Here is a 70342-nt window from a genome sequence, read left to right as displayed (position 1 = left end):
ACTTACTAATTAGGTTGTGTTGGTTCGGGAGTAACTTACCTGCGTGGGCAAGAGGGGTGGTAAGCTTCAATGGTCCCTGCTCCTCCGGCTTGGTCTGTGCTGTGTGTCTTGTACCCCCGGAGGTGGGCCCCATCGTCGCTGATCCAGAATCCTTAGCGGTTACACCTTACCAACGTGATTCTTTGTAACGGTCTCGTAGTGTGCTTGCTAGCCATCTCACCTAAGGAAGTGTGATGAACAACTAGTGTAGCTCACGACTTGTGGGTAAAGTTGTGCAACCTCTCGAGAGTGTAAAACTGATATATCAGCTGTGCTCACAGTCATGAGCGGCCCAGATCCTCCGTCTGATTAGTGGGGTTATCAACCTTTGACGAGGGCGATTCCCCGAGTGGTTTTGGTTTGGATGGTTCTCAGTAGTTCTTAATTAATATTGATTAATTCTTATGCAATTTGGGTTATGGTAACTAATCCACTTGTAGTAATTAGTTTTAATAAAAATTTGCCAAGACTAAAAGCTAATGCAGTTGAGTCAGCTAACCTTAGAGCCTCATACTCGTGTTATACTTGTTGAGTACTAGTTTGTACTCACACCTGTCTCTCTACTCTTCTGTTCCATTTCGGCTATCTTCGACTGCTGCTCAGTGCCCGGCAACATGGAGGACTACGTCAGCGGCTTCGACGACTTCTAGGTGTTTGTCTCCCAGTCGACGTCCCTGTGGCGCCCAGCTCTTCATGTATCTCTTTTACGCTTCCGCAACTCTTGAACCGATTCTTGATTCGGTTGTAATAAAATAATTCATTTATGATTCATTTACGATTTATATTAATGTTATTCCTGACATGTGTTGTGATATCTTGATGATCTGTTGTATATATGCGTGACTTGATCCTGGCGCATATATGATTGCTCGATTTATGTTCTTATAAATCGGGTGTGACAGATTGGTATCAGAGCCGTGTCGACTGTAGGACGAAGCCTAGATAGAATTGGTCGAGTTTAGGACTTCTTTTCTCTTGCTTGCCTCCGCAAATCCTCAACCATCATGTTTCTGCTTCTATTCCTTGAGTCTTAATCCCTCGATTTGCTGTTTTCCCCGCCTTTTCTGAGAAGTAGCTTGAGCTCTCCGTAGACGTTGGCCTGGGTCGCCTCATCTTATAAGTTATAAGCCTAGGTTGTCCCGATAAAAATTCGCTAGAACGAGTGTGTTAGTCGAGTAGTGTGATAAACTCGACTAAGTTGTGAATATTGAATGTTTGTTATTGTGCAAATGTTTGATTTGGATCTTTGGTTGATTGCATAGTTTAGTAGTTAAATTTATTCATGCAAATCGACCCTAACCCAACTTGAACTAAATAATAAAAATTTGAGTTAGATCGTTGGGGGTAAAACCTATATTCCTTTCTCTCTGATATATCCTTCCGAAGTTTCATTTCCGCAGCTGCGCGATATCTTATTCTCATAAATTTTGTTGGTTGCAATCAGATGGTGAACACCAGGCGCACCGGTTCCGGTTCTGACCAGCAGGAGCAGAACAACCAGGGTACTGGTCAGCCGCTGCCGATGCCGCCACCACTGACCCCGGAGCAGTTCTTTCAGCTCCAGATGCAGATGATGGCTACCCTGAACAACACCGTTCAGGTTCTGCAGCAGATCCACGCTCAGCCACCGCCTACTCCGCCACCTCAGCCTCGTGATCGGCGTGCGGATTTCCTGAGAGGTCACCCGCCGACCTTCTCTCACGCCACGGACCCACTCCAGGCGGACGACTGGCTTCGTTCGGTGGAGCGCCAGTTGGTTGTTGCGCAGTGCGACGACCGGGAGCGAGTCCTTTACGCAGCAGGGCAGCTGCGAGGCTCCGCTCTTGACTGGTGGGAGTCCTACCCCGCTCGAGATCGTGATGCTCTCACGTGGGACCAGTTCCGTGAGCGTTTCAGGAACCATCATATTCCTGAGGGTATCATGAAGATGAAGCAGAAGGAGTTCCGTGCCCTTAAGCAGGTAAAATTTAACGGAATTCCCTACCATTTCTTTTGAGCTCGATCTATCCTTGATTTCTTTCATAACACCTGACCAATTGAGCGGTTTCCATCCTTGTTATCTGTGTACGTTATTTCAGGGATCTATGACGGTGACGGAGTACCGTGACCGCTTCCTTCAGCTTGCCCGCTACGCCCCTGCCGACGTCGCTCGTGATAGCGATAAGCAGGAGTACTTCAAGGAGGGACTGGATGATCACATCCAGTATGCGCTGCTGAACCACCGCTTCGACAACTTCAACCAGCTAGTTGATGCGGCCCTCAACACCGAGCGCAAGCGCCGGGAGATTGAGGATAAGAAGAGGAAGATGGCTCCATCCTCTTCGGGCAGTAACACCCGTCCCCGCTATCAGCAACCACAGCAGCAGTAGCAGCAGCAGAGGCCGCCCCAGCAGTACCAGCAGCGGCAGCAGCTTCCGCCTCGTCCTCAGCAGCAGCAGCAGGCGGGACAGGGTCAGAGGCTTCCAGCGCCTCCGGCTCCACCAGCTCAGAGGCAGGGAGCGCCCACTCCTCCTGCCGGGCAGCAGGCCGCTGCATTTCCTCGAGTGTGCTTCCACTGCGGTGAGCCAGGGCACTACGCCAACGTCTGCCCTCGGAAGGCGCAGGCAGGACAGCAGGGCCGCGCAGCTCAGCCTAAGGCCCCAGCTCAGGGCAGGGTGAACCACGTGACGGCCGAGTCAGCGGCCGAGGCTCCCAACGTGGTTATTGGTACGTTCATGGTCAACACCCATCCTGCTACAGTGCTTTTTGATACTGGTGCTACGCATTCTTTCATCACCCAGTCTTTTGTTGAGCATCATGGTATTCCTACTAGCACGTTAAAGAGGTGCATGTTAGTATCTTCACCGGGAGGGCAGTTGAGGTCTCATGTCTTCTGTCCCAGAGTCAGTGTGGCTATAAGGGGGGTAGATTTCAGTGCAAATCTGATGGTGCTAGACTCCAAGGGCATTGATGTGATCCTCGGGATGGAGACTCTTGCTAAGTGGGGAGTCCGAATAGATTGTGCTCAGAGGACTGTTCTTCTATCAGCACCGGATGGACAGGAGGTCACTGTTGGAGCTACAGAGCCTTCTGGATTTCTTCATCAGATGGAGGCTAGACCCACGGATGGTATTCGCGTGGTGTCTGATTTTCCTGATGTCTTTCCGGATGATTTGCCAGGTATGCCGCCTGATCGCGACATTGAGTTTTCTATTGATCTCTTGCCTGGCACAGTTCCTATTGCTAAGAGGCCCTATCGTATGGCTCCTGTCGAGCATGAGGAGGTTAAGAAGACTGTTGACGAGATGCTAGCCAAGGGTTATATCCGTCGTAGTTTCTCTCCTTGGGCTTTTCCTGTATTGCTTGTAGAGAAGAAGGATGGCGCGAAGAGGATGTGCGTCGATTATCGGGATCTGAATGCAGTCACCATCAAGAACAAGCATCCATTGCCTCGTATTGAGGATCTTTTTTATCAGCTCCAGGGTGCTTGTGTGTTCTCGAAGATTGATCTGCGTTCGGGTTATCATCAGCTGAAGATTCGTCCTGAGGATATTCAGAAGACGGCATTCACTTGCAAGTATGGGCTATACGAGTATACGGTCATGTCCTTCGGATTGACTAATGCTCCGGCTTTCTCCATGCATCTGATGAACAAGGTTTTCATGGATTATCTGGACACCTTTGTGGTGATATTCATTGATGATATCCTGATATATTCCAAGTCAGAAGCGGAGCATGAGAAGCATCTGAGACTTGTGTTGCAGAGGCTCAGAGAGCACAAGCTGTATGCCAAGCTCAGCAAGTGCGAGTTCTGGATTGACGAGGTTCCATTCCTCGGTCATGTTATCTCCAAGGGAGGTATTGCTGTGGACCCCGGGAAGGTGAAGGATGTGCTTGACTGGGTTGTACCGCAGACGGTGAAGGAAGTCCGCTCTTTTCTGGGCTTAGCAGGTTATTATCGGAGGTTCATTGAGAATTTCTCCAAGATTGCGAAGCCTTTGACTTCCTTGCTAGAGAAGGGTGTGGATTTCTCTTGGACTGATGAGCGTCAGCGTGCCTTCGAGGAGCTGAAGAGGAGGTTGACTACGGCGCCAGTCCTTACTCTGCCGGACCAGAGCAAGAGGTTCACCGTGTATTGTGATGCTTCGAGGGATGGTCTTGGTTGCGTCCTGATGCAGGAGGGCAGAGTGATAGCTTATGCCTCGCGGCAGTTACGCCGGCACGAGCTGAATTATCCCACTCATGATCTGGAGTTAGCCGCAGTTGTGCATGCTCTGAAGATATGGAGGCATTACTTGTTTGGGCAGAGGTGTGATATTTACACCGATCACAAGAGCCTCAAGTATATTTTCACCCAGAGTGAGCTGAACATGCGACAGAGAAGATGGCTAGAATTGGTCAAGGATTATGACCTGGAGATTCACTATCATCCGGGCAAGGCCAATGTTGTAGCAGATGCTCTGAGCAGGAAGAGCTATGTTAACATGGCCGTGGCTTTTCAGATGCCTCAGGAGTTATGTGAGGAGTTTGAGCAGTTGAGTCTGGGTTTTCTGCATCATACCTCGGGTACATCATTCGAGGCAGAACCCACTCTGGAGGCAGAGATCAGGCAGCATCAGAAGGAAGATAAGAAGCTGCAGGAGATTCGTGAGTTGCTCAAGATTGGCAAGGCCCCTCATTTCAGAGAGGATGATCAGGGTACCTTGTGGTACAAGGGTCGTATATGTGTGCCGGATGTGAATGACCTCAGGAAGTTGATTCTGAGTGAGGCTCATGATACAGCGTATTCTATCCATCCAGGCAGCACGAAGATGTATTACGACCTGAAGGAACGATTCTGGTGGTCTGGAATGAAGCGTTCCGTTGCGGAGTACGTGGCTATCTGTGACACTTGTCAGCGTGTCAAGGCAGAGCATCAGAGGCCGGCAGGGTTATTGCAGCCGTTGAAGATTCCAGAGTGAAAATGGGAAGAAATCACTATGGACTTCATCGTTGGCTTGCCTCGTACTCAGAAAGGGTACAACTCTATATGGGTAGTAGTGGACCGGTTGACGAAGGTTGCTCACTTTATCCCGGTGAACACTACTTACTCCGGTGCGAGACTCGCAGAGTTGTACATCTCCAGGATTGTCTGTCTGCATGGTGTTCCTAAGAAGATTATATCTGATCGAGGATCTCAGTTCACTTCACGGTTCTGGGAGCAGTTGCATGATTCGTTGGATACGAAGCTGCGCTTCAGTACCGCTTATCATCCTCAGACAGATGGGCAGACAGAAAGAACCAACCAAGTGTTGGAGGATATGCTTCAAGCCTGTGCTATTCAGTATGGTACCAGCTGGGATAAATGCCTGCCGTATGCAGAGTTTTCTTATAACAACAGTTATCAGGCTAGTCTGAAGAAATCCCCTTTCGAGGCCTTGTATGGTCGAAAGTGCAGGACTCCGCTGTATTGGGATCAGATTGGCGAGAGGCAGGTGTTTGGTCCGGATATTGTTGAGGAGGCCGAACAGCTGGTACAGCAGGTGCGAGAGAATCTGAGGGTCGCTCAGACTCGTCAGAAGAGCTACGCGGATGTGCGTCGCCGAGATTTGACCTTCGCAGTGGGTGATCATGTATACCTGAAGGTCTCGCCGATGAGAGGAATCCGCAGGTTTAATGTACGAGGGAAGCTAGCTCCTCGATACATTGGTCCGTTCAAGGTGTTGGAACGGAAAGGTGAGGTGGCATATCGGTTGGAGTTGCCACTCAATCTCTCAGGGGTGCACGATGTGTTTCACGTGTCTCAGCTGAAGAAGTGCTTGAGAGTGCCAGAAGAGCAAGCACCGATAGAAGGGTTGGATGTGCAGGAGGATCTGACCTATATCGAGCATCCGGTGAAGGTTCTGGAGACGTCTGAGAGGGTTACCAGAAACAAGAAGATCAAGATGTGCCGAGTTCAGTGGAGTCATCACACGGAGGATGAGGCTACTTGGGAGCGAGAAGACCAGCTAAGGAAGACATATCCCGACCTCTTTGCTAGCTAGCCTATCCGAATCTCGGGACGAGATTCCTGTAAGGGGGGTAGGTTTGTAACACCCTAGGGTAAATTTTCCCTAATTTTAATGAATTTATTTGGGCTTAAATAAATTTTCCATGCTTTTCTTTAATTTTTGTCGTATTTAAAGTAATTTTATAACACAGGAAAATAAAATTTATCATAAGATCAACTTGATTGTGCATTCATGCTGGTGCATTGTTTAAATTGTGTTGGGTTTGAATTCAAACTTATTTGAATTCAAATGGCTTTGTTTGAATGGTTAGAGTAAAGAAAAAGGAAAGGAAAGGGAATAGAAGAGAGCAGCCCACTTCCTTGGCCCAGCCCAGCTCTCCACTTCCCTCTCCCTCTCTCCCTCTCCTCCTCGGGCCTTTTCCCCTCACTCCCGCATGGGCCAAGCCGGCCCATTTCCTTTTCCGCGGCCCGAGCAGCCGCGCCACTCTCTCCTCTCCCCGCACGGGCCGAGCCCCGGCCCACTCCCCCTCAGCTGGCCCCCGTGCGCTCCCCTCCCTTTCCTTTCTCTCGCTGCAACACGGCCCCACCGGTCACCCCCCCCCCCTCCTCCCCTGTTTCTTCCCCGGCGCAACCCCCTCCCCGAGAACTCCGGCGAGCTCTCCTCCCCGGGCCCGCACGCCAATGGGACCGCCGCCACCCTACAAAGAGCCGCCCAACCCTCTAAGCCCTAACCCTAGCCGTCACTCAAACCCCTAGCGCCACCGGCCTCCTTCTCCTCCGCCGCGGGTAAGTCGCACGCCGCCGCGCAATTGCTCACCGCCGGCGCGTCACCGACCCCGCTGACCCCCTTTACACCTTCGCAGGACCTGCACGTGTTGATTTGGTGGACCAGCAGGCCGGGAGAAGCACCACAACGAGCTGTCCGCGAGCACCCCGAGCTTTGCTTCCGCAGGACCTCGCCGCCGGCCGTCCTCCGCCACGCCCCAGGCACCACAGTCCCTTGGTGAGCTCCACTCCCTTCCCCTGGTCATGTTGCACCTAATGCCGTAGCCTTTAGGCCTCTGCAGCGCTGGGAACACGCGCACGCCGGCGTGTCCGCCGCCCCGACCCACCCACGTCGTGGGGATCACATACCCGAGCCCCGTCTCGCCTTCTGTAGTGCCTAGAAGAGTTTCCCAGGTCGTGCTCGACCTCTAGGACTTGACGTCGTCCAAATCCGAGCCCGGAGCATGAAGTTCGGTCACCTCCGGCGAGGCACCGCCGCGGGAAGGAAGCTCCGGTGACCTCCACCGCCGCCGGACCCTCTCTCTCTTCTGAGCCGTCCGATCCGCGTCCAGCGTTCGCGATTAGATCGGAGCCCCAGTGAACCGTGACCCTTCGATCGCGATCCAGCGGCCAAGCGTTGCCCGTACCGGTTCGCGGATCAGATTTGATCCGGGCCGTCTGTTTCAAATCCAGCGAATGAGATTAGATCGAGATCTAGATTAGACCTCAACCGCCAGATCCCGATCCAAGGGCGGAAGTTCGCGCGTACCCCTTCGTTTAGTAAGTCTAATCTCAGCCGCGCGATCAAGATCCGAGGGCCGAGAACAGAAGATACCGGTTCGGCCTTGCCGTTTTGCTAAAGAGCCCTCGGGTTTTTCTGAAATCAACCCGCGCTCCCGTGTAGTTCAAAAGTATTCGCAGTTAAGTCCCGTTTTATTCGTTTAGACCCCTAGTCTCTCTGGAAATCTAACCCGCAGTCCGTGCCGCGTGTTTTCACGTGCTAGCCCCCGGGTCTATGCTTTATTTATGTTTAGGTCCCCGGGTTTTGTCCAGAAGCCCCTGAAAGTTAGGTTTTTCTTACAAATAGGTCCCTGGATCTTATTTTAAGCGTAGTTTTCGCGTTTTAGCTCCGTTTTAGGTGTTCTTTATATCCACGCGATCGTTGTAACGCGTAGAATAGTTCTAGGCTAGTTTCATGTGCTGTTCTATTGTATTGGTGTACTGTTTTCTTATAGTTTGCTATTGTGTGTGCATGTGTGTATGTGTGGACTATGCTTGATGATCGTGAGTAGACGCGGAGCCTTTGGACCAGTACCAGGAGCAGCCGTCTTCCGAGCAGTTCGAGCAGCAGCCGGGAGAGTACGAGGAAGGCAAGTATAACATGAACATCCTATCACTTTTTAATACAATTTCATACTGCATTTTAATACTGCATGCCTATAAGGACTTTCCTAGCCACTTTATATCCTTTATATATATCCTTTGGGTTGCATTTTGGTTAGTTGTGCTAGGATGCTGCGCTATGACACACTTGGTCCTTTTTAATTAATTTTGTTAATGGTCTTATGTAACTTAATTCTGGAGCCAACCCTCTGTGCTGTGTGCTTGAGTGGTTTGTGCGTCCTTAAAAGATGTTTTTGTTAGAAACATGGTTTAGGGGGCCAGCACGGTGCTTAGTGCTTGGTTGGCCACTCTCCATAAGGACCGGTTCATAGAGCGACAACCTGGGACAACCGCGCAACCACAAGACTGGAATGGGACGGTCTTGACTTACTAATTAGGTTGTGTTGGTTCGGGAGTAACTTACCTGCGTGGGCAAGAGGGGTGGTAAGCTTCAATGGTCCCTGCTCCTCCGGCTTGGTCTGTGCTGTGTGTCTTGTACCCCCGGAGGTGGGCCCCATCGTCGCTGATCCAGAATCCTTAGCGGTTACACCTTACCAACGTGATTCTTTGTAACGGTCTCGTAGTGTGCTTGCTAGCCATCTCACCTAAGGAAGTGTGATGAACAACTAGTGTAGCTCACGACTTGTGGGTAAAGTTGTGCAACCTCTCGAGAGTGTAAAACTGATATATCAGCTGTGCTCACAGTCATGAGCGGCCCAGATCCTCCGTCTGATTAGTGGGGTTATCAACCTTTGACGAGGGCGATTCCCCGAGTGGTTTTGGTTTGGATGGTTCTCAGTAGTTCTTAATTAATATTGATTAATTCTTATGCAATTTGGGTTATGGTAACTAATCCACTTGTAGTAATTAGTTTTAATAAAAATTTGCCAAGACTAAAAGCTAATGCAGTTGAGTCAGCTAACCTTAGAGCCTCATACTCGTGTTATACTTGTTGAGTACTAGTTTGTACTCACACCTGTCTCTCTACTCTTCTGTTCCATTTCGGCTATCTTCGACTGCTGCTCAGTGCCCGGCAACATGGAGGACTACGTCAGCGGCTTCGACGACTTCTAGGTGTTTGTCTCCCAGTCGACGTCCCTGTGGCGCCCAGCTCTTCATGTATCTCTTTTACGCTTCCGCAACTCTTGAACCGATTCTTGATTCGGTTGTAATAAAATAATTCATTTATGATTCATTTACGATTTATATTAATGTTATTCCTGACATGTGTTGTGATATCTTGATGATCTGTTGTATATATGCGTGACTTGATCCTGGCGCATATATGATTGCTCGATTTATGTTCTTATAAATCGGGTGTGACAGAAGGCAAGCCCCGGACATAACCCTACTTTATTACACTGCAAACTATACTATTTATATATGTCTTTATGCATTAAGTTCTTAGGAGTTGTTTGGAACCCTAGTTGCATAATTCCAGGAACCGATGTATTGAACATTAGAACTTGAGTCCGACTAGCTGCTATGCTAATAGGACCGGTAGAAGTCGAGTGATTTCCTGTCACTCGCGCGATATAGGAATTATGATGTTTACATTCCTGTTATCACTATAAGGATGACGGACGGGATTTTGTGAGGTATCATATTGAGATGATACCCCATCTGTGTTGTGGAACTTGGTAAGGTCGCAGTGTGTGGTAGCGGTGGTTAAGTGTTTGAAAGTACTAGCCACATGCCGTGAAATATGGTAAGCAGTAAGCCTAGTAACCAATCGGCCCGAGGAGTGGACATACCTCCCACCACATGTATTTGCTTCTTTTGGTTACTTTGTTCGACGTGTAGGAATACGTGTTGCTGGGCAACCAGGAGTACGGGTTTTGTAGTCGCGCTACAGACGTACGTCCTGCACTTTGGAAGTGCGTATAGTCCTGCAGTCGCTTGTGGTGGATCTGATCCATGAGTCGGAATGAAAGGCAAACGGTTGCTTCGGAACGGCCCTTTGGTGTTCCAAGCGTGTGTGTTAGGTTATCCTTGCAAGGTTTGAATCTCGATTCAGGAATCGTCCGCCTCTCACGATGAATGACACTGCTTACCCCCTTTACCATATAGAGTAACAAGAGCAACTTTGTGATTATCAAAGATAATGCTTGATTAAAGATTTTACCATGCTTGATTAGTTATAGGTGCTTACCTAGAATGGATAATCAACTAGAATCTGAAAGCTAAAAGTTAAAATATGGATCTACTCTTTGTTGCTTTTCAGCTAAAACTAAACCCAGAACCATCATAAGCCTTTATAAGTCTAGTTACATGGCTAAGTATACCATGAGACGGGTAAGCCTTGCTGAGTATTAGTATACTCAGCCTTGCTAGTTATATATTTTTCAGGTAATGCCTTTGAAGACTCTACTCTTCCCCTGTCTTGGTCCTGTGCTCTTCCAGAAGGTTGGTCCGTGGAATGGGATCTGTCCCCGGTCAACACTGAGAACACCGAGTGATGTCGTGCCCGGGCTTAGCATGACATCCGTCTTGACGACGTGTTGTAAATCATCGCGTATGTTTTCCGCTGCCAAAAACCATGACTTTAACAGTTTGTAATGTTTTCTCTAAATTTGAAACTCCGTATTGTTGGAAACTCTTGTATGGTAATTTCCTGTAATGTAAAATATGATGGTGACTGTATCTCTGGACTCACCTTCGTGTGAGGTAACCTTATTGATCCTGTGTATCGGTGGTTTATCGGGACGTTACCCGACAGGCCAAGGGGTTATACCGTTTGAAGCATGTTGGAGCCCTCGGGAGTGGATTCGCGTACTTGAGCCGGTATAATTCAGGTTGGTTCTGCCACATCGCCCAAACCCTAGGAGTAGTAGTAGCGTACTTTTCTCAACGAATTCTTCGGTGAATAGGGCTGCATCCACTCGATCTTCGGTTTGCTCATAAGTTCATTTCTATCGGATGTTCTAGGCTTTAATTACCAGCGCATTGTTATAGTTTCATCTAGTTTATCTACCAATTTATCAAGTTCTTTTAGAATCTGCAAGGCTGCATCGTTCCGATCTCTTGTTGGTTTTGTTAGATCTCACAACTTATCGATTTCTATCAAGTTCTTGTAAGGCTGCATCGTTCGATCTCTTGTTGGTCCTTAATAGATTTCACAATTTATCCCATCTTGGTTAAGTTCTTATCAACTCAGTTTATTGAAAATTTCTTTATTTATCTTATAGCCGATCCAATCTCGATTAAGACTTCTTCAATAAATATTGATTAGAATATTCATCATCATAATTAGATTCATCAGCTAATTTTGTTTAATCTATCGCCCTGCTGTCAGCGCTGTCTCAATTAGATCCGATCCAACTGGTAGTGACATAAGCTTAATTTTATTGGCTAGATGCGTTTCTTTATAATGAGGTTTATCCTTAAATGTATTTGTTGCTAATGCATTGGCTCCATAGCTGATGCTTGTTTTAGTATCAGACCTTATGGCTGATGCCCTTTGTGGAAACCTTTAGAATCCCGGCCGATGTGTTCTTTTTTTCTCACCGATTAAATTTCTTTTTTCTTATCAGTTACAGATCAAATTGACCGGTACGCCTTGAACCTCGATATAGCAGAACCTGCATTAGAGATAAGCAGAGCTCCCAGACCTTAGCGTGTCATGCTACGGAAGGATCTCTGTCCGATTTTTGCCGCAACAATATGTTATTATGTTATTGAGAGTTTTTCCTTCATGAAATTCACTTGAAGAGCATATTGGTTTGTTACATTATATTATATAGTTGTTGCATCAAAAAAGAAGAAATCTAGCTAGAAACATGAAACTAGGCATCCATGCGTTCGTGAAACAGTTATCCTACATTTCTAAAACAAATGAAAACACCAACACTAAATTCATCAAGTACAGTAATAACATGAGCGACACATATATATAGTGTTAACCAGAACGGTAAACGCTAAACAGTTGGTCGCCTACCATTTAGCTATTTATTCCAACTAAACGGTCATTTAAATGGATTAATTTAAATGGATTAAACGGTCACTAAATGGGATAAATGGCTGATTAAACGGACGCGGCTAACCACTGTGTAGCATTTACACGGCGTATGCACTGGCTAAACGGCCGTGTAGGCAAACAGTCGTATATGCGAAACTCCAAAGGTATCCGTTCATACATGCGGATATATGCCCACCGGAAATGTAGAGCTGTCCGAAGCGCTTCATACATGCAAAATCTGAAATTTCCATGTCATTATTTAGACCTTTCTTTACTCCAGAAAAATGAACAATAAAGGAAGCACCATAAGTGTATCCAGAAAAAGAGTATGCAGAAAAAGGGGTAGAGATAATTAAACTCAACCGTAGGGGTCTGGGCTTTGTTCTATGGTGCCGCACTTCAAAGAAGGAGAAACAAATTTGGCAGCGAAGAAAAAAATAAGTGTTAGCTCCCAGAGTATAGCCAAGGTAAACATGTTGACTTGTTCTCTGTTGTTGTTTATCCATTGCACATCCAGGAACAAGTCCTGCTTGAATAATGTTCTTCGCCAGTTTTGCAAAGCTATTGTAACATTCACATGTTCATACCATTCATAGACCTCAATATCTGGGTTCCAAAACCAATGGGGGGTTGTACAGGTCATAGGAAGTAATGTAAATTTTGCTTCAAAGGGACCTTTCACTCAATTAATTTTAATCCCTTTTGGCAACGTGACAACAAAAGCGGTGCTCCAGAACGAAACAGCCCAAGACATTGACTCCTCAGATATTATAGTGATCTAGAGCAACTCGAAGTCCCTCTCCATGACATGTAACTAAGCAAATGAAACACAAAGTCAATCAGTAGTTCATGTACTAAAGTAAACGTAGATATCAACGTCACTAGGACTTCCACTTGCACCACTTGAAACGCCGAAGCAGCACAAGTATGGCACAATATCTTTGTTGCTTCTAAATGTGATTCTTTTCCAGATATTACTTTATTATAACATATAACCATATTCATTGAACTCAAACAAGAAATCAAGTTTGTCAACTACATGAAGCAATGAAGTAATCTAGCTTATTGATCGTTTTGGATCACACCATGGATCTTTGATATTTTAGGGAGTTAAAGAAAGTTGAAGGGTAACCACCAATATAATCCAAAGACACATGATTCATTCTATTGATAATAGAAGGAAGGCACCAAAATGCAAACGCAAGCGGTTCAAATATTAATGATGACAGAAAGAAACACAATACATTCAGAAGCATGGAAGATAGACATGTGAATAATCATAAGGTGTAATAAGCTCCTGTCCAAATACAGTAAGAAAGCAACAGATCATGCTACAAATAATAGCTCAACTGCCTTGTCACCAACAGAAAAGCTAAGCCCAGAATAAATTAAGTACGTACCTCATATTGAATTAAATAGGTAAAATATAAAAATAGCATCACAATCAACTTAATCGTGCATTAGGAGTTTACAACAGAAAACTAATATGTTTGCTTTATCCAAATAACGTGCCTCATTCGTTTTTCCCCCTATGATCACAAAGTGATGATGGCACACGCACATTACATGCATGTCTACAAAATTGGGTGCATATAATTAAATTGTAGGCACCATGATTTGAACCCAGGCATCTGCAGTCGTACTCTCCTCTGCCCCACCAGGAGATGGTTACCAGCTCAGTCCATCAGTTGATAGCTGAGAGCTCTAGCTCAGGACAGACCATGCTACAAGACTTTAACATATTTATGGTTCTGAAGAAGTTTACCAGGACAGATGCAAGTCTACGTTGGCACCCAAGAGACTAGGACGCCTTAGGAGGTACGATATATCCAGCTAGGATTATGACCGTGCAGAAAGGTGTGAGGTAGAGCACGAAAGCAGCAATCAGCTAAACAGCTTGACGTCACAGAACAAAAGAAAAGGTCTATTATCCTGCCAATTCAATAGGAAAACCACCCTCCCTCATCTTGCGTCTCCAGGTCACCTATAATAAGCCAAACAGGTAGCAACAGTCCCAAGTCGATCATACCTCATCTTAACAACATCCACCTGATTAATTAGAATCGACCTGGCCCAAGCCATGAAACCTCGGCCTAAGGTGGTCCAGCCAGCCAGAGGAATTGCTTCTGCCACAGCAAGCCCATTCATCTGCAGCTCCTTCTCCAACCAGCCAAACCAAGCTCATGGAACAAATTGGTAAGATCAAGATTCAAAATAGCACTATGGCCGTACTATGGATACTGTTTCAGACATCAAAGCGGTACTGCAGAGGAGGTTCGTCCCAAAGCGATAGGCCAAACTTCCGCTATATGAGCTATAAGGTCTACATCTATACCTACTCATAAGCCAAAAGAACAAGTATATTCTGAAATCCAATTTATATGAGCAAGCACAGCTAGGCACACCATATTTGCTCCAGATGTGCTAGATGTTAATGGTCTCTAATGAACTATGTTATGTAAAAGTTTCAATACATTTATTTATTTATATTAAAATACAATGAACAACAGATGTCCCGATAGCTCTTGTAACTTTTCCTAGAACTGTGCTGCAAAGCTGCAAAATTTGAGATTTGAAAGCTTGGGTGAGATTTGCGTTTAGTCCCTGACAGATGGCCCCAGTGACGAAATGCTACCAAGAAAAGGCCACTGACGGATTAGCCCAACAGTCTCAGGGGTAATTCTGTCCAGTAGCAATCCTTAATTTCTCGTGAATAGAGCTTAATGTATAAATCACAATCCAGGCATGAAAATATATAAAACATTTATCTCAGCGTGATTTCCACAAAGTGAAAAAATAAGTTACCAGCTTTTCAGCACCGCAGCCAAGCAAGTAAACAAGGAACAGAAGAGTGATTCATCTATGAAAAGGTACATTAGGATATATACCTGGTAGATCTGAGTGAAAGAATGTTGGTTCTAGGTCTGTCATTTTTGCATTTTATACCATAAATGGTACGAAGTTGGAAGATGGAGCAGTGTTCATTTTACTATCATGAATCTATGCTGTTCCAGTGGACAATCACGCTAGAAGAAACAGTCTTTCGTGTGATATTTCACATCTATGGGAATCTCTTCACTTGAACTGGGGCTCCTTGCTTCACACTAGATTCTAGCATGGCTTCTAGCACAGCAACATCACGGGCACCCTCGACATAAGAACTGCGGGGTTCAGCCTTATGGTCTCCATCCTGTGTCACCATTTTGTTTAGAACAAATATAAGAATTTGGAATGAAGCAAGAGTATGCAGTAAGAGTAAATCTTCTTGTGTTTACTACCAATTCTAGTTAATGCAAACTAACCAGATGTTCTATAACAGGATAAAGTTGAGCTACTTTTCATATGCTAACAAATGTTTGTTAGCAACTGGATTCTCCTACAGTTCAAACTAGGTGTTGCAATATACAGCTCAGTCTTGATGTTGCAATATCGTATTATATAAATGGAACAACAGGGCACGACAACTTCGATCATATATTGGGATTTTTTTCCAAAGGGAAATGCCAAGTTATTTCAATGAATGCTTCTTGGTGCAATGAGATAATAAAAATTAATTTGAAACTGATTAGCTTATACAGTACTTTGCTAGCTGCCAACATGTCCTGGACAAACATCTTCAGTTCTTCATTCACTCCACAGAATGGGTAAAATGTCTTCTGGCACTGCCCATTTTCACCAGAGAATAACACCTGCAAATGCATGAGGTGGTTCATAAGTAAAATGTTTGTCCACAAGCACCCCTGTTTGAACAAAAGTACTCTTGTAACAATCAATTTCATTAATAATGCTATCATACAGCACTATCATAATTTGGTTGCAAATAAAAACAAAGAGGAAAACCTGTGTGACAGTACTGTGAAACAGCATAAACAGTGCACTAGTGAGTCATCAACACAACTGATATTAAATGGCCTTTTACCTGGTAACCATGTTTCCCACTATCAACTCCACGTTCTACTTGAATTGTTCCTTTTGTTCCATCGACTCGCCATAATATCTGTGTAATTATTAGCAAACTGAGAAACACTGACAACAAACTAAGAGTATGTGATATTATAAGTTTACAAGATTTAATAGTATTTGTGCGACTTCCATAAATATTTGAAATGAAATGAAATTCAACCTTTGGTGACCTTGAATTGACTGCAAATACAAAGACACCAGCACATCCATTTTCCAGTTGACTGCATCAAACCATCAAGCATCCTTAAGTTATAAAAAAATTTGGTTCACAAAATCTCTTTCTGTTCCAAAAACTTACAAAAGGGAACATATGTTATCTGGTGGCGGCAAAGCCATATCCACATGACGGGAGATAGATGATACACTTGTGATTTCTGAGCCTACAAGCTGTAAGAGAAGAGATCCTCATCTTAATAAAGCAGGCAAGGAAATTAATTGCATTTATTATCTTAAATGGCACGTCAATTCAGTAATAAGTAGAAACAATGCTAAGGCACTTGAAAGAAAGGATATAACTATCAAAGAAGTTCCAAGGTGGCAAATCCAACCACTTAACTTAAGGTGACATAAGCAGTTGTGCATTTTCAAGACTGAAGTTTCTATGTGTATGTGGAGTAACAAATTCTAAAAATTGATTACAGTTATTAACTCAGCAATGTTGCTTCTGGTAACGTTGGTAAAAATCTGATCTGTACTTTATCAAACTTTGCAATACAGCATGCTAAAATTACCATTCGTAGTCCTGCAATGAAGTGGACACCCATGTCCAGAACGAAACCACCCTGCCATGTAAAGTTATCACAGTAAGGATAATGGAGGCATCCTGATTACAGTGAAACATTTCTATACTGCTCTGGGTGATAAATCATTTGCAGATGACAGCAGAAAAATATTTACAGGAGTGTAGTTATTGAAAAAGGCATCCACAGGTGTTTGAATACCCCAAAACTGCAAGACTTGAACGAACCAACAGAAGATTATTGTTACAAAACAACAGCTGAACTGACAGAACTAGAGATTTAGTTAAACGTGACAAAACATATGCTACTAGCACCTATATATATTTGAGTTGTAGAAAACCAGGCAAACTATCATTCAAAGTTATCAAACAGAGTAGTACAATTTTATTCAATAGAAGGTTAAATTCATACTGAAAAAGGAAAAGCATGCAACTATCCAAATATTGCATCACTTAGGGATAAAATTCTTAATTGATAAGATCGTAGTCTTGCAGGAAAAAACTTTGGTTTGATATTTGACCTAATGTTTAGTAACATTAGCAGATAATTTGTATAACCAATGAACTATACACTGCTCATCTAAGATATTCTGGTAATCTGAAACTTGTCTATTCTTAACCACTGCCCACATCAACTATTTATGCTTCAGCTTGAAATTTTTAAGGTGAGCAACACTGTGAAAAACAGAAGATGAAGCACGTTATGGATAAAGAAAATGTACATTACGTGTTTCCTTACCACAAAATTTCGTCTCCAGGAGCTATTGAAATATGGGTTTGAACTGTTCATTGACCCTTCAATGATAACTTGGATGTTCATCATATCACCGATATCTTTGATGAGCTTGCTAGACTGTAGATAAGAATAAACAGATTAGATGACGAGCATAAGTTAGTAAAACAACAACTGGGACAAAAAAAAATTATATATTGTGACTGTACCTCCACAAAGGCAGGTTCAAATCTGTAGTTTTCTCCAAGAGCCCAAATTGGTTTATATGGAAACTGATTTGGAAACGAGTTGTAGATTGAAAGTGCAGTTTCTGCTTCTGTTGTTGCTGAAATTTTTATGGTAATGCTTATCAGATATACCATTATCTCCGTATGAATCTATGATGCTTATGAAAGATAATACAGAAAGAAAAATGTACTTACATGCAGAAGCAGGTTTCTCTTCATACCACAGCAAAATATATCATGCAAACAGTGATAAATAAATTAGAACAATTGAATGCATGGTTCTTTTTCATTAAACAGCAAACTACTAACGAATGGTCCAAGAGAAAGAATTTGACTCCTTTTTTTTTGTTTGGGTGAATTTAACTACAGCTACTAGTCCAGTAGCGCAAATCATGTCACTAAGATCCTTCTTTTTCTTGTTATTTACCTTGAATCACATGCTTTCCTGCCTTGAGCATCTTTAGGGAAAGCTCAACCTGCAGAATTGGACAATAAGGTAAGACTTAAGAAGGCTCAACAGGGTGTTAGATTGTCATTATATTTCAGCATAGTACCATTTCTCTGTTCCAGAAATAAAGTGGGTTTAGAAACTAGTTAACATAAAAGAACTATTGAGACACTAACAAATACAAAGGATTAATGGTCAAACAGATAAGGCAAGGAGAATTGTCCAATATATTTAATGATAGGTAACTGAAAGAAAAGGATCAAAGCCATAGCATGCTTGTAGATGATGAAAAACAACAATGACACTCAACTAGTACTCAACAGTCTTATCTGGAATAGTGTCAGTGAGCGAACTGTAAAACTTTAATAGCTGTGTATCAAGAATCCTAAGGACAGTGAATACCATGTTCTAGTAAAGTTATAAACTGTAGTTAAACAAAGTTTCCGGACTGATTATGTACGATTGTGTAGTAAACTAAACTAAACGGTAGCTCTTCATTCTTTCTGGAGAATAGACCTGGACTTGCCCAGCGAGAACAACAGCAACGCCCATGATTGAACTGTCTCCTATGATCTCCTCCAGCCCCGCATCACCCCATTTGCACTCGATCTCAGGGGCAAAGTCGCGAGCAAGCTCCGCAGCCGCCTTTGCAGATTCCTGAAGGAATGTGCCAAAATGGTCAGAGGCTACAATGCCATTTTGCAGTGGTGCATCACAGACTGCGCCTAATCAGGGAATGCAGATTGGAGTAGTCACAGCAATTTGCAGCGCTGCGCGCCGAGACAGTGATTGAGCCGTGAATTGGTGCGCATTCTATGGTCTTCAGTGCCAAGATCCGCAGAGGGGCGGGGACGGGGGGCACACACCTGTGTGCGGCTCCAGATGGCCTTGAGGACGACGAGGTGCGCGATCTCGCGGAGCCTGGGGATGTACTGCGTGCGCGCGAAGATGCCGGCGCCGACCACCGCGATCCGAGGAAGGCCCGCGCGGCCGTCGCCATCCCCCGTCATGCTCACTCTCTCTCCACTCTTCTTGGGTTCCTTTCTGCTCTCCCTCCCCCGCCAAGAGACTGCCTCAGCTGCTGTAGCGAAGACTGGATCAGATCTGGCGAGCGCCGAGATTTTCACTTTGAAGAAGACGAACAGTAAAATGGAGAGAATCCGTCGGTTCAGATGTTCTCGTTGGTCGTAACGCAACGGTTGACTTCCATTGTTGTGAATTTGGGAGCACGACTGAAAAAAAGTTGCTCGTGTGCGACTTCAGATTTTTGTCAGGCCGAGTGGCACCACAATTCGCCGCAGTGAATTTTGGCTCCGATTTTATTCGCCCGCTAGGTCCGAACTACGGATTTGGATTTTCTTTTTTTTCTGAACGCAACGAATTTGGAGTTTTGGGCCTGAGGTCTTCTTTTTCCGAAAGGACCATGGCCATCGATATAGACAGCAGCTAGAAGTAGCGACACAAGTGCGAGAATCACATGTTAAATACTTCTAAATACATACTAAAAATTATATATCTAAAAAATATAAAATAATCTACAATCTAAAATAGAGGAGGTAGATCTGGTACACAAGACAGCTCCTATTTGTACCTCAATGACCGGACCGACTGATCTGAAGGCAACTAGTCTGTTGCTCCATCACAGAAAAGTCCGGGTGACCGCTAGCCGGGTTCTGGACCACCTCTGATGAGACCTCAAACTTAGGTTTCAAACTTAGGCAGTATTATTCTAAGGACGCGGCTAATTTACGTCCGGACATACTATAGACTGCCTCATCGTTCTGGCACCAACTTTCCTCGTGCATGTGACAGGGTAAGGAGAGAGAAGAAAAAATAAGAAATAACGTAAGGGCATGCATGCAAATGTGAGGAGAGAAAAAAATTATAGCCGTGCGCATGCACATAATTTTAAAATAAAAGGATGGTAGTTTTAATCGAGCATCGAAATCCAAATCCGGCTACATCATTTTGTTTTTTTAATAAGAGTTTCAAAATAAGATCTCACGCCACTATAATTTAACAATAACTTTTTTAGAGAAAATATTTTTTGTGTATTTTATTTTGCTTACGATTTTTGTAAAAGTTGCTTATGGCTTTACAAAATGTTGCTTTGTATGTCTGAGTTAACTGGATATTGGTCTTGATATTGCGAAGATAGATTGCTTGCTGTGATTAGTGGATGAGGGTAAACAATTTTGTTGGAGTATGCAAATGTTTATTGCATGATAAAAAAATAGATAAGTTTAGTAGTTCAGTTGAGCATTTAACTAATTTATTTTGAAATTTTTCCATTACACATAAAGCAATTTATGTGTCTTTAAAAAATATTATTGGAACAAGTGGGGTCTTGTTTTGAAGGTCTCTTTGAATTTGAAAGAGATACAGTTGTGCAATGAAATTTGAATTTGATGGATGGTTTAAGAATTATGATTTTTTTAAAATTTTGAAATTGCTTCAATACGCCATTCCAGCCAAGTGGCTGTCATCGATCTAGGATTTCACGTGATCTCGTCTGGTCCAGTATAGTTGATGGGTTAGATGAATATATAGTAAGTAACAGGATCCATAAAAAAAGTGTATACGTATGGATAAAATTACGGCTAGTTGTAGGAACGTTATTACCTCATTCTAAACGCTTAATAATAAACAGATTACTCTTTATTTAGAGTTTAGACAGGTTAAACAGTATTTAAAGAGAGTTAACTGTCTAAACAGTCTTCTATTATTTTATCAAAACTTATATATTCATCGCTTATAAATAAGTATTCTGAAAAATATATGCCTCAGCTTATCTGAACTATGTATAAACAGTCGTTTAGCACGCTTAATAACTTGTAATTCCATTTTGTTTAGGTCATTTAGGCCGTTTTCTCTTTTTTGGAGCGTTTAATATATAACTTATGGTCTAAACAACACAGTTGGGCTCTGCTTACTATTTAGATGGCCGTTTAGGCAAACCTAAGTTCAGGTAGCTTATGCGATGAAGGATCATCATTTAGACAATACTCGCAAGGAAGGGGCGTCACAGCTTGCCGGATTAGCATGATTTAAGAGTGCAGAGCCGTCGGAGCTAGTACTTCCTCTGTATCAAAATATTTATCACTGTTGACTTTTTATTACAACTCTGACCATTCATTTTATTTAAAATTTATTGCAAATAAAAAAGTTAAGTCATACTTAAAATACATATAATAATAAAGCATATCACAAATAAAAGTAGATGGTATTTACATAATTTTTATAAGATGAATGGTCAAAGTTATAAGAAAATATTAACGGTGATAAATATTTTGATACGGAGGAGCAGTTGTTAGTAATGGTGGGATGGTTCGTTCGACCCATCGGATCATCGACTTACTCCAAGAAAACAAGATTAATGGGGAACTGGTTTGCCAAATAAAATTAAAGAGGAGCGCCGGTTTGAGCTGTGGATAATCGTAGGGTCGAGTGGATCGATCCAACTTCGCGTTGCCTTCCCCTGCCACCAAACGCCACGAGGGAGACATCAAGCACCTGCAGGAACGACACCGTGGCAGCGCCGCGCGCGACAGACCCTGGGAGCACATGCGTGCAGCCTGTTGCTTGAGAAGTTGAAGTGATCGAGCGCGATGCAGCTGCCGCGCTGCGACGGGATCGTGCCGCCAACCTTTTTCGCGGACAGGTCGAGCATGTCCTGGAAGAGGATCCTCCTGTGGTGGTTCTTGTTCGATTGGTTCAGGTGTATGCCTTGCACAGCCACAAGCAGCGCCGACAGCAAGGTCATGTTGACCTCTGAAACGAGCCGCTTGAATGTGTGCACGTCGTGATCTCGTCGCCGGCGAGGTGGCGACGTCATCTTCGAACTCCGCAACAACGAACTTGACACCATCGTTGTGGTTGAAGGAGCAGATGGCGACATCGTCGGTATCCACGTAGCAACGCAACTTGTCGGCGAGCGGAGCTTGGAAGCCCACAGTCACCGCCAGGAAAACTGGACAGTGGCATCGAAGAGCGGGAGGTGCTGCAGCACCAGGGTCACGACCCACTGCGCCTCAATGGCGTTGAGCTTGATATGCTCCAGCGGGAGCGCACCGGCCGCCGCCGGTGTAGCTACGTTCAGTAGTTCACCGGAGCCATGGATCAGCGAGCTGATTAAAATGGAGCAGTCGGTGCTCCTCTGCACCTCAAATGGATCACTGGATCGGTTCGCTCCAATCCACGCCCATCTTTAGTTGTTATGCAAGGTAGTCGAGATAATTGTTGGTATGCAAGGTAGGGTGTCACGCGTTCAGAGCGTGCTGGTGCCGCCTGGAGAAATTAGTGCATGCAGTGAATATACATCACCAACAAACGCATCCATATCACAAACAAGTTATTTTTATAAGAGAGAAAATTATATCCACACGGCAAAGAAATTAGTGCATGCAGTGAATATACATCTCACTAATAAGAGTACAATGCGAACAAACTAATATACAGTGAGCACTAATTATTTTTCAAATATGAACAAAAAGTTTCATTATGAGAACAATCAAGTATAGATAGTCAATATCTTACTGTATAAGAAATAATAATGGATGATATGAATTATAACGAAAGACAAAATTACAATTCGACGTGAGGTTCAGAAAAGAAAGGCAAAATAGGATAGAGAAAATATAATATATATATATATATAGAGAGAGAGAGAGAGAGGGGGAACTATAGAAGGAAGAAGGTAGGAAAATAAATTTGGAAGGTGATAAATAGAAAAGATGATGAAAAGAAAAGAAGAACGAAAGGGAAAGAAGAAAGAACTATGATTGTAGCTAAGCCTCGGCAAAGAAAAAAAATAAATGGACAAGAAAAACAAAAATAAAATACAATGAGAAGAAAAAAATAAAGAAAAGAATAAAAACGTTATTGTTTTGCCATGTTTCCTCATCATATTTATTGTTACTATTGTCATCATTCAACATGTCGTGATATCCCCTTTGTACTAGAACCTTTTGTATTGTGGAAAATAACATGGTTTTCGCAGATTCGCTTGAAGATTGAAGCCACATAAACTGAAGGCTAGATTTTCCTTTTTCACTTAGTTATTTTGGTTTCTAGTTTTCTAAAAAACTGAAATATTTAAAACTGAAAAAATCAAACTGTAATACGGTGGCATGCCTAGCTAATCCAATAAGGGTGCAACACTGATCCAAGGTGGAGAAAACGAAAGTGATTAATACGCTGGCATGCTGTGGCCTGTGGCTATCAACCCGGTTGCGGGAACCACCAAAAATTGAAAGACATCAGGGTAGGGTATGGCAGGGACAATGCCTTATTAACAAGTATAGGTAGGAGGAAAAGAAGGGAGTGTTTGTTGGGGCAAAAATAATTGAGTGAGGTATTTATTATATAGCTCTTAAAAGTTGTGTAGGCACCACAGAAAATCGGTTGTATCTTGTAACCCACGGAAACCCGATTATGGTGTAGGCACCCCTAAAAAATTAAGGTGGCATTTGATTGGTGAAACAAAATTGTGTTGTGACCTTGCAGGATTTTAGTGACTTAGAAGCTTAAGTTCCAACTTGTTTTGTTTTCAACTAGCAATTCTACCCAACATCCCCAAATAAAACATGGAGTTCTATGAAATTTACTCAATGTATATTCATTAACTCCTCTATCAAGAAGTTTTGAGCACTTCAATACAACAGTTTAGAATAGTGAAGTCCTGGACTTTAAAGCCCACCACACTGGTTTGAATCACGTGTAAAAATACTATTTCCCCTATAAATGCAACATACAAGAGTATCCTAGATTGAAACTACATAGCAGCTTGTAATGTATGTGTTACAACTATGACTTAGCCAAAACAGCTTAAGTCATTAACTAAGGTACAACGGGGATAGAATCGATGTACAGTTTCCATCCTAAGAATGATTGGGAACTTGATCGGTGGAGAAAAGATGGGCGTGTAAGTTTCCCTCTCAAGGAATAAATCTGAACACAAATACAGGACTTTGAAAGTCGACAAACTTGGAAGATCCTTCAAGTGAGTTCAAAAATATTGCTTCTCGGGGCTCCTCGCTCACTCCACTCTGCATGGCGTAGTCCAGTGCCATTTCATAATCAACCTGGGAAATAATAAATAGAAATAAGCGGATGGTAGTGAAACATGAGAGGACCTAAAGTTATCAGTATCCATGTCTTTTTAAGTCACTTTGCAATGGGAATAGGGAGTGACTCCAATTTCATGATTGTATTCCACAACATCAACAAATTCATTCAATATATAGCAGATATTACTAGTCATGCAGTCTCAACTTGCAACAGAAAGTTCGAAGGTACATGACTACAGACAATAGATCACACAAGAGAAATATATCATGAACTTTTCTTACCTGTTCAACATGCTGAGTCAAGCAATCTTTGAAGGTCATCTCTGTCACCTCCTGAGAATTTATCTTCTCAAGGAGTTCCTCATCTTCCTTATCATAACGCAGCCGTTTCGGGGGAGATTCATCTGCAATTTCTACCAGAGTCTCCATAATCGCTCTTGCAACATCAGGAATATATCTGCAAACACAAAATAGTAAAGCTATGAGGAAAATGCATAAAATATTTAAGAATTTTGTGTCAGCGTGGAGAAGCAAGTCATTTTGTTCATATACTACTAACTTGATAAGTCCCCAATCTAGTCCTCTACAGATACAGGCAAGGATTAGGGAAAGCCAGCACGAACGGGTGCCTAGCCGGGTTGGTTAGGTGGCCTCAGTAGCACTCTTCAGGTCCTGGGTTCGACACCCGGTGGGAGCGAATTTCAGGCTAGGGTTAAAAAAATCCCCTCACCTGCCTACACACCAAAGCACATGGAAGTGGATCGGCCCGGTATCCACCCGCTCTGACACGGGGAATCGGTTAGGGCTACGGTCCCCTATGTAAGGGTGGGGCAGGGGTTCGGGGATTTTCTCGGTCTGCGTGAGAAGGACCATCTTCTTACTTTAATGCTTGGGGGGCAGCTTGCCCCTCGCAGGCCGAGTTTTTTTTTTAGGGAAAGCCAGCTTTAGTCCCAGGAGTTTACACTGAACCTGAATCTCAATAATGATACTATATATCAACCAATATCAGCATTAAACAAGTATTTTGGAATGTGTGGTTAAGTAACAGAATCTTGACTTCCAATTCAATTATATACAACACTCAGACCACTAAGTAGAATTTACCTGTTCAAATTCCTTTTCCTGTCCTGCCGCTCACGGGCCTGAAGTTTCTTCACAATCTTAGACTTCAGTTGAAGACAGCATTGCTTCAGGGCTGACTGAAGGTGCAAGAGAATGATCAATATATGGCCTCGCAGACACAACAATCAGGGAAGTTGAAATGTACCTTAACAGCAGATGATATTTCAGTTATGTCATCCCCAATGTACTCCTTTCCAGTTCCTTTAAAAGGTATCTTTGTACTTACAATGCTCACAAAGACACCAATCTTATCTTGCTGTTGATTAATTTTGTAGCTGCTCCAACTAAAACACAAGAAGGAAAAAGGTATAGAAGACATCCAACATCTCATGCAAATGATGTACTAACTAAACTCAAAATCTTACTTGATCCTTTTTGCTGCAGTCCTTGTGATGACATCGGCACCTTGTTCAAAAAGAAGCGGTATTCTGTTTGCAAACCTAAAAATATTTAGACCCTGAACAAAACAGAGATAAACAATATAAGAATTTCAGTCCTCAGAGAATCATGTGGTGGTGTGTTGTCAGTATACAGATGGAAAGGACAATTTCCTGGAATTGGAGCTCAATCTTTGATACTGACACAAACAATCAAGTTTACTCCTTAAAGGTTTCTCCATCAAATCAATGAAGTGGAACAACTCAGTGCCTCTAAAAAGTGCAGGCGGCTATTAGTATTTAATCTGGTCTGCTCAGATCTCAATGATCAAAATTGCTAATTCTTATTGTTCCGACTTTTAGTGCGGTGAATTTTGTAAGTTCCTTCAAAAAGAACCCTTTTTTTTTGCTAGCCAACCATTCTAGGAGTTTAATTCAGTATAGCATCAGACAGAAAGAACCCACTCCAGGAAGTTCAACACAAAAATTTAGCATTGCATATGACAGCAAATCAATTGTCGTGGAATTTTCACATTTACATAACTACTATCACACAATGAAAACTGCTGGAAACACTGGTAAAAAGGAACATTTTTGGAGAACCTTTTTTAACACATAATAAATAATAGGATAAATGCTGCCGTACAAAGTAAACACTCAAGTGTTTCCTTACATGTTTAACATCTTTTCCACCAATGCTTATCCCAGCTTCAACAATAAATGGATGACCTTCAAAAACTTGAGGGCTGAACAGAGGGCAGCATTAGGCTATTAGGATGTTCAAAACATGCAGTATTGAAATGCCTTCTGGAGTTCACTTTAGTTAAAATAATATACCTGCTTGCATGTGTTGCCACCATATCAGGGTGTAGCTCTTTTATGATACCCAGACGTAAATTATATTCACCTGCAGGACTAAGACACTATAGAATTGATTGATTTCGATACCATGATAACCAGTTGCACATATGAAAGAAGCAAACGAATAGTTAACAAATAAATGAAGGTGGAAGGAGATGTATACGTTGCCACTGGGATCATCAAACTTAGCCTGCCGAAATAATTGATGTATGCGAACTAACTGCTGTGATGTAAGGCTCTTAACTGCCATTTTTGGACTAAAATCAGGTCCCATCTCCCCTGCCAAATAAAAAATATGTTATAGTAAAACCTAGATCCAAGCAATACAAAAGTACGTAATAACAGTATACCAACATTTTTAGCCCAACAAACAGTTTCTAATAGGATTAGGTAAATGATCTTAGTGGACAGTAGGTTACATTGAAATGGCAACGTTAGAAACATAACTGGAACTCAGAACCATAAACAGCAAGACAAAGATAGATCTGCCAAAGGAAGCTTCATGATCTCCAAAAGAAACTACCCTGTATTCTAGAAAATTGGACTATAATAGTATTGTTAAAAACAGGTAGCAACTACTGACTTCAGTTATTTCTCACAATGACCAAACCGGCCACACCGAATATCATACAACTCACCAATTAAACGTTCAGCGTGCGATTTGCTTATATTCACAAATTCATGTTGCAGAAACAGCAAAAGATTTTGTTTCGTAGTCTCTGTGATTAAGCGCTTTATCAGCAATAAATCAACAGCAGATGGGTGATGCTTTGTTTGAAGTGGAACAGGAGGCATAACATCTGTCCGGCGTGCAAACTTTATTGTTAAATTTTTGCTGCAAGAAACAATCATTCATGAAAAAAAAATTAAAGGGCAACGAATTTTGCATGACATAAATAACCATAGATGAAACGCTTACTCTGCTGCATCAGAAAGAAATCTAAAAAGAAACTGAGCATATGGTGTGATGACCGCCATCTGACGCATATAATGGAGGATCTTTGACTGCAATAGAGCACTTAATTAGCTTTGCAGTATAATTCCATGTTGCAAATGTTCCAAAACATGCTACTCACACGATGTGTTGTCCAATTTCCCTCAATTATAACTTGAATTTCTGCCCCATGCCAGTGAGTTTTGTTCTCTCTTTTCTCATGTAAATGGACATGAGGGACATTTCTGAGACACGGAGTACACCAGGATGAGGCATGATAACGTTAAACTGCAGAAGTTATTAAATTGACACAGATGGGGATAGATAGCAAAATCAAGTCAGTTAGTCTGTTGAACAGACAAGTGAACCAACAAGTTGTACTTACTTATGAATATCTATGTCAAGGCGACAGAATGAAACATAATTCTGGCCTTTCATTGATGACTTAATTTCAATAGGAAGTCCCGTGCTCATCTTTGACCATATAAGTGCCTGTTTTAATCCACCATTATAAGACAAACAGAACATTAAGAGACAGTAAAAGATGAATTCATGAGAATATGAATGTGGGTCACATGTTTGTTGTCCAGAGCTGTTTTACAGAGGCAAAATACGATAAGCATTTCTTAAGACACGGGATAGAATAAGCATCAGAATACTCTCAAAATTGAAACAAGAGAACACGATAACACTAGATTACTTTTTTAAAGGTATAACACAAATTGAAAGAAAGGGATGATTATGCCAACTGAAACCAAATTGCTTTTGTGATTGTGACTCAACATTTTACTTTTGCTGTGATCCAACTTTTACATGGCTATATACAAAATGAAATAAAAGTATCATGAAGAAGAGCAGAGGATAGAGTATCCAATCCTAACCACAAGACAGTCATTCCTGACCAAGAGAAAGAAAATAATTCCATTTCATGATAATGCAGAAATCAACTAACCATTTGCATTAATTCTTATCTAGCAGAAATACCAGATGACAAAAAATAACAGTTCGCAGCAACATACAATTTAGAAAGAATTTTTTTTTCTAAATAGTGCATGCAGAATGTTTACCATTTTAGCACCAAGTCCAAACTTCCCACGTGTTTGCCTCAAACCATACTTTGTGCCCGATAAAACTGCACAAATGTAAATAACTCCAGTGATATCGGACATCATGGTACTATCTCCTCTCCAGCTAAAAGAAGACTGAAATAGTATGGACGAAAGATACCATTAAGACTTACCTCTACCAAGCATATTTGGGATATCATCATGTGGCATACCTCGACCGTTATCCTGCATCCATAAGAAAAAAATACTCAAGATCAAAAGTAAGTAAATACATTTTCATCACATAATCCATGTTGTCACAACTTACGACAATACCTTGCAAGTCACTTTGAAAAATGCAGCCTCACCCCGGCCTTTTCCTCGAACAGCTGGAGCCTCCTTAACTTTCTTCCCAAGTGCAGCGTTTTTAGCTTGAGTTTCTTGGAAACGTGCTTCCTTAGCCAGGCGTTTCTAAGTATTGCGAAATCATACAACTTCATCAGAACTAAAATTATGGATAGTACAAGTTTGTGAAGTCCATCACACTTCTCAGTGCACACACAATGTTGAAACTAATACAATTAGAGGAATTAACATACCTCACGAGCCTTTTCAGACTCAAAATCATCATAAAGCGCCTCGTCAACACGCTCTCGATCAACAAGCCCTATCATTGTGTTGAACTTGCTCTTTGTGATCTCTTCTCTAACAAGGACATGGCACAACAAAGTCATGGAGTACTGTCCCATATTGCAAAACAGAAAACACCAGAAAATTCCTTTTAGGGATCGCTTACATTGTAATCTCAATGTCAGGGAGCTCCGAGATGGACTCGGCTGAATCAAGGGCATTCTCAACTAGCTCCCGCATGGTGGTGTACAAGGATTTTCCAGGCTGGATCCAGCACCATTGTGTCAGCATTGCTGTGAAATTGGCTATACTAATATCTGACAGATTTCGACCCAAAAATTGTATTACAATTGGTGATAGCAATATTACTGAGAGCAAAGGTTGATAGTTTCATTTTTTCTGCCACTGCCAGAAAATTCATTTTAAGGATCACTTACATTGTGATCTAAGTTCAGTTACTAGATGGCATCTTGCTTGAACCAGGAGGGGAATTAAGAAATGTCATGTATTGTTCTTTAGACAAAACTGTTGTGCTTCAATTTCCGGTTGCAATTTCCAACTGTTAAGTGCTGGGGGCCTAGCAGTCAAATTGCAAGGCATGTGTTGTACTGAACTGTAAAAACGGGTGACTGGCTTGTTTTCAATGGAGATGACAGGGTGAGACCTGAAGTTCTAAAAAGAATAGAGAAATGCCATGACCCGTCTATCTAAACTTTATAACGCATGGTATCTAACAACTACACCCCAAATCGACGGAAAATTGGTGGAGAGCAACTCACATTGTCGAACCCAGCAATGTTCTTGTTCTCAGCGAAGAACTCAGCCGGCGATTCTGCAGCAGAAACCCCAGAAAAGATCCAAAATGTATCAGATAAACCGACCCAAAGAACCGAAAATGTTGGTTAGAAAGGGATCCGGCAGGGAGCGCTCACTCTGCTTGAGGAGGCTGCTCTCCTTGGCCGATGCTGACGCCTTGGGGCCGGCCGGCTTCCCCTTCCCCGCTGCCTTGCCCTTGGCCGCCGCTGGAGGCTTCTTCTTGTTCTCGGCGGCTCCGGCGGCGGCCTCGTCGCTGGAGCTGTCCATGGCAAGGTGGTGGGATCGAATTGGGCAGGGAGCTAGGGTTTGGGGGTTTGGCCGTTTGGGCACAAAATTGGAGAGCGCGAGGCGAGGTCTCAAAGTCTGAGCCAGGCCAACTGGTTTTGGGCCTGGGGGAGGTTTGGGGTTCTTCCTCGCAGATTGTCGTACAAGAGGCACATGAGTGGTCCATCAGAAATTGGACGGTCCAGATAAACCACCGTTGGAAAAAGATGGCATTTTGGTAATCTAGCCTAACTACCACATGTCCAATTTATGCCTTAAACTAGTAGTATTTAAATTTTGATTTAGTTTTTGCGTACATTAAAACTTAATACATGGTTAATTTACCTCCTAGGATATTTTCATTATGGTCGAAAGTGGGAATTTAGAGTTAGTATTTGGAGCTCTTGATTTGTTTAGTGGCATGGGAGGGGAAAAAGATGTGGCTAGAAGAAAAATACTAATAGAGCTATAAAAGCAAAAGGGTATTGTTGGAGAGAAATTGTTTTTCTTTTGCTTTTAACAATGATTATTTGTATCTAGGAACACTTTGCATTAGCATAGTTTGAAAATAGAAAATCCATACACCCCTCAAGAACAAATTAGAAGTAGCTTTCAACCATTTTGCTAACATGATGTACTCTTCTCAAATATGTGGTAAATGTGCTTAACTATAAACCCTAAGAGATAAATGCATGTTAACATACTCGATAGCATATACCCTCAATTGCTCGAAGAAAATATATACATTATGAATCTTGTCCGACAACTTTTTTTCAAATCATATCCCTAATTCATCATATTTATATTGTGGGCATGTTTTTTAATGATAAAACATATAGCCTTTTTAGATTTTTTTATAGAGTTCCTAGATTTCCTTTCCATGGCAACCTTTTTATGTTGCCAATCATGAAGGAATCTGACATAGTAAATTTGTACGAAGAGTTAAACAATCCTAAAAAATGATTTGGCCAATATCTTCAAGATGATATCTTGAAATTAACTCGTGCTAAAAAAGAGCATAATGCTTTATACTTCCTCCTTTTTATATGGTCGTACGCAACCTAAAATTATCGTAAACTGATGTACTTTGACATGTTACAGGTAGACCACACCCTTGTCTCCTTCATTCTCACCATAGATCACATTGGATTGAGCCAGCATAATTTTTGCCAGATTTGGTGATTTGATAAACAAATCTTCTTAGTATAAAAATCATAGCATTAATTGAAAAGTACACTTCATTTTAGCAATATAAGCTCAATGCATCCTTCCGAAGTAGTATAATTGCCATGTCACCATGCTTTAGAGAGGAGAATTGTCGTGATTCACGAGGGGTAGAGGATTCACTATATACAATTTCTTTTATATTTTTTCCAAAATCATATGAATAATAGAATATTTCTAGTTAAAATTCTAGTTACCTCATTTACTAGAATAATGATTTTTTGCCAAAATAATATTTCTGACACAATTCTACTTATAATTTTAAAAAAGTTAGAGTATTTATTCGTGTGAGAGAGAAAAAGAATCACCAAAGGCAGAGGAGCCGATACCGGAGAGGTTTATCTCCAAAACACCAAACCCACTCGCGACAGCGGATAACGCTCTTCTCCCTCACCTCGCTCCTCTCTCCCTTCCCTCCCCGCCAATGGCGACCGCCATTTCGTCCCTGATTACCCCTCCGGCCCTCTACCTCCGCTGCCGAAGTACTGCTTCGGCCTCCGTCTCTGTCTCCGCCCGCCTCTCCTTCCGTGCAGTCGCCGCGCCGCAGGCCCGGGGCCTGGGGTTGGCGCTGCGGGTGGCCGCCTCCTCGGCAGTGCTCGAGGCGCCGGCGGAGGTGGCGGCGCGGAAGCTCTACGTCGGGAATATCCCCCGGACCGTCACCAACGACGAGCTCCGTGACATGTTCGCCGCGCACGGCACCGTCGAGCGGGCCGAGGTAACGCAACGAGCTCCTGCAGTGCTTTCCCATTCCAAGATTGGACCTGTCTCATCTCCTAGTCTTTCCTGTTTCTTGTCTTTCCCACTCAGTTTTTTCCCTGAAGAAATTCAGTCTAATTTAGTTCTTGCTCCAATATTAATTTATGGAAGGGCAATCCGTGTATGTTTCGGTGGCTTGTACTGGTGCTGTCGAATTTCTTCATCAATACACAAAGCTATATGGTCCGATAATTTGAGTCGCCAAACTAATTGAAATGGCCAATTGTTCGGTGCAGGTTATGTACGACAAGTACACCAATCGGAGCCGGCGGTTTGGATTTGTCACGATGAGCACCGCAGAGGAGGCTAATGCTGCAATTGAGGCTCTCAATGGGACTGTAAGCATCCAATGTTACAGTCCTTCATTTGAAATTCAGCTCTGGGCATATTTATGAACTTCGAGGGCAATGTAGCCATTGGTATGACTCATATTTCTGTTTCTTCTACCAGGAGGTTGGTGGTAGAAAAATTAAAGTGAACGTCACAGAGAGTTTCTTGCCGAACATTGATCGATCAGCACCAGAACCCGAGCCTGTATTTGTGGATAGTCAGTACAAAGTTTATGTTGGTAACCTTGCGAAGTCTGTGACAACGGAAGTTCTTAAAAATTTCTTCTCTGAGAAGGGCCAGATCCTCAGCGCCACAGTTTCCCACATTCCTGGGACTTCAAAATCCAAAGGATTCGGCTTCGTCACCTTTTCTTCTGAGGAAGAAGTTGAAGCTGCTGTTGCTACTTTCAATAACGCGGTGAGCTTCACTTGCATAGTTTATACATTTCTGCTTTTTGTTTGCTAGTCTTACCTCATAAAACAGTCACCATTTGCCAAACAGAAGCAAAAATGCTGTGTTGCAATCTGTATCTTATCATTCCACTGAAAATAGATGGAATTCACTTTCTGAGTATTATGTGTACAGATAAGTTAGAATTACATGATCCTAAATACATCAGCTGATGCCATCTTGTTCAAAAGTATCATGCTGAAACAACCTTCGTATGTTGACACTGAGTTACTGATATACTGGTTCATTCTTTTACCTCGGTATTTCAGAACATGTTTTAAGACCATGAACTACTAGATTTGCTATTCAAAAAGATTTTTGATGCCTTAAAAAAGTGGCATGGCTTTTGATGTCATACTTTATACAAGAGCATGTGACTGATGTCTTACTGTTCTACAATTAAATGTGGTTTCAGGAATTGGAAGGGCAACCCATTCGTGTGAATAGAGCTTAGATTAGCAGGAATTTGCAGGAGCACCGAAGGCAGGGGGAATATCTCGGCGAATACATGTAGAATGAGGGATACTTGGAGGTTAGATTTTGATAACAGAGTGATCAAGACCTTCAATGTAATTTCGATCTGTCAAACAATTTTCGTACCATAACAGTGTATGTGAAGGATTTTTCTTGTCAAAGTCATTGTTCATATGATTACAGTTTTTCTTATAGTCACTTCCACATAATTACAAAAAGGAAGCATGGTTTTGTTTTTGTTATGTACCATCTTTGCATACTGGAATCAAATTCTACACCATCTACATTCCAGGGTTAGTGTTTTGTTTGTTCAATCCCTGACTTTGTGTTTTAAAATTTGCTTGATGTGATGTTTTCAATTGCTTTCCTCTTTTTATGTGGGATTCAAATTCATTAATTGAACAGTATTAGGTTCAAGGAGACGATGGTGATGCTAAGCGTTGGGCTGTTGTACTCGAAGTCATCCAAATGTGAATGCTTAACAAATTGTATCGGTGGCTCCAAAGTAAAATGTAAGAATTAAAACTTCGTATATGAAATGCCATTTTTCTTCTTTCATGCTGTAGTTACAAAAACAAAATCGTTACGTTCTAACATCCCTTGGTCGGTTGGAAGCTTCACACTTCAGATGTCAGAATCCTCAGAAAAGCTACTTAAACTTTGAGATACCTGCAATGTAATACGATCTCAATCATCCTAGGGTTTTGATGCAATGAGTGTAGGGCAATGGAACAAACTGGACCAACATTTTTTCACAATTTGGAACGCACGGCTCTTCCTTTTAAATTCATGGCATTTTTGGTTTTTGTCGCAATTCCACAACCATCCGATCAAGTGCAAGATCAGAAAGAAGATAACAAAGAAACGGTGTATTCAGACTCTGCTATTAGCTCATTACACAAGACAATCATTTCATCTGCAACTGCAATTGGTATCAAGTTCTACATAGTCTTTCGGGATCAATGTTCTGCCGTGGACGAGCATGACAAGACGGATAAAAAACTTCTATTAGAAATCTTGAATAATATCTTCGGAGGCCTAAGTACTTCCATGAATCTAACATCGAATTGAAAATAGTAGGTACATGGAGAAAAGGGATGCTTCGGAGAATATATGCGCTGATTTGTTGAAAATTCCCTATATAATACAGATAGAACCAAACTTCCGTCTTGGTCTGGAAACATCTGAGTAAGTCGACTTGATCATACAGTTATCCTGCAGGAAATGGGAAATATATCTGATTAGTTCGCATTTGAGCATTAACTCAGATTCTACAATGGCGGGACTATAACCGAGATCTTATTTGCCAAAGCATTAGCTCATATTCTACTTTATTATTGTGTGAAAATCAAAACATGAAAAGTTGAGCCGGTCCTCTGGCTTGCTACAGAACAGGCGCATTGCTCATGGTACTAATACCAAGTGAAGGTCCGTCGGCATCAAACAGTTCTTTTTCCCCTCATTGGCATCTAATATTATTTATTATGTTAGGATTCGTCATACCTATGATGATGTTAGGGAATTTAAGATGCCATACAACAAAGCAAATGTATTTGCACTTTTGGAAGTCAAATATTACTAGAGTTTGAGCACTCACTTCAGTGGTTAAAATACAATAGTAAATTCTGGAAATTTAAATCGAACTATATAAAGAAACTTTAGAATCAAAGCTGTAACTTATCTCAATATCTAATAATTCCAACCTATCAATTTCTAGGACAGGGATTTCTGAATGAGCATATTTGATATAGATTTCATGGAACAGAACACAAACAATGACCTGATAATGGAGACATAGACCCTCCAATTGGAGCACCAATGTGAATGGAAATGACTTCAGTTGTGATCACAAACTGATGCCAGCCAAGTCAAAGAGCTTCTCAGCCTGGTCCGGGAAAAATGTTATAAACAGGTAGGCACCTGCAGATGAGCACTCATAAGATAGGGTGGTGAGCTGATGCAGTAAATTTATATGAAATAGCGTAGTCAAGTAAGTAATCTTACTGATCAATACAGTCCCGAGAACTACTGAAATCTTCCCTTGTATGGTTACAAGGCCGGCTTTCCCCGCATTCTGCAGCTCACTTTTCCCGACAGATTCAAATGTTCCTGCAAAAAATATGGCATGCCATTTATAAAAGAGGAAACTTGAAAACACTAAGCATCAACAGATCCTGTTAAACAGCTGATAGGTTTTGTTAGGGTTAATGGTTTGGTACCTGGCTTCACTGTCTGAAGACCTGATGTGATGCATGCAATATTTTGGAAGCCTTCTCTCTCCAGTGCATCTGCAGCTGCTGCTGACCTTCAGCAGACAAGGGCAGAGCAAATAAGCAAGTGATACCAGATCATCCAACTACCCATGTAAACTATAAGAATCCTATTCTTATACAAACTTTATTTCCACCCCACTGATTGCAAAATAGGTCGTTTTATTATCCGTGTTGGTCATTTTTTTTCAAATTTCAAGTATCAATATGTAGATAATTATATAAACTAAGTACATATAATTTCTACACCTAGATTCATCATAAAAGTATAGCATATAACTTGTTTTATTTGGGATGACATGTGGTAGAAGCAACTAGTCGAATTGTCAAAATCGAAACCGTGCTAAAATACTAAACGACTTTAAATTTGAAATAACATGGATCACATTTCAAGAACTGTACAACTGAATAAGCAACTCAACTGAGTGTGCAATTTGCCAGATTGACATGTACTGTCAGAGGTACTTATGGCTGAATTGCTGGGTCACAAACCTGAGCCCTTCCTGACAGACTACCAGCAGCTTGCTCTCCGGCGAGAACTTGTCCTTCACCGTCTTGGCGAAGTCCGGGTTGAGCTTGGTGAAGGGCAGGCCGAAGAAGAGCCCGGCAAAGTTGTTGTGCAGCTGGCGCTTCACGATCGTCCCTTAATAGCAAAACGAAATTTAACAAAATGTTCTAACACTGACGCGACAAGTTAAACAAAATCTTGATGAACCCATAGGACCCCAATTCAAAGTTCACGAAGCACAACGTTTCTTGCAAGAAATGTTGAAACGCAAAAAATGCAGAGAGGGTGTTGAGATGGCGGCGCAGTGGCAGTTCTTCCCGTACCAATGTCGTTGTCCTGGTTCTCAATGAAGAGGGGCACGTGGGTGGAGGACTTGATGTACGCCCTCTCGCGCTGCGTCCTGTCCCTGATGTCCAGCACCGTGAAGCCCTCCTCGGCGACGAGCCTCTTCGCCTCATCGGCGTCCACGAAGCTCACCTCGGCGCGGACGGCGGCGGCCGCGCAGGAGGTTCTCCTCCTCCTTGGGGACAGGCTGACTCCTGCGGGCTTGCAGCCCTGCCTGATCCTCACGGCTATCCAAGAACCTCTGATGAAACATGCAGACAAATTCTTTAGATTTCAGAAGAGCTTTACACTGAAGAATGAAGAGGGGGAGTAGACTGGAAGAAATCTTTGCTTACCTGAGAGGAGAGAAAGCAGTGGATAGGCCAACATCTGCCATTTTCGACCTTCACTTGATTTTTCTTCTTTTGAGTCTTTTTCGTTATGAAATTGTTTTTTTTCTGGGGACTTTGTGAAGGTTTTTGAGGGAGGGAGCAAACTGCAGAGCAGAGCTCAGCAAAGGATTGTGCTGCTGCAGCAAGAGTGAGAGGATGGAAATCAAGGGAGCCAATGGGATTGCGCCAAGTAAGATCCATGGTGGAGTAGGGAAATAACAGGAGAGTGGGGCCAAGATGGCATATATGGATCTTGTGTGCTTGGAGCCTCTTTTTGTGCTGATTCCTCTGGTTTTGGACATTTGTGCTGGACAGACCAGCCTGGTAAGGTCTTGCAAGATGTTGTATTGTATATGGCTGAATCCATCAAACTTTTGAGAAACATTTTTCTAGGAAATTAAACTTTGTTCCAAGCATGACGAGTAACAATCTACCAAGATGCTATGGCATGATAAATATATACCATAGATGAATACCAACCATTTTTTTTTCGAAACAACACCAACCATTGCAAATGCGCAGATGGCATCACATACGGAAACACGGACTGTAGATCAGCACGAACCAACAACGAACAAGATCCAAGATTAAAAGGCCAATGACAACAAAACCATCCACCACTTGGATAAAATGTGAACAAGGGCAATTTGCAGTGTAGAGTTCGGAATTAGCACAATCTGATGCTGCCTGAACAGACAAACCAGTGACTTCGATTTACAATTCAAACTTCAGGGCACCAACTAGCAGATAATGCTGAAAAGTACTTTCCAAACACGTGTTTAGATCGGGACCATTGCTAAGTCTACTACCTCTAATATGAACAGACTACTTTTTGTGTGGTTATATTGATGGAGAAAGAAACTCTTCGATGTTGATGATAAAACTATTCTACTAGCATGTCTGTAGCAGTAAAGGAACTCCTCTGAAACAGATACTGCTCTTTCATTCAGGGTGGCTAGTGATGGCCTTTTTCTTCTTCATCAGTAGTTCTCATTCCAGAGACATCCAGCATTACAGAAGTCAAAGCGATTGCAGACCCTGACAAGAAAGCGGTCCGGGAGCTCCCAACTGCATGAAACATCAATGCCAGATTAACAAATTAGTATTTATTTCATCAACAAGCTAATTGCACAATGCAAGAGAAGGATCACACATATTAGGACCATCAGAGTGGGAGAGTAACAGGAGTTATTGTTAAAAAATGGCCTTCTCCTTCCATGTTTAATGTGTAAGGCGCAAAATTATGTCAAATTAGCAGTGAAGCATAGCCTATCATTTCAAGTTGAAATTTTCCAAAAGGTAATTAACATTGCAGAACTTCTTACGACATAGAATTCTCCTATATAGGAAGAATTGCACACAGCATATCTAATACCAAAGTAACCTTTGCAGTACGACATTTCTCATTAATGCAATTATAAACTAATGGAGCAACTAAAGTTCCTCTAGAGATAGAAGCTAATTTATACTATGCTGTACAAGAAATTTCCCAAACTTGATAGCCCCAGAGCCAAATAAAATTGAACAGGTGGTAAGAAATAAATAGGTAAAGTTCAAATAAAACAGCATCAACAGTTCACACAAGTACTGCTAACTGAAAATTAACAACTGGAGCAAGATAAATGTCATACCTCTGAAACCCATAACAGCACCAGTAGCAAAACCAGCAGCAACACTGTTAAAGGTGTCCTTCTTCATCCTGTACTTTTCAAGAGCCTGCTCGACGCCAACATATGTAGCTCCAATAACTGCAAAGCTTGCTGCATAATGCCCACACACCTTGCCAGTTCTGATCAGCTGAGGATACTTGACGTTACTTCCAACCTGAGGTCCGTCGTGCAGCATAGAAACTAGTGCACCCCACACACTGCCAGCAGCTAAACCAATGCCTGCAACCTTGCCTGTCTTCATGACAATTTCCTTGTCCACCGAACCTCACAAGTTGGAATTCTCCATGCTCCCTGTCAAACAGAAAATGACAGATAGTACAACAAGAGAATGAGAATTTGGGATATCACAATGAGTATTACCAAATTCAATTAACCAAGAAACACATTAAATGATGATGCACAAACTAATGAAACAATGACACGAACTAGAACCAATATTGATGTTATGCTTTGCGATCAGCGATATCAAAGACATCCAGTTATTTCTTGATGGTACATACCAATGATATGTTACACTACCTTTATTTACATTTGACTACAAAATACAAAAAGTTGCTAGTTGGTAGAGGGAAAATATAGGCCCTGGCCTCGAACATATGAAAAGGTAGAAGTCTCTGCTGTCTATATTTCACACATCTACATAAACATTGTACCACCTAAACTTGCAGAAGCGATGGAGAGCACACACTCCATATACACAGCACATTGCCATTTCCAGAATATGGCCTCTCAAAATATCATGATCATGATAGCATATAATACTGAAAACTTTATGATTTCAACTTTGCATGTTCTACTGCAACCCTGTACTTGGAGGAACATGTGCACAGTGTTTGTTCTTTCATTGATGTGAAAATGAAAAAACAACCCATTCACAACCCTTTCTTATTAAAAGTATGATGAACATTGAAATACATCAAATTCTCACCAATATCACTCACATTTACATAATTACAAAAAATCAATTGAAAAAGCTGATAGAATGATTGGCATACTATCATTTCATCATTAACACTATTGAGGTAAACCAGCATTAGCTCCCAAACACAAAGCGACAGCAGGGATATGCCTGATAGCGTTAAAAGCCAGGTTTGTGTACAAAAAATTCACCCAATACTATATAGATAAGTTGTAACGGAAGTGAACAACGAAAGAGAGCATCCTACGTACGGGCTGAAAGGCTCAGTAAGTGATCTGCACGCTTGGGATGATCGCCACCGCACACAAATTTCAAAACATATCAAAAGACAACTGGAGGACTCACAAGGAAAGCATCTGTTCCAGATTAATGTACTGCAGTAAACAACGTATGATTATATACATGAGACTGACGGAACAAGCAGTTTCAAACAGACGCATTCTACGCCAACTCCACTACTCCAGTAATGTTCTCCATACTACAAGGGAAAAAAAACATCATCCGATCACCAACCGATCTCAGGTGCGGACTTCTCTTCTCCAAAGTTTTGGGAAATATAAGAAGCTACGCCATCCTAATCAAACCATGGGGTTGCAGGGTAATGCAACGCAGCGCACAAAATCCACGAACTAACTGAATCCGAATGCAGGGAACGACGAAGGATACGGGGTACTCCGTACTCTCGATCGAGAAGAAAGCCGAACCCTAAACGCTTAGCACGACGTAATCCATCGAATCCAATCAAGCAAGGTAACGAAGATCAGTACCCAACGCAACGCACAGGAAGGAAGGGAGCCAACCGGGAGACGAGTGGCGGCCGGCGGGGCGGGCGAGGCGAGCGGAGGATGCAGCCGGCGTTGCGCTCGGCGTCGGCGGCGATGCGCTGGGAGCCTGCCTTGCCTCCCCTCCCCCCCGCTTGTGTGCCCGTGTCCGTCCTCTCCTCTGCTTCCTCAAGGCGAGACGAGGCTTGCGCTGCAAGAAGATTTGCGCCTCTGCTTTTAGCCCTCTACATGCCCGGTGCAAAATTAGGCCTCGTCTTTTTTTGCCCTCGCGAAGGAAATATAGTTATTATTATTTTTTAAATAAAACATTTACAGACATCCTCTAAATTTATATCAAAAAATTCATTTTAAAGTTACTGAATTTTGTCACACCCGGTTTTAAGAACAAAACCGAATGCATAACTATATGTATGTCAGGATCAAGTTCCATACATCAGTGAATAATCAGCAACAGTATCACTAAAAGAGAATTAAAAGGCTATAAAGATTATCAGAGCTATACAGCTTATCCTGTAAACGAAAACTCCAAATTTCATAGGCAATCGACCGGGGGTTGCGTAGGCCTAGAACTCAGCATCATCTTCAAAAGACTTCACAACGTTTTCTTCTCTGAGCTGCAATTATAACAAGCGTGAGTACATTTATAGTTACTCAGCAAGTGTTGGGAATTATATGACATGAAGGCCAAAATTAAGGAAAGGTTGACTGGCTCACTGCGATAAGCAATTTTAGTTGGTCAAATTTTATTAGTAACTGATTACTAAGATATAAAGTTCATACCAACCCACGTTAAAAGAAATAGAAGAGGTATAGCAGAAGCATAACCACAACCATAAATATGGTCCACGATTTAATTCACCTTCAAGTTCGATTATCATGTGAGGGTCCAAGCCGCTCTTAACCGTGAGCACGGCTGATATATCAGTTTTCACTCCGTAGAGGTTGTACACTTTACCCACAATTTGTGTCTCCTAATTTGGCCGAGTTAGCTAGCCTCTTAAACTCTTCCGAGGTGAGTGGCAAGGGATTTACTACGAGGCCTTTACAAAGATTCCCTAGCTTATGACAATCTGCTAAGGTTTCAGGCCGTAGTGGTCATAATCCTCCCTAATGAGAAAGACGTCTTAACCAGGATCATATCTAAGCCTCAAGAGAACCAGGCTATACCCCATCAACGCACTCCCCTCTTACCCTTTCGGTAACATCATCACAAGCTAGAGTTTATAATTAATTAGCCAAGACTAAAGTCATATAGTACTGTGGTTGCACTGTTTTTCTGGGTGGTTCACCATGTTCCGATTAAACATACGATCTTGTATTAACAACACATAGTGCATGAACATGGATAGAACAGGTGTAGTATCATCATTATTGTCATCATGATTGTATATTATTTCCAAATCGGAACCAGTTATAGCAACTAAGCAGAAGCTACCCAACATAAAGATAAAACTCAGATTAACAAGGAATGATTATAAAGACTAGTCATATTCTTAGTTAGGATCCATTAGGTTAAGACACATGCATGCATAAAAGAAAGTTATATTTATTGCGATTATTAGGATAAAAGCATGATCAAGGAAACACTTGCCTTTCTTTTATAGAATAGCTGCTCAGAGTCTTCAACTCTTATTCTCGAAACTCTAAATCTTCAAAGCTCTTGGATCGCGCTCCTTCTAACGTCATACAAGCATCGGGCCCAAGCATACAAGCAAGCAAACAAATAAGAACGGATACACCAACAAAAGGAAAGCTTTGAAAGAGCGTACAAAAGGATAGAACTTGCTGCTACGGTCACGAGAATGAAAGAAATGCGGAATACGGATCTACGGTAAAAAAGAAACAACTATCAGAAGATTTATATTATAAAAAAATAAAAGAACTATAGGCTTTATTTACTTTTAGTTAGAAAATAAATGTAAAGGATATTTGAAAGAAATATCCAAAATTACAATTAACTTATATTATATTTTGCATTTGTAAAAACGAAGTAGAACTTAGTCTAATTTTATTTATAATTATCTGTGTATAAATTACACTAATTAAACAATTAATTAGCAAAGAAGACTTGTGAGAACATCTAAATATTGAATGTCGAACTTTATGATTCGAGTTGAACTAAATAAATTATAACTAAAACACATTTAAGTTGATATTAATCAAATTAACATTAATTAAGAAAACCGGAGTAAAGACTTAATTGGATTTTAATTGGAAAAACTAAATGAGAGGATATTAATCAAATTAAATCTATATTTAATTTTAAAAATATGAATTATGGTACAATAGCACTACTTAGGGTTTTAGAAGACTAACGCAAAAGGAAAGATCTAAAACGAGAAAACTACGCATGAAACAATGTTGCAAGGACCTATACGTGATTAGCTATAAATTTCAGGGGCTAGCAAGGAAGATTTGCAAGATACAAAAATAGTGCTCGCAAATTAGGAAAAGTTTGGGGTTAGATCTGAAAAATACCACAGGTGGGGCCGGGTTGAAAAGATGCAATAGATCTAGGGGGTTTCTGCAAAGTTTGCAAGACACAAAGAAAAACAGATTTATTACACAGTTTCTCAGGGGTTTAGATACAAAAAGCTTGGGAACAGGCTCCCATGGTGGCCAGCGGCTACTATTTCGCAAATTCCCGTCGTTCTAGGGCACGGGAGATCGTGAGGAGCGGGGCAAAACAAAGAGGACGACGAGGGGATTCGATTCCATACCTTACCGCGGGGGTACATCATGGTGGCCGGATTTCGCCGGAGAAGTTGCGGTGGCGATTCTGCTCTGGATGGCGGTGCTTCTGTTCCTAGCGGCGGCGTTGGGCAAGGGCGGCCTGCAGGGAGGAGGGCGTGACTTCAATGGGGCAGGGCCAAGGCGCGCAGGGGGCCAGGGACGGCGATGCTTTCTCGCGCGGCAGGGGCGGCGCACATGGGCTCGGACGCGGGCACTGTAGCAGGAAGCGCAAGGCCGAGGGCGCTTCAGGGGGTGCAGGGTGCTGCGGCTGATGGGGGCGACACACGGCAGTACGGGGAGGGCGCAGGAGGTGATGCAGGGGAGGGCGACGGCGGTGCTCTGCTGCGCGGGGGAGGGTGCGATGCAGGGGCTAGGCCAGCGATGCAAGGGAGGTCGCAAGGGGCTGAGGGTTTAGCAAGCAGGGACGAGGCGGCGCATCGGGCTGTGACTCGTCCTTGAGTCCAGATTGCCCACGGGAGAAACGAGATTGGGCTAACCAGCGGACCCCACAAGTTAGCGAGCAAAGAGAGGAAGGAAGAGTTAAAGAAAGGAGGAAACGACCTCGCGTCGAGACTTGAGTGGCGAGCGAGTTCGGTTATGGGCCGAAACAGGTTCGGGTGGAGGCTGAACATGAAAACATGCTAACAGTGCTGGTTGAACATGAACGGGCTATTCGAGAATGTGAAGTAGAAGAGAGAGAGATCAGACTGGGTCATTGGCAGATCAGTTCAGGACCTTACAGCGGCAATTCTGGTTATGGGAACTGGTAGTTCGCTAGCTTCAACGTGGAATCAAACTCCGGGATAGAAAGAGAAAGGGAAACGAGGGGGTTCGCCTAGGGTTCCTCAAAGCTTCTGGTCTATTTTCTCGATGAAACGCGACACACGACGAGATAGTGGTGGTGATCGAGTTGAAGCTCGCACGCGGCACGTTTGTAGGGTTTAAGGTGAAATAGACCCAAAATGAGTTGAATCCAGCTCAAGATGAAAAGAAAACGAATTTATTTTCCAGAACATATTTTCAAACTTAAAATCAATCTAGAAAAGTCCAGATAAATCTTTTAAACCACGAAAAATAAATATCCTGAAGAATCTCAAAAATTTCAGGGAAAACCCAGGACACGACGAGTCCAAAATAAAATACTCGGAGTCCAAGAAAAAATTTTTAGAGCTTTCCAATAAATAAATTTAGCTATAGGGAGATAGAGAATAATTTTCAGAAAATTTTGGAAAATTCTCGAAAAACCTTAAAGATGGATGAACATATTCTAAAAGATATTCATATCCTGAAATTAAATATTTTAGAGTGTGACATATTTTTAGGCTGCTGGTGTTGCGCTATTCTTTTACCTATAAAAAGTTAGCTTAAAAAACGTTAATAAGTAATGCCAGGGTTTCTCCAAAAGATCAACCTTTGGGTTAGAAAAGCAAGCACTGAGCAACACTAAAGTTACAACAGTTGACACGTAACGTGAAGGGTGCCGTGTTAAGATTTTTGTTTGGTCCTTACTGAAACGTGTCATTTTAACAAAAGACAATCTCCTAAAGTGAAACTGGAAGGGCGATGACAATTCTTGTTCTTTTAACAAGAAGGAAACTATCTAGCACTTATTCTTTGATTTTTTTTTTGCAAGATTTGTTTGGGGAGCAGTGCAATCTGTATTTGGTTTACAACCGCTAATGAATATATAAGAAGTTTGGTTACAACAAATAGCTAAAAATAGCGATCTCAAGTTTGTGTGGGAGCGATGCCATTCTTTTGATCTATATGGTTGAGTAGAAATAATATGGTCTATAACAAAAAAAACTATATTCTTATTTGTAGATTATTTTCAGAGCCACCTACTGGACGCGCTTCTGGTTCAGTCTTTTGAAAAAGACAAACTTAGAATGAAGTGTATTGCTGCTTCCTTTCCACCCCAACAGTGTCCACATTAATGTATGTACAAACTAAATTTTAAATGGTTGTAAAGATGATTATTGCTCGTTAATAATTATTATATGCTTGCTACATGCCTACATGGGCTCACCCATCCTAGGTAATGGCCAGAATCTTCTGGAGGGAGAGAGAGGAGGGTGGCTCTGGGTTGTAGCGCATGTGAACTGCGACTCGTTTCGTCGCAGAAGCGTATCGGCGGCAGCGATGATTCTTTTTTTCATCTTTGGGCTGAAATTGAAGGCCCATGTTGAGTTGTCCACGTGCACGTGAGCCGCAGCGTTCATCTGAAAAACTAAGCATTACGTGCAGGGCCTGCTACTGACACACAATATTTTATTAATGCCTGTGGGAATCAAACTTTAATTAAGAAAATACGTCAAGGAGTTTAAATAATTTGTTCCATTAGAACAAATGATAAATGTTATAGTTAAACGATTAAATCAAATTGTATTAGATTTAATGTGGAACAAAAATTTAACTTATTTGCTCCAGCATAATATATAAGAATGTGAAAAAATATAATAATCCTACTATTACAAAATTTTAAAAAAGAATTCCGTGTGTCATCACCGGGGAGAGCACCGTACAGCGCACGTAGGGAGGAAGCGCGAGAGAATCGGAGAACTTCGAGGAGGAAAGAAAAATAAAGGAAGAAAGAATTAGCAAAGCTGGGTCTTAAACCACTAATGGGTCGGCGAAAAAGAAAGCGAACGGGCAGCGCGAACGCTTCTGCGACTAGTCAGCTCGGATCCGCGCGTGATCGGGAACATTTGCGGGTTCGAGAGGGCTCCTATATGGCTTCCGGAAGGTGGATAAGCCATCCATCTTCCCGTCCATTAGGCTCATGACGCGCCACCGTGCCCCCGGCCGCCTCCCACCCTCACCGACTCCTCCACTAGCTCGGCTGGTGGCTCTAATGCCCCTGTGCCGTGCCGCCTTCCGTCCACCGCCACCGGCACATCCCCACCTCCCCTAATCTCTCCAACATCATGCCCCCGCTCGGGACCTAGCCCGGCCGCCAGCAACCACCACCCTGACAGGTGGCGCTCCGCCAGCTCACCGCCCGCCCACACACCACCACCCACCGCTGGTCGACTCCTTTCCCCCTGACCTTCTCTTTTAACGCTGACGACCATTGAAGCTCCCGTTCCCCGGCAACCCAAAACCCTAACCCCACCGTCTCGACCACCACCCTGGCCGCTGGCGACCTCGCCGGCGGCCGCTCCACCCCCTCCCCCCTCCTACCTCGCCGGCGCATACGCGAGCGGCTGGGGCAAGCGAGAGGAGAGGAGGAAGAAGGAGATCATGCGGCCCACGGGGACGGCACGAATCTCAAACATCTAAAGGTTAATAGCAAAACAACTCTCGGAAGATGCATAGGATTGGCGGGTTCGAGGTCTATGGAGCCCGCTGGGCTAAACAGGCTGGGCCCTGTAACCACTTCGCGTCCTATGCCGCAAGGTCCAGGTGTGTTCTGTCATCTTTGAAACAACCCGTGCCACCGCCACCGCCGACGCCGCCGTTCGGCGCCACGGAGCGAGGATATAGGGCGCCTCGAGAAGGTCTCCAATGCTCCCACCCCTTCCGGTGCTCCCATGCTCCCACTTCAAAATAACATAGTAATGTGTACAAAAAAATCAACCAAAAATATGAATGCATAGATAATTTAAAGATACACGCTCATGTAAAATTTGGGGATGAAAAGAATTTTGGGTAAAAATAAATAAAAAAGACAAATCAGTTTGTCATTAGGTGTGGGTTGTGGATTTACATAAACAGTGCACCCGGCCCAATAAACAAGCTGATTTTCTCTTTTTTGTTTCTCCTCACATAAACATTTGTTTGTTCTCAAATTTTGCATGAGTATGAATTTTTTGCATCATCTACCCATTTATATTTTTGGATGATTTATTCATACCCATTTGTATGTGCCTTTTGAACCTGGGAGTATGGGAGATGTTCTCGTAGGCGCCCCTGCTCGGATGGCCACCACCCACAACCGGTATAGTCCCATGGTCCGTCTCCCGTCAGAGATGATTGCCGAGATCTAGGGTCACCGTTTGCTTTCATATCATGCGGCACTGTGGATATATTTAAAGGATCACATATAAATCCACGAGCGTACAGATACCACTGTAACTTTCATCCGAGAGAATTCCAGAGTATCGTATTCATTGGGAAGCATGATTGTACTATCTAAGGTTCAGGTTCATCCAAGAACAACATGAGAAGTCGGAGGTAAGGGGTATAGAGAATTTCCTATGACTAAGAGTCTTAAGGTAAGATGGAACTATCCTAATTGCTTCGGGCGCCGGCTTCTTCCTGGACATTGGAAATTGGACATTGCCAGATCGCTCTGGCCTATAGCTCTATGACATACCTGGATGTGGAGGATTACAAATGATGGATAGGGCTATCAATACCCGCCGTCTATCTCTGCAAATTGTGGGGCATACAACAAATAAAGGCAATCCCTAGTCTAGACACCATGTCTACACTATTGATTACTATATTAGCCTCAGCCAAGAACATCCGTCTCTATCAGGAGTCTTAGACTAGAGCATCCACTAAACTAGTGAACGATAAACCCACAAGCAAGTAAGGACATAATTTACTTAAATAAGAAACTTAAAGCGCATAAAGAAATTACGACTACTCACTTTGATTAGAAAATATCCATCAAGGTACAAGGTGGAGGAGAGCGCCGATAGATCCGGCACTTCCCTAAACTACCCCTCACTCTCTCCCTATTTTCTGAGCACTATGGAGCAGTGGTAAACCTCTAGGTTGGAGCTTTGATCTCTTGTACGTTGTTATGTCTTCAATGAGAGTCCCTCCCTTGTATTTATAGCCTTGTTGAGGTCGGTTCTAGATGGTAATTCAGTTGGGGACATGCGTAACCGACCTCAGGGCGTCACCACAGAGCTCGTGCTCCTAGGTGGAAACTTGGACCCGAATATTCTGATGCTCTTCTCTCCCTTCGACCGGCGCACCGCGCCATGACACCTGTGGACAGAGGGGCATATGCCATGGCACTTGCTCGAAGGCAGGAACTAGGACCTAAGTACTGCCATGCTCTACTCCCATGCAAAGGACTAAGTGTGGGGGATCTTGTTGATGCTCATTACGGACCAGTTTTGACCGTCAAAATCCTACATAAAGTAGAATAATATTAAAGACCAACGCTAGTATAGGGTGTTTTAACTAACGAATTCCAAAGTGCTGGTTTTAAAATGTGTGTAGATGTATTTAAGCTAAAAATGCATGAAAAGAGCAAGCAAGATCCAAGGTGTACAAGTGTTGACCAACCAGAACGCACTGTCTGGTTTTATCCGGCTGCCCACCGAGGGGTATACCCAAGGTGGTAGGTTTTGGGTTGGGATGCGCCGAGATCAGGAACTCGAAGGTGCAGACAACACAAGATTTAGACAGGTTCAGGCCGCAATATGCGTAATGCCCTACGTCCAGTATGATGGTTTGTATTGCCTTGATGTTGATCTGGTGATCTTATATTCTGAGAGGGGTCCCTGCCCGCCCTTATATATCCGGGAGGACAGAGTTACATGAATCCTAGCCTGATACTAACTTAAGAATCGTACTCAAGTACAACTCGAGTAGTTTCCTTCTGTACCGACTAGTTCTACTCCGCATGCGGGTAGAATACAACATAAATAAGGTACAGGACACGTCCTATCCCCTAGCCCAATACGGACTCCTTGATGTACACAGCCCCGTGGCCCCGGGTCTGACAAGCCCCCGAGTTCTTCGTAGCTGAGTACTGCAGGCTCTTTGAGTACTTCTGAAGCAATCTTCGACTTCTTTCGAAGCTCCGTCTTGAAATTTCTCTTCGAGTACTCTTCTGACAGCATCGAAGCTATGAGGTGCTCATGCCCCGAATTCTTTCTTTTGTCTTAGGTTGAATCAAAGAATCAAGCTGAGGGTCAAATAGTCTTGAATCTTTTCTTCTTATCCTTCGAGTACTTTCGAAAAACAAGTAGTCGATGCCACGTATCTCACAGCCCCCGAGCCTTGAATCCAAATCTTTTGGAGAAAAGGATCCCAAAGGTCGTGGCAAAAATACTCCCTTTTGATAAAATATATTGTAAGAGGAAGTAATTGGCAGAAATTGAACTCGAAACTCAAAAAACCTCTTTTTTCGGGACAATTAACCCTGAAAAAAATGGTTAGTCAAGTAACGGCCCAAAAAAAAAATCCACCGAAAAACTGCCCATGTCCCATTAGTCCCCTTGCGCGACGCTTCACCTTTCACACAGTAAACCACTGCTTGAGTGCTGGTTATTTAACCCCGCAGTCAGTTAGGGTTTTTCCTGTGCCTTCAGATCTAACGCCGCCGCCAGAGAAAAAACAAAACCCCAATTAGAGCTTATCCTGCCATCACCCTCCCGCCGCCCTGCGTAGTCGAAAATCTCCGAGCCCGCCACCGTAGCCCCCGAGCGTTGTGTAAACAACTCGTGGCTTAGCAGATTTGCGATGGCGCCGAAGAAAACCGACTAGAAGGACTTGAAGGAAGCGCAAGCAACAGCCGGCGAGTGGTCGATTAGTAAGTGTTCTCGCTACAATCTCGCAAATTTGGTATTGGGAGGTCTGCTTCAGGAGAGAGATCTCATCAATTGGCGCCTTCCCTTTCGTGATCCATTCCCCATGGAAAGCGTCGACGAGATCGTTTCTTTCTACTCTTTTTCTGAACGGGGATTTGCCCTCCCCACTTGTTCATTCTTCCGTGGCCTTCTCTACTTCTACAGGATTGAGCTGCAACACCTCAACCCCAACTCGATCTGTCATATCTCCATTTTCATCCACTTCTGTGAAGCCTTCCTCGGAATTGAGCCCCATTGGGCTCTTTTCCGCTATCTTTTCCGCGTGAAGCCCCAGCCCACCTCAAAAAATCCTTCTGCGATAGGGGGCGCTGGTATCCAGCTTAGGCAACATGCTAGCGAAAAATACATATCTTACAAATTTCCTTCCAATATCCCCGGGTGGAAACAACAATGGTTCTACATTGCGAACCACGCCCCCCAGCTCCCTGTGCGGTCAGGCAGGCCCCCTGTTCAGCGCGGCGAATGGACATTGGAGCCCGGTGAAGCCGAGATGGACCAAGTAAAAGAGCTGCTCGAGTTGATCGCCGCACACAAAGAGATGGGGGTAACCGGGGCATCTGTAATGTTATCATTCTTCAAACGCCGAATTCAACCCATCCAACAGCGCCATACCTTAGGATTCGAGTACATGGGTGTGGCAGAACCAATCTGAATTACACCGGCTCAAGTACGCGAAACCACTTTAGCGGGTTCTGGCGTGCTTCAAACGGTATAATCCTTTGGTCTGTCGGGTAACGTCCCGATAAACCACCGAAAGCAGGATCATAACAAGGTACCCCGCACGAAGGCGAGTCCAGAGATACAAGGGCCATCACATTTTACATCACAGGCAGTTATATTACATGAGTTGTTAAAAAAAATACATGATCTTCCCAACCGGGGAATTCTTACAAAACGACATAAGTTTTAGAGTAACAGGGATACCAAAGTACGGTATAATACACGACGTCGGTAAAGGATGTCATGCTTGCCCTTGCATGACATCACTCGGAGGGGTCCGGGTTGGCCGGGGACGGGTCCCACTCCACGGACCAACCATCAGGCAGTGGGTAGGGCCACGGTATAGGCAGGGCTTGATCAGCAGAAGCATTACCTGGACAAAAGTTATGAAACAAGGCTGAGTATTCTAATACTTAGCAAGGCTTACCCGGTGATGGTATACATAGCCATATAACTAGACTCATGAAATCTGGTAATGGTTTTGGGATAAACTTTCAGCGGAAACGCAACTAAGAGTGGATCCTTATCTTTCTCTTTTAGCTTTAAAGATTCTAGTTGGATATTCATTCTATATGAGCACCTAGATCTAAGCAAGCATGGTATAAACTTTGATTATTCAATTCTTTTGAATCTCATACTATGATTGCTCTTATTACTCAATGTGACAAAGGAATTAAGCAGTCTCAATCATCGTGAGAGGCGGACGATTCGAATCGAATTTAACCTTGCAAGGTAAACCTAACACACACGCTTGGAACACCACAAGGTTGTTCCGAAGCAACCGTTTGCCTTTCATTCCGACTCATGGATCAGATCCACCACAAGCGACTGTAGGTCATACGCACTTCCAAAGTGCAGGACGTACGTCTGTAGCGCGACTACAAAACCCGTACTCCTGGTTGCCCAGCAACACGTATGCCTACACGTCGAACATAAGTAACCAAAAGAAGCAAGACGAGTGGTGGGAGGTATGTCGACTACTCGGGCCGATTGGTTACTAGGCTTACCGCTTATCATATTTCGCGGCATGTGGTTAGTACTTTCAAACGCTTAACCCCGATCACCACACGCTGCGACCTTATCAGTAATTTTAACAACACAGACGGGGTATCACCTCAACCATGATACCTCACAAAACTCCCGTCCGTCATCCTTATAGTGATAATAGAATTGTAAACATTACAACTCCTATGTCGCGCGAGTGACAGGAAATCACCCGACTTCTACCGGCCCTATTAGCATAGCAGCTAGCCGGACTCAAATACTAGTATTCAATACATCGGTTCCTAGGAAAATGCAACTAGGGTTTCAAGCAATTCCTAAGAACTTAATGCAGAGATAGATATAATAGTATAGATGGTAAAGTAAATAAAGTAGGGTTTATATCCGGGGCTTGCCTTCTTGAGCAGAGTTGAGAGTAGAAGGATCGAGGTTTTCCGAACTTTGGTTCGGATCTTCAGTTAGATTCTCAACGGTGTCTCCGGGATTTCCAGGAATTTCCTCGGCTTGATCCGCGATCAGCTCGTAGTCACCGTCAGCGAGGGTAATCGGTTCTACATGATATGCAAGGCAATTATCATTAAGAAATGTGCATTCCTTTATTTGAGTCACATCAAAGATTATGCTTTCAAAGATTAACACTTCGAGAAAGGCCAAAACAAGAAAATTTTAGCCTAAATTTATAATTGATGCTTAACTTAACCACATTAATGAATTAATTTAAGATAAGCATCAAAGCATATATTAGAGTTAAATTTAAATTTGAATTTAAACTTTTAAGTAAAGAAGATTATAAAATTTGGAACACTTAAAAAGAAATAGATCACCTCTTAATTTATAACTAAAGGATCTAATTAGTTAAAGTTTAAAAGATATGTTTAGCTAATATTAATTTAAAATAATTTAAAAGGATTTAAATTGTAGTATAAACTTGGTTTTGAATGTTTTGCATCATTTTAGATATCATATATAGAAATTACATATCACAATTACAAACAATCAAAACAACATGTAAGAATTAAAGATATTACATTTCCTTGTTTCAAATTTAAATTAGATTCAAAAATATTTGGTTTCATATCAAATCCTTTTAACAAAAGTTATAGAGTTCATAATCTAGTTTCTAACAAAACAAGTTTTGCTAATTTTGGAATTTCCTATGATTTGTTATGTATTTTACAAGACAGCACATGCACCTCACATGAAATAACAGACGTCTAGGGGGGGGGTCTCGGTAATTTTGCACTGGAACCCCTGGAACAAAAGAACTATTTGCAAAAAGGCCCTTGCCCGACCCTGTGACGGCCGGCACGTCGGGCACGACGGCGTTCCCGCCGGCGGCGAGGACTCCGGCCAAGGGGAGGGGGTCTAACACCATCTACAAGACCTCGGGAGAGCAGAAGACAAGGAAGCACAGGACTGAAAGCAGAAGAACAGGGCGACCCACGGACAGGGGCGGCGGCCGTGGCGGCGCTTCGCCGTTCCCGGCGAAGAGGCTGCGAACACGGGCTAAGGAGGGGCGCACGAGCACCAGTGGACCACCGGGGAACTATTTGTCTACCTGGTGGAGCGGGAGACCAGGTGGGCGAAGCTGTCTACGAGAGGGTCGATTTCGGGCGGCGCCGGTGAGCAATGGCTCGGGGCGGAGGCGAACCTGGCGGTGAGGAGTTGGGAACCGAGCTGGGTTGGGTCGGGGTGCTGGAGAAGGGTTTGGAGGAGCGACTGACCCAAGGAATTGGATCGGGATGAAGTGAGCACTACGAATTTTAGCAAAGAGTGCACGGCGGTGAGCTCGGTTTCTGGTGGCCGTGGGGAAGAGCACAGAGCGAACTAACTGGGGGAAGAGGAGGGAGTGTGGTTCGGTTGTAGCAATGCTAGCTCACAGAAGAGAGGGAGACGCTGGGAGAAAGAAAGGATCACGGCCGGCTCTGAATTGCGACGGTGAGAGGGCGGCCGGCATGCACCCGAGGACATCGTGGCGCGCAGAGAAGGGGACAGCAGGGAGAGGGCTACGGCGGTGGCCAACGGGTAGACCGACGCGTGGAGAGGGGCAGCATGAGGTGGACGGCGGCGACTGCAAGACGGCGGCCAGGGGGGGCGCTCTGTCGCCGGCGTCTGTGCGGGAGCAGAGGAGCAGAAGGGGTGCAGAGGAAGAAGAAAGGAGGGAGAGATTCAGGGACTTGTTTGCAAATTTTAAAAGTTACAGGGACCCTGCAGAAAAGTACTTTTTCCCACTAATCCAGGGGTTTTCTGAGAAAAAGTCCAACATGAAAATTGTAGAGTTTTTCAAGCTCTACACTTTTGCTTTAAGACTCAAATTCAAAAACTCAAAGTTTGCCATATTACAAAATGAGTTTTGAATCAAGGTAAAATTAATTTACCCCTGTCCTTACCAAACCAAGTTCTAATTAAATTTTTGACATACTTACATTATTCTTAGGATGTCATGATGACAAATATTTTTTTTACAGATAGGTCCTTAAGTAAGCATAAAATTACTTTTACCCCTTACTTTTTACACAAAAGACCCTGTAACCTGCATTTTTACACATAGGCCCTTGCCTTTACTTAAGAGCTTATTTCACCTTATGACCATACCCAAAGCACACCTTGCACAAAAAGACTTGTAATGCAGGTAAATTTTCAAATACACCCTTAACATCTATGTCTATTACATCCAGGGTTTAATTCGTATGAATCTTATTACCTGGATGTCACAATGGGTACTGAAGACCCATCCTGTATGTGCGCAGAAGAGCTTGGAGACAATGCTGCGATGGTTCGCGTCAAGCGAATTCTGCTGGATGTGGATGCCGTCCCTTATGTTCCAGCGGGATTTACAGCCCAGAATCGACCACCATCGGTGAGTGTTCGACTTCTTGACTTCTCCTTTGATATGAAGAGTTAAGACTGATTGACTATCGTAACATAGGATTCAACAGCGTTGTATCGGAGTTACCCGCCGCAACCCGATCTGCCTCGCCCTTATCACATGTTGCCCAGCGCTGCAGCCAAAGCACAGAAAGAAAAAATTGCTGGCAGCGAGTCGACCGCGGGCAGCCAGGCAACCGGGGAGAGGGTGCCAGCAAACGACTCCTCCGGATCATCCATGGAATTATTTGACAACGCACCTCAAATTCCCCAGCGGCGCCGGGAAATGCGGAAACGCAAAGCCAGCACCGCTGACCTTGCCGGGTAAGTACTCATCAAACTATAAAGGTATCGAGTTGCTTTGCTGAATACTGATAACAACTCTATTTTGCAGACCTTCCTCTTCTTTGCTCAGCCCCCAGCTCCAGAGGGTAGCCGAAGTGCCCCCCACCGGGAATGACGCACCAGAAGCTAGACCCGCAGAAACTGATAGGGTGGACCCGTCACCGTCTCGCGCAGATGATGTAACGATCGCCGTGGCGGGTCCTGTATCGGGGCAACCCGCGCCCTCAACTGAAACAGCTCCACCACCAGCAGAGGGTGCCACAGTCATCGCCACGCCAGCGCTGCCAGCCCCCTCGACTTGTACATCTGCAGCTCCGGCCACGAGTACTATGGTGAAGAAACCCTTGAAGCTGGTGTGGAGGAAACCAACAAGGATCCGATCCCGAGTGTAAGTGATGCTCTGGACCCTGCCTTTAGCTATGCGTAGAAATTATACTAAAGGTGTTGTGCTGCTGTCTTAAACAGATCAACAGCCGAGGTGACGCTAGAACTCGAGTTGGCTCCACCAGCCCCCGAGCCTTCGTCAGAGCAAGCCAACGCGCCGGAGCCAGCAGAAAGGGCAGATGTGGCCCTGCCTGACTCACTGCGGCCTGAGCCCCAGGACGCGGAACTCGAAGCCACTGGCAATGAGCAAGTCGAGGCCGCCATTACCGTACCCACCGAAGTTGCAGGTAAATGACCCAGCTACCTTCTGCCGTAATCGGCGCTATGTTAAACACTTGTCCTTTGCAGAGACCACGCAGCCGTCAGTCTTGGAGGGTGCAGGTGCTTCTAATGAAGCAACTGTAGTGCCAACTCCTGGAGGAGAAAATGACGACACGCTCCAAATGATGCACCTTCCAAGGGACGACCTGAGCCGCATGCGTCAGATGATCAATATTGCGATCGATAAGTTTGCCCTGGTAAATCTTGTCTAAACTGCTGGTAACTGTACGCTCAGTTCGTCTGTCTCTGACGTCCGGGAACGTGCAGGATATGAGCCAAAAAGTTGATGAGCGGGCCGTGAAGCTGGAGGAGTTCACCAAGCGTATCGACGAGCTGACACAGGAGCGGGCCAGCTTCGAGCAGACCATCACCGAGCTCCAAGGCCGACTCAAGGAGCAGCGGAAAGCCCATCAAGGTACGTTGGATTCAATTCTTGAAATTGTACCCGCAGTCGATAACTCCATGGTCTGAAACCTGCTTATCATCGCTGAATTTAAAGAATCTTAAATTATAAAGAGGGATTGCTTACTGATTTGAAGAACATGCTGTATCGCCGCGCAGATGAAGTCGAGAGTCTGCGGAAAGTGATGGCCGACACAGAGAGGCAGTTCATCGACTGTCTCCAGCAGATCAAGACTTTGGGCGAGGAGAAAAAGCAGCGCCAGAAGGAACTCGATGATTTGAAAACAACGGCTCAAGAACTCGTAGAGATGGTGGACCCTCAGGAAGACGGCGCTGAAGATGGGCCACCACTACTTGATCGGCTTTGCGGGGCGCCACAAAAGATCCTCAATTTTGTCACCGAGGTGGCCACATCATACGTGGGTCATGCTCTGGGCCTTGTGAAGTCCTTCTGGCCAAAGGCTCGGCTAGAAGTACTCGCGGAGGGTGCAGCAGCTGACTGCACTGATGAAAACTTCCACGAGTATTTGCTAGAGGTCCGGCCTGTAGCTGAAAAAATTGTGGGAAACATGGTCCAGGATTGAACCGTTAGTGTTTATGACTTTTGTGATATAAGAAACCACCTTTGTTCTCTTGTTGCCTTATGTGAAGTCTAAGAGCCCCGTCTGCTCTATAGCAGGGACATGCTACCTCCGAGTGCAGCGACTCAGAGAGTAGTCGATAGAACCCGTGAGCTCGCCGGGTAGGCTAGATAAGATCCGACCGAAGGGACCCAACATGCCCGGGACGGGCGGTTTGTGGCGCGACGACTAGGATGCTTCATAGAAAACAGTCGAAAACTACCCTGGGTACGATGACTTCAGGAGTAGTCGATGTGGCCCATCATGTGGACAGGTCAGACAAGTTAGATAGAACCCGAGCCAGATGGGCTTAACTAGTTTGACAAAAGCACGATCATCATCGCGACGACCCATATGCCTGGAGCAAGTAGTCGATTTGTACAAAGCTTGAGCGTGGCCAAAGCCTCCACATTGTATTCAAGAATTTTACATTTCGAGTCATGTGGCGCAAAGCCACCATATTGACCCAGAAAGGAAAAAATTTGCCCTTGGCGCGCACAGGAATTGAAAGTGAGTCTGCTTAGGGGTAGAACCGTCGCAGGTGGTGGATATTCCATGAATTGGGTACATCCTGACCATCGGGGTGTTGTAGTCGATAAGATCCTAGTCTTGTAACCCTCTTGACGATGAACGGTCCCTCCCATCTTGAGTTAAGCTTGTGCAAACCTGACTCATCCTGAACGCGACGAAGGACGAGGTCGCCTATGCTGAACGACCGTTCCTTAATGTTGCGATCATGATATCGCCGGATTCCCTGTAGGTAACGGGCTGACTGAACGAGAGCAAAGCAGCGAGTCTCTTCGATAGAGTCCAGCTCCAGCTGTCGTGCTTCGTCCGCCTCGCCTTCTTTATACATCTCGACCCTTGGGGATTTCCACATGATGTCTGCTGGGAGAATTGCCTCGGAGCCGTAGACAAGAAAGAACGGGGTCTGCCCTGTGGCTTTGGAAGGTTGAGTCCTGAGCCCCCAGACGATGTGTGGCAACTCGTGAATCCACTTCCCGCCCTTTTTGCTATTGGCATCGTAGAGTCTTTTCTTGAGGCCGTCAATGATCAAGCCATTTGCCCGCTCGACTTGCCCATTTGCCCTTGGGTGTGCCACCGAAACATATTTGACCTCGATGGATGAGTTTTCACAGAATTCCCAGAATTGGTTAGCTGTGAAATTTGAACCCAAATCGGTGATAATAGTGTTGGGGAAGCCGAACCGATGCAAGATGTCGGAGATGAAGTCGACCACCCTGTCTGGAGTAAGCTTGGTGATTGGTTTAAACTCGATCCACTTGGTGAACTTATCGATAGCCACCAAAACATGAGTAAAACCTCCTGGCGCTGTTGCGAATGGCCCAATCATGTCAAGGCTCCAGCAAGCGAACGGCCAGGAAGGCAGTATAGTGATGAGGGTGTGGGCCGGGACATGAGTTTGCTTGCCGAAGAACTGGCAGTTCTGACATCGTCGCACCAGATCTTCGGCGTTGGACACGGCGGTGGGCCACCAGAAACCGGCTCTGTATGCTTTGCCGACCAGTGACTTTGACGCTGTGTGGTTACCGCACACGCCCTCGTGTATTTCCTGCAATATGTCTAGACCTTCTTCAGTTGTGACGCACTTCATGAGTACTCCCGATCGTGCGCCGCGCCGATAAAGTTTGTCTTCGACTAGGACGAACCCCTTGCTCCGTCGCATGAGGCGGGCGGCAGCAGCGCTTTTGGGGTCGATCCCTGCCGGTAATACAAGATCTCGGATGAAGTCGATAAAAGGTCCTCTCCAGTCCTCGCCGACCAGCATAACCTCCCGTTCTGGCTATACAGAACCAGTGGCGGTGGAGACCTGTGGTGAAGGGCTGATGGACGGGTGCTTCAACTCCTGAACGAATACCCCCTGCTGGGACTTGTGCTCGGGTTGACCCCAGCTTAGATAAGGCATCGGCAGCGACATTGTGCTCCCGCAGCACATGATGAACTTCGAGGCCAGAAAATTTATTTTCTAGCTTGCGTACCTCTTGTACATAGGCTTCCATGGTCTCCTTGTTGCAGTCCCACTCCTTGTTGACTTGCTGAACAACCAAAAGTGAATCGCCGTATACAAGTAGTCGCTTGATCCCCAGTGATATCGCCAAACGAAGGCCATGAAGCAAGGATTCATACTCGGCTTCGTTGTTGGATACCTCCCAGAGGATTTGGAGGACGTACTTGAGTTGTTCGCCTATTGAGGAAATGAATAAAACTCCAGCGCCGCCGCCATCGAGCTTGAGTGAACCATCGAAGTACATGGTCCAATGCTCTGGCTTGCCAACTGGATTTGGAACTTGATTTTCCCTCCACTCTGCCATGAAGTCGACTAGAGCTTGGGACTTGATTGCGGTACGTGGCTTGAAGTCGATCGACAAAGCCCCCAGTTCTACTGCCCACTTTGAAATACGACCCGTGGCGTCCTGGTTGTGTAGGATGTCGGCCAGCGGGTAGTCTGTGACCACGGTGATATGGTACTCTTCAAAGTAGTGGCGTAATTTCCTTGATGTGATCAATATGCCATAGAGAAGCTTCTGGACCGCCGGGTACCGTACCTTAGACTCTGAGAGTACCTCACTGACAAAGTACACAGGCCTCTGCATGCCAAAATCATGGCCTTCCTCGGAGCGTTCGACAACAATGGCACTGCTAATAACATGGGTAGTTGCCGCAATGTAAAGTAAAAGGGTCTCACCCAGCAATGGAGCTGTGAGGATTGGAGGCGACTGCAGGTGTTGCTTGAGATCCTGTAGGGCCCGCTCGGCTTCCTCTGTCCAGTGAAACTTGTCTTGGCGCTTTAAGAGTTTGAAAAAAGGTAGTCCTCTCTCCCCGAGCCGGGAGATGAATCTGTTGAGAGCTGCCATGCACCCTGTAAGTTTCTGCACATCTTTGATTGTGGCAGGTGCCTCCATATCAGTGATGGCGGTAATCTTTTCAGGGTTAGCCTCGATGCCCCGGTTACTGACTATGAACCTGAGCAATTTACCGGATGGAACACCAAAAATGCATTTGGTCGGATTAAGCTTCCATCGGTACTTTCTTAGGCTGGCGAAAGTTTCCTCCAGATCCGCGATCAGGCCCTCGGGATTTCTGGTCTTTACGACCACGTCGTCCACGTAGGGCTCCACGTTCCGGTGTAACTGATCAGCAAAGCACATCTGAAATGCCCGCTGATAGGTAGCGCCAGCGTTCTTCAACCCGAAGGACATCGTCTTGTAGGCATAAGTCCCAAATGGGGTGATGAACGCGGTCTTGATCTGGTCTTCTTCCTTGAGAGCAATCTGGTGGTACCCTGAATAACAATCAAGGAAACATAGCAGTACACAACCTACGGTCGAATCGACTACCTGATCGATGCGAGGGAGCCCAAAGTGATCCTTCGGGCAATGCTTATTGAGATTGGTATAATCGACACACATTCTCCATTCTTTATTCTTTTTTAATACAAGGACGGGATTAGCTACCCACTCTGGATGGATTACTTCTTTAATGAATCCAGCTGTGAGGAGTTTGGCTATTTCCCGTTTGATAGCCTCCCGTTTATCAGGGGCAAAACGACGAAGACGTTGCCTCTTTGGTACAGCTTGTGGGTACACATTAAGACTATGCTCGATCAGCTCCTTGGGCACCCCTGGCATATCCGATGGTTTCCATGCAAATATGTCTCGGTTAGCCCGCAGGAAGCTGACGAGCGCGAGTTCCTATTTGTCGCCCAAGCCGGCGCCGATAATAGCTGTCTTGGAGGAGTCGCCTTCTTGGAGCTGGATCGTCTTGAGAGCCACATCACCCGTCGACTTGACGCCCGATTGGCTCGCCTTCTTGGTCGGGATGTCCAGCTCGTCTTGAGAGAGTTGCTGTGCGGCCGCGAGTACTTCTGCAGAAGCATCTGGCACGCGGGAAGTCGACGCATACTGGATGGCCTCTTGGTTGCAATCATAGGACTTCTTCAAGTCGCCTCGGAGCGTGAGCACGCCGCTGCGTCCTGGCATCTTGAGAAGTAAGTAGACATAGTGCGGCACCGCCATGAACTTGGCGAGCGCCGGCCTCCCCAGTATAGCATGGTAGAAAGATTTGAAGTTAGCCACCTCGAACTTGATGAACTCGGTTCGGTAATTCTCCCTCGTCCCGAAAGTGACTGGGAGAACGACTGTTCCAAGCGGGTGCGCGGCATTGCCAGGGACAATACCGTAAAAAGGAGCCTTGCTCGGTGTAAGCTTGTTGGTCAGGTCCAGACCCATCTTCTTCAGTGTACTAGCAAAGATAAGATTAAGTCCGCTCCCACCATCAATAAGAACCCGAGTGAGCTTAACTTCTGCGACCACGGGATCCAGCACCAGTGGAAACTTCCCAGGCTCAGAAAAGCTGGTCCACTGGTCAGCACGGGAAAACGATATGGGGATCTCCGACCATCGGAGTGGTCGTGGTATCGCTGGCTCAATAGATAGAATTTCCTGTAGCAGCAACTTCTGTTCTCGCTTGGAGCAAAAATCTTCATCACCGCCAAAGATGACATTGACGGTCTTGGAGGCATCCTGGAACTTGGGCGTCTCAGATTTATCTTCCTATTCCTCATCTTCGGGCTCTCTGCCCGTCGACTTGTTCTTCTTGCCGTTTCCAGGAGAGCCAAAGGTGCCCTTGAGCTGAAAGTTTGGAGTTGACGCACCACGAGCACTTTTTCTGCAGGAGTTTTTCAAACTGCTCCTGCGTGGTCGACTTTTTGCCCCGCGAAGGACGTTCCACAGCCGTGACAAGATTGTCTGGCTTGCGTTTTCGGGAAGAACCCGAAAAGTCCCGCTGGCCTTTGTCAGCCCAGTTGTCGTTGTTGCGCTTCTGGTTGAGGTCGGTGCGTCTTGGAAACCTCTCGCGCATCTTTTCTTCTTGTTCAGACCAGTCGTGCATCATGTCGCGTAGTCCTGCAACCGTCTTCGGCCTGTTACGCCCAAAATCATGATATATACCTGGGTCTGTGAGGCCGTTGTAGAAGCAGTCGATGATGTCCTCCTCCGAGATGTTGGCGATGGTGGCCCGTACATCGAAGAAACGTCGGGTGTAGGATCGAAGGAGTTCGTTACGCTCTTGCTTGCACTGGGCGAGGTCGTGCCGGGTTCCTGCTCGGGATATCGCCCCCTGGAAGTTGTCGATGAAAACCTTCTTGAGGCCTTCCCAGGAGTCGATGGAGTCGTTGGGGAGGCTTTCCAGCCAAGTCAACGGTGCAGCCTCGAGTTTGGTAGTGTTGGAGCCGCCAGCCACCTCAATAGCAGTGGAGTAACAGCGGAGCCATTTTTGGGGGGCCTGTTTACCGTCATACTTGGTAATACCAATTGGCTTGAAACCCTCGGGGTACTTATAGCTGTTGAATCTCGCAGTGAACGCAGGAAAACGATCGCTGCAGTCAGCATCGTCTCGCTCGGCTACCTCGCGTTCCCGTCGCCTCGAGTCGAGGACTGACCGGGCATCGCGCCCCTCATTGATCTTCTGGCGAAGGTCTGGTTGTGGACGTGGAGGGTTGGGCTGCCTCGAATTGTTTGCCGGAGGTGGCTGCCACCTCCCGCCGGCGAACTGACTCCCGCCCACACCATCATTGTTATTGCTGCGTTGGGGTCACGGGCGATGACCTGTTGTTCGACTTGGGGCCTGGCTGCGGCTGTCTCCGACGTGCTCATGCCTAACGAGTGATGCCGGAGCCTGCTGGTCCAGCTGAACCCACGCCCGTTGGGCGTAGAGGAGCGCTTGTCGAACGTTGGGGTCATTGCTTCGCTCGAGTAGTGCTGTTACCCGAGCAATGTTGGCCACAGGAGTCCTAAAGCCTCGTTCATCCACCGCGGCGAATTCTGCGTCAAGTTCACGCTGTGCAGAACGTATGCGCTCGTTGGCCCACCTTCTACGAACCGCACGGGCTCTGTTCCTTGCACGTCGCGCGTCGCTCTCGGCGTCGTTCGCGTCCATAGCTTCAGCGGTGTCTTCATCTTCTGATATCCCGTCAAGTGTGCCGATGGGGATGAGAGTATCATCGTCCCCCTCTTCGGCCATCAGAACTTGGCGGGTTGCGAGTTCTTCAGAGGGGGCTTCGACTAGTTCAGTCAAGCCCGCGGTAATGGTTGCCAACGCTCTGTCCTCCTGAAAAGGCAAAGGCTCAAGGTGGGCTACCAAACGGTCTTCATGTCCGAGTAGATCGGACAGATCCATCCCCTTCCAATGAACGATTCGTCCTTCGGAGGTGGTGGTGATCATCAACCCACAAGTGGCCAGGTGATCCTCAGCCCCCCGACATGCGGTGGCCTCGGAACCTCCAGCCTGGAGCAAAGAGTCCAAGTCTTTTTCCAACGTGGAAAAAGGAACGGTAGTGACAGACTCTGCCCCGGTTTCCCTGGCAGAGTCAAAGAACGGCGACTCGTCGAGACTATCGACAAAGTCATCGAGCCTTGAGGCGAGTGTTTTTAGCTTGATGGTGTCGTCGATGATGTGCCGACAGAAACCGCCTGCGCCGTTGGCGACGCAGACCCACGAGCCAAAAACAAAGGTTGTGCCCTCAGGGAGCACGGGACTGGGGAACTTGAAAATTGCCATCGAGTTCTCCAGCGGATCTCTGATGCGTCCCCCTACCTGGCGCGCCAGTTGTCGAGTTTTATCCGGCTGCCCACCGAGGGGTATACCCAAGGTGGTAGGTTTTGGGTTGGGATGCGCCGAGATCAGGAACTCGAAGGTGCAGACAACACAAGATTTAGACAGGTTCAGGCCGCAATATGCGTAATGCCCTACGTCCAGTATGATGGTTTGTATTGCCTTGATGTTGATCTGGTGATCTTATATTCTGAGAGGGGTCCCTGCCCGCCCTTATATATCCGGGAGGACAGAGTTACATGAATCCTAGCCTGATACTAACTTAAGAATCATACTCAAGTACAACTCGAGTAGTTTCCTTCTGTACCGACTAGTTCTACTCCGCATGCGGGTAGAATACAACATAAATAAGGTACAGGACACGTCCTATCCCCTAGCCCAATACGGACTCCTTGATGTACACAGCCCCGTGGCCCCGGGTCTGACACGCACCGTTCAGCCTCACAAAGATCAAAGGGCCCACCAGAGCAGGAAACCGACTTAGGAAAGCACCAATGCACTCACATCTGCACATGGGACCCACCTGGCTGTCACTCAGCCGAAGATTAAGTCGGTTGGCAGCTTGGTTAGGACGGCCGAACCACTGACTGGTTCGGCCGAACCACTGTGGTTTGGCCGAACCAACCTTGGCACCACCGCCTTACTCCTTGCACATGACAGCCCCTCATTGCTCCGCAAGGTCGGTTCAAGGTGGCTCCTGCTATTATCCCGGCCGTAGCACCCCTGGACAAAGCTATAAATATGAGGGGAGGGGCTCCTAAATGAGACACACATTCATATTGCCCTCTCTTGCTCTCTCAAGCTCATACACGAGCTCTAGGCTCATTCTAGAGGTGTAGCACTGCCTAGATGGTGTTAGAAAAGAGGGAGAGAGTGAGGGGAAATCGGGGAAGTGTCGGGGTTGTCGGCACTCTTCTCCAGCTTGTACCTCAATGGATGCTTATCAATCAAAGTAAGTGTTCGTGACTTATTTTGTGTTTTAGTCTTTAGTTAAGTAATAGGTCTAGTTCCTTAGTTGTTTACTAGATCAATAGTTCACTAGTTTAGCGGATGCTATAGTCTAAAGCTAAGGCTAGAGTTAGTAAAAGACAATATAGATGTGGTGTCTAGACTAGACTTTACCTGTTGGTTGTGGTATATCCCATGGTTAGATGAGGTAGGTAGCAGGTGGTGACAGCCCTATCTATTCAGCGTAACCCTCTCCGTTTGGGTATATTCTAGTGCCGTATTATTGGAGCAAGCCAGATTTTATTCGAAAGACGCTAGTAGCCCGAAGTAAACAATTAGGATAATTCTATCTTATCTTTAATTCTTAGCCTTAGGAATCCTCTCTACGCTTTTCCTCTAGCCAAGGTGGTGTCCTTGGAAGAATCTGAACCTTAGAGAATATACACACATTCCTTAGTGGATACAATACCCTTAATACTCTTAGGTGAAAGCTACAATGGTATATGTACGCTTGCAGATTTATTTGTGATCGTTAAAATACCCAATAAGCTTTCTGGCACCGTTGCCGGAGAACAGTAGCTATATTCTCTTCGGACCTAGTTCATCCACTTATCTTTTTCATTTTCTTTGATTCTATTTCTACCCCCGCTATCGATGGAGCAGCCATCCATTCAACATCTCTCCGCACCTAAGGACGATTTTTGTGAGCCAGCAACTTCTTCTGATCCAATTCTTTCATCTGGCTACAAACTCAACTCTGGTTACATAGCCACGGTTCAGGAGCATTCCTTTTCATGATGGGATGATAAAAATCCCTACCATCATCTGCGCAAATTCGAGCAAGTGTGCTCATGTCTGAAAATTTCAGGCATGACCCACGAAACTCTCAAGTGGAAGTTGTTTCCCTTCTCTTTACTAGAGTTGGAGAAGGAATGGTACACGCGTGTCATGAGAAGTACCAATGGAGATTGGAAAGAACTTCAAGATCGGTTCTGTCTCGCATTCTTTCCGCTCTCCCGTGTCTGTGCCTTGTGAGCGGAAATTTTGACTTTCCACCAGAGTGAGAAGGAATCTATCGGTGCAGCTTGGGCCCAATTGTCCTCATTAGCTCAATCTGGTCCTGACTTGTCTTTACCCGATCACTTATTGCTTCAACATCTCTACACGGGTCTTAGCATGGAGAGTGTACAGTACCTCAACATCACCGTCGGAGGTTCGTTCACACAGAAGACTCCAGCCGAAGGAAGGGAAATCCTCGACAAAATTATGGAGAATACCTCCTTTGTTTGCAAGCATGAGCCTCCTCAGGTAGAATCCAAGGTACATCATGAGGAATTTCTAGCAGCCGAATTCAAATCCATAGATACCCAATCCTTAGATTTGACTCCTAAATCCTCTCTTGATTCTGAACCTAAAACAAAAAAGGAAGAGGAACCTCTACCTTTGGAATTTCTCCATAGTTTCGAGGAAGATCTTTTTGAAGACTTCGGAAATACCTCGAACTATTTATGTCAAAAGAGACCACCAGTTTCCATCACTCCTTTTGAACCATACGAGAAGGAATTCCTTCAAGAAACCATCAAGGAGTTGACCACCTTCATGAGCGACGAATGGTTAAGGGAAGGAGAGTCATCTTCTGATCCACTCCAAATCAGCCATCCTTCTTCTCTCATTTGGTGCCGCATAAGGGACCAAAATGTGGAAGCTCTTTATAACCAAAATGTGGAAGCTCTTTGTAGCCCTGCCATCGCAGCTAATATCATGTCAGATAATTTTGCACTAGCCCTCCTAAGCAGCGCAGCTCTAACCCCGATGGGCAGAACTCTTAGGGGACCTTCAGGCTCTCTTGTAGGAAGTTATGGGGCGATCCAAAATGTGTCCGTATGGCACAAGGATGTTAAGGCAAGTATAGATTTCCATGTTTTTGAAATTCCCAACTTCGATGTCTTCATCGGTCATCTCGTCAGGAATCTGCTCATGGATGTACCAGATTCAGGGAGCTTTAGCATCAGACTGGGGAAGGAATCTCTCTCTGTTCCAATTACTCGAGCAACAAACTCCTTAGTAGAGATCTCCCCCATCATTGAGCCGGTTGAGGAAGTGTTGGACATATCTCCTCTAGACTCACCAGAATCAACTCTTGAAAAAGAAGCTGAACAGGAGTTTATCCAAGAAGATGAAGATTCCGATGAAGTCCTTGAACTTCCAGAGTTTGAAATGTCAACGTGACCCCCAATCGAGCTGAAACCTCTACCTTCTGGGCTCCGATATGCTTTCCTAAACAACGATGTAGAATCTCCCGCGATCATTAGTGACAAACTCTCAGAAAAGGAGATCGCAAGACTCATCGCCGTCTTAGGAAAGCATCGGGTTGTTCTCACCTACGCTCTCCAGGATCTCAACGGCATCAGCCCTACTCTCTGCACTCATCGCATTCCTATTGATCCTACCATGGCACCTTCTTGGGAACCCCAAAGAAGGTTGAACAATGCAATGCGAGAGGTTGTGAAGAAAGAGGTCCAAAAGCTCCTACATGCTGGGATCATTTATCCTGTCCCATACAATGAGCAAGTAAGTCCAGTTCAGGTAGTGCCCATGAAAGGAGGTATGACGGTAGTGGAAAATAGCAAAAATGAGCTAATTCCACAGCGAACCGTCACGGGATTGAGAATATGCATCGACTACAGAAAGCTCAACAAGCCCATGAAAAAGGATCACTTCCCGCTACCCTTCATCGACGAGATACTGTAGAGGTTAGCGAAACACTCCTTCTTCTGTTTCCTTGATGGCTATTCTGGTTACCATCAGATTCCCATCCATCCCGATGACCAAAGCAAGACCACCTTCACGTGCCCATATGGAACCTACGCTTATCGAAGGATGTCATTCGGGTTGTGTAATGCACCTGCATCGTTCCAAAGGTGCATGATGTCCATCTTCTCGGACATGATCGAAGAAATTATAAAAGTCTTCATGGATGACTTCTCGGTTTATGGTAAGGCCTTTGATCATTGCCTTGAAAACTTGGACAGGTTCTTGCAACGATGCTAGGAAAAGGACTTGCTGCTAATGGGAAAAGTGTCACTTCATGGTCTGAGAAGGCATCGTTCTTGGACATTTAGTGTCCAAAACAGGGATAGAGGTGGATAAGGCGAAGATTGAAGTCATCAAACAACTGCCACCTCCCACCAATGAGAAAGAGATCCGAAGCTTTTTAGGCAACGTAGGGTTCTACCGGCACTTCATCGATAACTTCTCTAGTATCACCAGATCCCTTACAAGCCTTCTAGCTAAGGGTGTTTCCTTCCACTTCGATGATGAGTGCCTAAAAGCTTTCAATACTCTCAAGAAGGCACTCGTCTCAGCTCCAATCATTTAACCCCCAGATTGGAAGCTACCCTTTGAGACCATGTGTGATGCTAGTGATTATGCGGTGGGGGACGTACTTGGGCAAACCAATGATAAGAAGCATCACGCGATCGCTTACGCTAACAAGACACTAACATGAGCTCAGCTTAACTATTCCACCACAGAAAAAGAGTTCCTAGTAGTTGTCTGGGCGATAAATAAGTTTAGGTCTTACTTAGTGGGGGCAAAGGTCATTGTCTATACAGACCACGCTGCTCTGAAATACCTCCTCACTAAGAAGGATGCTAAACCTAGGCTCATAAGATGGATCCTCCTACTCCAAGAGGTTCGACATGGAAATCAAGGACAAAAAGGGATTAGAAAACTCGGTAGCAAATTATTTATCGCGTATGAATATCACTAACACGCAGGAACTTCTGATAAATGACTTCCTCGAGATGATATGCTGCTCAAGGTGATGGTTTCAACCCTTGGTACACAAATATTGTAAATTTTATGGTTTCAGTGTATGTACCACCAAGAGAGAACAAAAACGCTAGCCTATGAGAGCAGACGCCATCTATGAGATAAGCCATATCTATATCGAGTATGTGCAGATGGACTACTAAAACGGTGTGTTCCCACAATAGAAGGGATCAATATTATTGAGAAATGCCATGCAGCACCATACAGAGGACATTATGGCGTATTTTGCACGCAAGCGAAGATTTGGCAAAGTGGATTCTATTGGCCTACCATGTATGTAGACACCAAAAACTTTATTCGGAGATGTCAAAACTGCCAGAAGCATGGGGAATCTCAGCTCGCAAGGCCATGCCACTAACATATAATCTTTAAGTGGAACTCTTCAATGTATGGGGCATTGACTACATGGGATCCTTTCCCAAGTCCCATAACTACGAGTATATCTTGGTTGCTCCGGATTACATCTCCAAATGGGTGGAAGCTATGCCATGCAGGGCTGCCGATGCCAAGCATGCCTATAAATTTTCCAAGAGGTGATCTTTCCAAGGTTTGGAACACCAAGGATGGTAATAAGTGATGGAGGGTCCCACTTCATTGATACAGCCTTCCAGAACTTCCTCAAGGAACTAGGCACCATGCACAACGTTGCAACCCCTTATCATCCTTAGACGAGCGGTCAGGCAGAAACATCAAACAAGAAAATCAAGAATATTCTGCAGAAGACCGTTAATAAGATGGGCAAGGCATGGAGGTTGAAGCTAGCCGATGCTTTATGGGCATACCGTACATCATACAAGACTCCCATCGGCATGTCACCCTATCAACACATCTACGGGAAGACGTGCCATCTACCCATTGAGTTGGAGCGTAGAGCACATTGGGCGATCCAAAGGTGGAATATGGATCTCGACCAAGCCGGAGAATATAGAAAGATGCAGATCTCAGAACTGGAGGAATGGAGAGATAAAGCCTATCATAGTGCCACATTATATAAAGAAAGAACTAAGCGATGGCATGACAGAAGGCTTAAGCCAAATGTCTTCAACCTAGGGGATAAGGTATTACTTTTAAATTCTAGAGTAAAGCTATTCGGGTATGGGAAGCTAAGGAGCAAGTGGTTAGGACCATACCTCGTCGTCAACACATCAACTCATGGAGCCATCACAATTCAAGACAACGAAGATAACATCCATAAGGTAAATGGCCACCGCTTGAAACTCTTCCTAGAGCATGATAAAGCTATTAATGAAAATATAGACGTGATCGAGCTAATTGATCACAAACATATGCTTGATTAAGAGCCTTATAGGCCAACGCCAACAGCAAGCCACATGTTTATACCTTCTATACCTCCCCTTATGCTAACCAGAGAAGACCGAGGGATTGGCCCAAACCAGTTCGGCCAACCTACATGGTTTGGCTGAACCCGGGCAGACACCTCAACTACCCATCCCTAGCAGGCCGAGCCTCTGTCTTGTGTTAAACTCAATCTCGTCCGCCTCGAGGAGTTTTCATCGAAAGAAGTAGGGTTTAGCCATATCTTTAAAAACCATCCCAAAACCCTTCTTCCTCTTCAAGTTTTCCATCTACTCCTGCACCTCCAAACCACCAAACCCATCTCCACCATCTGCAACCCATGGCTGGCAAAGAAATCGTGCCGTTCGCCGATTCCGACTCCACTGAGAATCCGATTGAAGCTCCCACACCGGAAAATAGTCCATACTCTCCTAGAATCTTCATGGAGGAGGCTTATTCAGTCACCATGGCACCTCACACGCTCACACCAAGGGCTGCAAGAAACAGGAGGCTGAGGGGCGCTAGAGCTGGGTCGGCCGAACCCATGATTCGGCCGAACCAAAGGCAGGGCTGCTCAGCCCCCGTTTCGGTGTACACAAGTCTTCACCAAGAGGAGATCAGAGGGAGGAGGATCGGGGTCAAAAGCTGCGCATACAACGCTCTAGGGAAGTTCTCGATACTATCACAATCAAGCTTTTCCAAGACAAGAACACTCTGGGACCAAGATTAAAGCCGGATGAGGAATATGTGGGATTGTTGATAAACAAATATGGGGTTATCATCAGCCACAACTATAGGAGAGAAAAGATATCTCCAGATGATCCACCACTGCAACCACACCTCGAGATATGGGCAGTATGTCCACCAGCCAAGACGGGAGAAAAAGATAAAGGACCAGCTGATTCCTCGAAGATTTGGTCCAAGGAGGAGCTCACCTTTCTAATAAAGAACCTACAACTGGAAAACAGGAAGTTGAGCCGAGCTCTCAAGGAGCATAATTCGGTTAACACACACACACACACACACACACACACACACACACACACACACACACACATATATATATATATATATATATATATATATATAAGGACTTCTGGTTATTCCATAATGGCCTAAACGATAGTATGAATCGTGTGGCAAAGGCCGTAGGGGAGAGAGGTGACTTGGACGATAGTTCATCCGAGGACCTTCCTTAGTTTAGCTTAGTGGGGCTCTTAGTCTATGTTTATTTCCTTT

At 44.5% G+C, this 70342-nt stretch overlaps 5 protein-coding genes across 6 annotated transcripts; 1 reads left to right on the top strand and 4 right to left on the bottom strand.

Annotated features, from left to right (window-relative positions):
• Positions 1 to 14863: 14863 nt before the first annotated feature.
• On the bottom strand, positions 14864 to 19520 carry LOC112879484 (dTDP-3,4-didehydro-2,6-dideoxy-alpha-D-glucose 3-reductase). Its single transcript, XM_025943744.1, has 12 exons — positions 19090 to 19520; positions 18740 to 18880; positions 18203 to 18251; positions 17971 to 17988; positions 17758 to 17873; positions 17555 to 17668; positions 16808 to 16858; positions 16375 to 16463; positions 16237 to 16297; positions 16033 to 16110; positions 15695 to 15802; positions 14864 to 15303 (listed from the first exon to the last, which is right to left on the bottom strand). The coding sequence occupies exons 1-12, from the start codon at positions 19231 to 19233 to the stop codon at positions 15175 to 15177; spliced, it is 1098 nt and encodes a 365-aa protein (XP_025799529.1). The 5' UTR covers positions 19234 to 19520; the 3' UTR covers positions 14864 to 15174.
• Positions 19521 to 23824: 4304 nt separating this feature from the next.
• On the bottom strand, positions 23825 to 30437 carry LOC112883502 (DNA topoisomerase 6 subunit B). Its single transcript, XM_025948802.1, has 19 exons — positions 30194 to 30437; positions 30041 to 30093; positions 29428 to 29525; positions 29231 to 29336; positions 28968 to 29102; positions 28826 to 28877; positions 28653 to 28717; positions 27971 to 28077; positions 27728 to 27830; positions 27571 to 27656; positions 27290 to 27486; positions 26815 to 26930; positions 26628 to 26713; positions 26464 to 26536; positions 25779 to 25870; positions 25559 to 25697; positions 25396 to 25490; positions 24574 to 24748; positions 23825 to 24306 (listed from the first exon to the last, which is right to left on the bottom strand). The coding sequence occupies exons 1-19, from the start codon at positions 30342 to 30344 to the stop codon at positions 24160 to 24162; spliced, it is 2076 nt and encodes a 691-aa protein (XP_025804587.1). The 5' UTR covers positions 30345 to 30437; the 3' UTR covers positions 23825 to 24159.
• Positions 30438 to 31879: 1442 nt separating this feature from the next.
• Positions 31880 to 33817, top strand: LOC112879539 (30S ribosomal protein 2, chloroplastic-like). The gene is made up of 4 exons (XM_025943814.1): positions 31880 to 32280; positions 32558 to 32659; positions 32772 to 33068; positions 33517 to 33817. The coding sequence occupies exons 1-4, from the start codon at positions 31990 to 31992 to the stop codon at positions 33553 to 33555; spliced, it is 729 nt and encodes a 242-aa protein (XP_025799599.1). The 5' UTR covers positions 31880 to 31989; the 3' UTR covers positions 33556 to 33817.
• A 644-nt stretch (positions 33818 to 34461) lies between these two features.
• LOC112879514 (rhodanese-like domain-containing protein 9, chloroplastic) lies at positions 34462 to 37193 on the bottom strand. The gene is made up of 7 exons (XM_025943781.1): positions 37034 to 37193; positions 36677 to 36939; positions 36338 to 36488; positions 35795 to 35880; positions 35580 to 35684; positions 35356 to 35495; positions 34462 to 34790 (listed from the first exon to the last, which is right to left on the bottom strand). Exons 1-6 carry the CDS (start codon positions 37072 to 37074, stop codon positions 35422 to 35424), a joined length of 720 nt encoding a protein of 239 aa, XP_025799566.1. The 5' UTR covers positions 37075 to 37193; the 3' UTR covers positions 34462 to 34790; positions 35356 to 35421.
• A 475-nt stretch (positions 37194 to 37668) lies between these two features.
• On the bottom strand, positions 37669 to 40669 carry LOC112881984 (outer envelope pore protein 16-3, chloroplastic/mitochondrial-like). 2 transcript variants are annotated; one of them, XM_025946924.1, is made up of 3 exons: positions 40440 to 40669; positions 38701 to 39030; positions 37669 to 38137 (listed from the first exon to the last, which is right to left on the bottom strand). In XM_025946924.1, the coding sequence occupies exons 2-3, from the start codon at positions 38978 to 38980 to the stop codon at positions 38025 to 38027; spliced, it is 393 nt and encodes a 130-aa protein (XP_025802709.1). In that variant the 5' UTR covers positions 38981 to 39030; positions 40440 to 40669; the 3' UTR covers positions 37669 to 38024. The 2 variants fall into 2 exon arrangements, with proteins under 2 accessions (XP_025802709.1, XP_025802708.1); XM_025946923.1 differs by having other exon boundaries at positions 40459 to 40669.
• Between the last annotated feature and the right edge of the window lie 29673 nt (positions 40670 to 70342).

The sequence above is a fragment of the Panicum hallii genome, chromosome 2, assembly GCF_002211085.1.
Source record: "Panicum hallii strain FIL2 chromosome 2, PHallii_v3.1, whole genome shotgun sequence".
Taxonomy (NCBI): Eukaryota; Viridiplantae; Streptophyta; class Magnoliopsida; order Poales; family Poaceae; genus Panicum; species Panicum hallii.
The sequence above is the reverse complement of the archived record's forward strand: the minus strand, read 5'-3'. Positions and strand labels throughout refer to the sequence as shown.

Bases quoted from the DNA above. Each gene is read 5' to 3' on its own strand.
- LOC112879484 (XM_025943744.1), bottom strand. From the start codon at position 19,233: ATGACGGGGGATGGCGACGGCCGCGCGGGCCTTCCTCGGATCGCGGTG. The intron at 18,881-19,089 runs GTGTGTGCCCCC...ACATTCCTTCAG, and splicing joins CCATCTGGAGCCGCACACAG to GAATCTGCAAAGGCGGCTGC. The intron at 16,298-16,374 runs GTAAGTTTTTGG...GGTTTGATGCAG, and splicing joins GATAACATATGTTCCCTTTT to TCAACTGGAAAATGGATGTG.
- LOC112883502 (XM_025948802.1), bottom strand. From the start codon at position 30,344: ATGGACAGCTCCAGCGACGAGGCCGCCGCCGGAGCCGCCGAGAACAAG. The intron at 30,094-30,193 runs GTGAGCGCTCCC...TTTCTGCTGCAG, and splicing joins GAGCAGCCTCCTCAAGCAGA to AATCGCCGGCTGAGTTCTTC. The intron at 24,749-25,395 runs GTAAATTCTACT...TTGTGTTTGCAG, and splicing joins AGGAAAAGGAATTTGAACAG to ATATATTCCTGATGTTGCAA.
- LOC112879539 (XM_025943814.1), top strand. From the start codon at position 31,990: ATGGCGACCGCCATTTCGTCCCTGATTACCCCTCCGGCCCTCTACCTC. The intron at 32,281-32,557 runs GTAACGCAACGA...TGTTCGGTGCAG, and splicing joins GCACCGTCGAGCGGGCCGAG to GTTATGTACGACAAGTACAC. The intron at 32,660-32,771 runs GTAAGCATCCAA...TTCTTCTACCAG, and splicing joins TTGAGGCTCTCAATGGGACT to GAGGTTGGTGGTAGAAAAAT.
- LOC112879514 (XM_025943781.1), bottom strand. From the start codon at position 37,074: ATGGCAGATGTTGGCCTATCCACTGCTTTCTCTCCTCTCAG. The intron at 36,489-36,676 runs GTACGGGAAGAA...TTTGCTATTAAG, and splicing joins GAACCAGGACAACGACATTG to GGACGATCGTGAAGCGCCAG. The intron at 35,881-36,337 runs GTTTGTGACCCA...TGTCTGCTGAAG, and splicing joins GTCTGTCAGGAAGGGCTCAG to GTCAGCAGCAGCTGCAGATG.
- LOC112881984 (XM_025946924.1), bottom strand. From the start codon at position 38,980: ATGAAGACAGGCAAGGTTGCAGGCATTGGTTTAGCTGCTGGCAGTGTG. The intron at 38,138-38,700 runs GTATGACATTTA...TGTTTCATGCAG, and splicing joins TGCTGTTATGGGTTTCAGAG to TTGGGAGCTCCCGGACCGCT.